Raw genomic sequence first — 60,948 nt, 5'->3', positions numbered from 1 at the left:
AAGCTCTCTTATAATGCTTAAAGTGGTATATAGCTGATTACTTCCCGTTCATGCAACTACTGGTTTTACCAAATATTAGAACACTTGAATGTTCTTCAAAAAAATCTACCGTAGATAGAAAACCGCCAATTGGAACAATAAGTCAAGACTTCAAGAAACTTCAATTAGTTCCACACAACTTAAGCTAATGAAGCAACATACCATGCGATACATACCATCTATCAAATGCCTTGGAGGAGTCGGGGTATATTGTATCCACCTGAAAACCTTTCTCCAAGACCTCCAATGTGAAGTCCGTGTGAGTAAGGAGGTTTAACCATGTCAAACTGTTAAGAAGAAAATTCTCTTAGGAATGTAAATTTTTTCATAATTTTGTCTGGAATAAATACCTACGTGGCATGACTATGTAAGAACAAGTCAATTTTTAGTCAAGGAGGCTTGGACATAGTTTGGTCCTTGTCACATATGCTAATGTTGGGTCCACATAAAACTAGAATAACAACAAAACAACCAAAATTTCATTTAAAACCAAATTCTATTTTCAACCGTCGTTTTACAAAACTACTTAATAATGCCCATGATGTCCATAACCATGATGAGTAGCAACAACGACCGGAGTCTGGTGTACCACCGGTACGTGCACCACCGGTTGTACCACCGCGGCATGGTGGATCACGTGATTGTGTTGTTGGGAAATTGTGGTGGGGAGGTGGCCAACCACAGCTGTGGTCACATGTACCGGAGCGATTGCGTGGTCCAGATAAGTTGGAGCGGCAAATATTGGCGTAGCCAATAGTAAAATGGTCACGAGGGTCGTAAAGTTGGACAACATTATCTTTTTGAGGGTGACAGGGCTAAAAAAGAAGAAAAGTAAATAGTAGATAATGATATTTAAAATGCCGTCATTCCGTCCTGAGTAACTACAATATTTTCAACAATGTCCATATCTGACTGATAGATGTCTCGGCCGTTTTACTAAGTATGCAACGAAATTGTTGTTAGTTACGGCAAAATAGGTATGATTCAAACGCCATTTTTATCAATTGTAATATACAAAAAACATAAATTGAATCAAGAACATGTTAGACACTATTTTTAAATTTTTTTAAATATACGGCGTTTCTGCTTTATTTATTTAAAAAAAGGAAAGAGATGTAAAAACATTACAGACATAAATTGTTTAATTCAATTATAATTAAATTATTAAGATAATTAAAATATATCCAAGTAAAATTGCACTGGTGAGTAATATGCCCTTTCCACTAACAACATTTTAAGGTTGCGTCTAAGACCTCTCAGTGATGATTTCTCTATAATTCTGTGTGGAAGATGACTAAAGATCTTCAACTCAACAAGCCCTCATAGAAGATAAATTTTTTAGTAGAATTGGGTATGGACAGGCGTAAATCGCACTGACGAAAATCCGAAACTGCGGATTTTCTAGTATAAATTTATGTCAATGTTTGAACAAATTGCTAGCAACTTCTATTATAAAAAATTCTTTAATACTACTTTCTGGATAGCTTGGCTATGTATTTGATGGAAAATGAAATAATTGGGGCACACCAACATGGTTTTCAGACGAGTAAATTCATACATTTTGTTATGTACGCTTTTTATTGTGACTTTCTGAGCTATAATGATGCAGCGAAGGGCCCTGTTGGAGTCTTTTTTGGAATTTCAGCAGGGCTTTCGATTGCGTGGATTATTATAACATTCTTCTGCAGAAATTACATCATAACGGATTTGAAGGTAAAAGCCTAAGTTGGATTAGATCTTTTTAAAAAAATAGATAACAATATGTTAGTGTTTCCTATGCAGTATCTGGCTGAAGTACAGTTCTGGATGTGAAAAATATTTCATGTGTATGCCTTAAGGCTGAGTATTGGGCCCTGTATTATCCAATATTTCAATTACTTCTTTTGCAGATTACATTTTTCTAATTATTTCCAGTGCCTGAGATATTTAACTACAAATAAAAGCAAATGCAGTTATTAAAAAATTAGATGAGCTCCATATAAATGATACAAAAATAAATAGTGTTGATAATGTTATATTTTTAGGAATATATTTGGACTCATCTCTTGACTAGAAATCCCATTGTTATTATCTTATTGGTAGACTCAATACTGCCTATCATGTCTTATTTAATTTATAGCAGGTGTACCACAAAGGGAATTGTTACTGTCATATTATGCAGAAGATTACTTGGTATTTGTGGAATCTCCTTTCGTGAACCATAAATACTTTGACGCAATTTAGGTTTTAATTTAATGATGCACTACTTTTTTGTGAGAGATTGGTAGTGGATCAGACACATTGGCGGAATGTTTCAGTTGATTTAACTATACTCAGCCCTTGAAACCGGTCAAAGTTAGCACTAGTACATACCGTAGTATCAGTTTAGTTTGATGTTAAGCCCCAAAGATCTTCCAAAGACTTCATGATTAGGTAGGCCGGCGTTTTCTATTTTACAAATATAATCAAAAGTGCCAGATGACAATTGAGAAATTCTAGTAAAAACCGGAAGTAATAAGAACTAATTTAATAAGTTATTTAATGCACATTTACCACGCATTCAGAATTATCACACTTAATTTTTAAATAATTTGAATTATTTAACTTATACGTATACTTACTAGGAATAAAACAGAACTACAACTGATGAATTTTAAACAAATTTAAGTCTTTTTATACGAATAAATTTAAAAACATAACCGTAATTCAATGAATTGTATATAATTACAGTATATAGTGCAATATACATTTTTCTGGTTTTGTCACAAACTTATTGGTGCGAAAGATATCTGTATACCTATCAAATAACAATAGCCACACCTGTATTTATTGTATTAACTTAAATACCGAAATAAGTTAAATAAAGAAAAATCTAATATATAGCGGCGAAAGACGTGAAAAACTAAGAATATTTAAATTTGATTTAAATGAATCGCAAGATTACGAATTTAGCTTGTGTTATAGAGAAAGTATGATACTTTGTTTTCTTACTCTATAGTTTCTAATTTGATAAGTCTTAAAATTACTCACATAACGTAAAGTTCCAGCTACGTCATTTGTCAACTCCTAACGTAAAACAAGACGCGCCAAATTTAAATCGTAAACACTGATAAATAGGATTCGTAAAATTCAGCATTTAGTTTAGGTAATTTTGTGACCAATCCTTATTCCATATAATTACAAATATGAAAATACAGAATATTTTAAGTAATAATCATCAATAATATGTAATGTAAATTTACCAATTAAAATTTGTAAATTTTCCGTTCAAATACTGTAAAAAAAATAATTATTTAATGAAAAAAACGATGTTACCAATTTTATTAGTAAGAATTACAAAATATATATTGTACTATTTATTAATACAATTATTAAAATTTTAAAATATGTTATAAATAATTAGTTGTTAGGCAAGTAAATTGTCCATTTAAATACTTTAAAATTAATTTTTTTATTGGTAAAAATTACAAAATATATATTGTATTATTTAATATTTAAATGAATAAAATTTTAAAATCTATAATTGAATGACTTATACTGAATTTAAATTATTATACTTTTAAGTAATATAGAGTTACATAATTTACCAATCAGATCCTGCTTATGTTATATAACTCAAACAGGATATGATTGTTAAATTTGGTAATTCAATATTACTTAAAAAATATAATAAAATAAAATGGATAAATTTCATATATGTACGTATGAAATTAAACAACAAAATCCTTAAATTTTATATAATTAAGTTTATATTAAAAAAATAATAATTTAACATTCTATATCCACTATATATGGGCCCTATATAGTTAAATAAGGGTATAAATATATATATATATAATTTGAAATATTATAAACAACTAACAAAAAGGCAATCTTTAGTTGATGTTTTTCTTTTAACAGGCAAGTTAGGTGATTTTCCATTGCGAGTAATAATTTTAATTTTACAAAATGATTACTTTTTAATTGTACATTTTAATACCCAGCACCATTAAGTTAAATATTTGAAAAATGCGGTAAAAGGAATCAACTTTTTTTGATCTTAATCTTTTGTTAAAAGAACAAAAAATCGACTTCTAACAAAAACCTATTATTCTAATAATAATAAAACAAAATATAGGAAATATGTACCTTCTTCTTCCATCAAATCATTGTCGTAGGTATACCTATACGTAAACAAAATAAATAACATTACATGGCATGTAACATGTTAACAAAAAAATGTTTTTCTACATAAAAAATATATATAGTATGCATATTAATATAACAAAGGTATATTATAGGTACTTATTATGTTTTTTTATTTTTTTTGAATTCATTAGACAAAAAAACCTTCTTTAGGCTATTAGATACGTGCCTGGCTTTACTTCTCTGATCGGGGTGAAGTTTTAGAAAATATCTTTGAAGAAATTCCAATTTGGAGGGTAGTTTCTAGTTTTTTCGGGTAAATCAAGATAGTACAAAGTACAACGCAAGCAGAACTTTTAGGGCCTCCAGAAAAGTGGTGTAGCCATCTGCCTGTATTATTTGACGTTCAACCAAAACATAAAAGCAATTTTTGTTTTCTAAAATAATAAGATAAGTATATGTTATTGTTTGATACTTCTAAGGCATAAATTATTTACCTTGCTGTCGGGATAAACATCGTTGTCGTTTAAATTTATTTGGACCTGGAATAAAAAAAATATATTTAAAATAAAAAATAATATTACAGTTGTAATTAAGGTTAGAGTCATGTAGTTTTTAGTTTTTTTTATTTATAAAAAATGTCACTTGCCTCTGTTTGAGATATCAAAAATTCAATATCTTCCTTGAAGTGCTGTATTAAATTTTTAATTCGTTGCTGTTCTGTTGATACATTTTCTTTTAAATCAGCGTCTTTGGGGAGTTTAAGGCACTTTGTGATTTTGTCAGCTTTCTCATTTATTCCATTGAGTAGGTGAATATCAGCACCTGTTAATTCTTGAAATGCCAAAAAAGAGATGGTGATGAAAATAGTAATGGCCATTCTTCTTTAGTTTCCCTGATTATAGGAATATTATTAAAAAATTTTCTTATTTTGGAATAATCCATTAAGATTTCGGTGTATATACAAATGCTTATTATACTTTTGAATATTAATGAATTTAATCGAGCAAATACTACATAAAAACAGGATTATAATATTTACTTACCTGTATTATCACAAAAACTCAAACAAGATGGACAAAATTCACTTAACCAATGCACTAATACGCAATACTTTATCCCATAGGAGCCTGAGCTCACGCTCCCTTAATAATTTTGGTGCGAGGTGTGACTAAACAAACGGCAAACGCCGAAATAGCCTAAATTAGCTGAGTATAGGTATGGCGTATTTGGTGGCGTCTGTTAATTTACGTAGCGAATTATGTAATTTTACAAAATATATGTATTTTCCCGTTTTGTTTACGTATTTTTACCGTGTAAACTATTACCTTGTATATTGTAAAAATTACATGCAAAATAAATTTTACAAATGATATTTTGTATTTTGTATGCTTTACAAAGTAAAGTTCAATATTCTTTAAAAAATTACTAAAGTTTGGGCTTCTACAAAATACAATTGGTGATTATTGTATTGTATATATTGATATTGTATGATATTTCCCCCTATTTTTTTCAGTGAATTTGTGTTTTTTTTTGCCGACCTGGAACTGTGATTAGGCTGGGTTTGGGGCCTAAAGGAATTCACACTTCATAAGTCTTTAATTTTACAGCGTTTTGGCCTATATAAGACCATACTCGCAGCAATATAATACAACCTTTTTATTATACCTCGTCTGTCAAGCGTCTGTCAATGTAGCACAAGACACATTTTGTATATAGGTCCTAATTTAAAGAACGTCAGTCATTGAAAATAAATTAAAATAAACTATACACGGAAAATATACATAAACAAAAATCTGACGCTGTTAAGAGGATCTTAAATATTTCTTTCAATTATCTTTAAAAACTTTAGCACCTGAGTTTGTCTTGATTCTAAACCCAACTCAACCAGATACACTTTAACAAAATCTCTTGCCAAAATTTAAAAATTCCTATGACATCAATTCTTATAAAATATTCTGTTAAATATTTCCAACATACTGTATACATTTTACGAATATACCAATCCCTCAATACGAGTTCATAATAAAACTGTGCTATTACCGTTAAAATATTCTACTCCAGTTTACCAATAAATTAACACAGTCTTAAAATGTAGATCAAAATAGTTTACGTTGAGGTGCTAATGGCGCAAAATAAAAAGAAAACATTATTTTTTACACAACAGTCCAGCCCCATTACTGAAGCTATCATGGAGTTCGCAAAGGTCAAATTTGGCTTAACAATAATATTTGCCACTTTTTTGATTTTTAGTGATAGTCTTCCCAGTGGAAATGAATTGGTTTTTCCTGCAAATACAGAACTGTTCTTCAACAGAAGCTCCAGGCAATATGTTTGTAAGTATTTTCATTAATTAAAAAAGTTCTAAACTATCATATAATCATAAAGAACTTAACTCAATGAAAAACTTACTTTTTTAGGGCTACCATTCTTCTGGGGTGTAGGCTTAGTACGTTTTGAAAATGGCGAATGCGACGGCGGTAATGGATTCACTGGAACGTGTTTCACCAGAAGAGAATGTTCTTATCAAGATGGAGTGAGAGCTGCTTCTTGTGCAAACAGTGCGGGGGCATGTTGCGTTTGTAAGTTTTCACAAGAACCTTCTTCTCGTGAAACTGAAAATCATTTATCTAATAATTTTAGTTCAAAGGACTTGTGGAGAGAGCAGCAGTGTCAATAATACTTACTTTGTGAGTCCTGGTTTTCCTTCCACGTATACAGGGGGCACTGCTTGTTCGTTTACCATTGAGAAACAAGACGATGCATGTCAAGTAAGTGCAAAAAACTCTTTTGCAGTTGGATTTTTTTTACTTTTTTTTAGGTAAGATTAGATTTCTTAACGCTAAACCTTGCACAGCCAAATGTTAATGGTACATGCACAACGGATGCACTTACCGTAACTGGGGGTGCGTCAATAGTACCGATTATTTGTGGAGAAAATACTGGTCAGCATATGTATGTGGATTTTAATGGAAATACTTCCATTACCGTCACTATTTACGTTCGATCGGCTACTATTTCAAGATCTTGGAATATTAAAGTGGCCCAAATCAATTGTAACTGTCCTTGGAGAGGTATGAATTATACTTAATTTATTAGTTATTGAAGTCCCATCTGTGAGTTTATTAATTAATTTTTAATAGAATTTAGGTATACAAAACTATATTTACTAAGTTCTTAAAAACATCAGCAACTATTGTTAAAAGTTCATTATAGATTTTCTCCAGGCAGTAGTTTTTACATTCACCAAAATAGTTTAAGTATTTAATTTTATCAAGGTATATTTATCTCATTTGACGTAATTCATATTTCTTTATCTGAAGTCATTTGAAGGCATTCAGGTTTTCCATTAATTTAAGGCAATCGACGCCATATCTAGTTTTATTCGGTTATTTTAAGTAATTTCTTATTGACTGCAAACGTCTAAAGTAATTTCTATTTTTTTTCATGCATTTTTACCCAATTTAACTACTTAAAAAAGGTTTTAATTTACATAATAACACTTTTTTTTTAATTTTTCGTGAATCTACTTTAAAGTTGAAGTGGTTGTTTAGTAATTTCAGACACTCAAAATTCAATTAGTTCAATTTGACTCAGGTTTCCAAACTAATTTCTTATTTTATGCTAGGCATAAAAACGTGCAACCCAACCCGTTTAGATTAAATCGTTAAATTTTCATTTTCATTTATTTATTGTAAGAGAATCATTTCGACTGCCTGCCTGTATGAATTCACTTGCATAGAACTAATAAAGAAACAGCTTTAAATGTCCGAGTAAAACAATGCAGAAAGCCTGAAATAATTAAGCATATATAATACAAATTACTTCAAATGGCAATTTTTTCTGAAACTAATTAAAAAATGTAAGTAACTATATTTTATAAATGTGTAAAGAATCATCGAATCAGTTCAATCAATCAAATTTTTTCCAAGCAGTTTTTAAGATCCAGAAATAGTCGTTAGTCTCGTCTATATATTCTGCTTTTATTTCTTTATCCAAGTAGTTGACTATTCAGGCAGCTCAGTTTTTTTAATTACGTCAACTGCCTAGACTAATAAACAATTGAAAATAAAAATTCATCAAATGGCTTAAAAAAAACTGCTTTAACTGCCAGGCAAAGTTTTCACTCAATGGTTTCAATATCTTAATTTAACATTGAGTTATCTCTTGGTCTCTTGCCATCAGAGATGATTGGATATCTTTTTTTTAAGACAATGTGGAATGAGTAAAAAATTCCCAACCTTCTGGAAATATTTATAAATTTGTCGAATTATAAATCAAAAGAATAACTTATTGAAGATTTTTTCTCTAGTTTTAAGAATTTTTCTTTCTTCTTAAGTTATTTCAAGGGAGTTTCTATTTTTTCCAGGCATCTGATTATATTACTTTACCTAGTCCAGACAGTTGAGAGCGTAAAAACTCAAGTAATACTCAACTAAAGCAACCAATTCATATTTTTTCTTTAAACATTTGAAAACATTTTAGAAATGTTCTCTGCTGCCCAGAAAATATACTGGTCTTCAAAAGAATTGAACTCATTATATTTTTAAATTTTTTTACGAAAAGCGGAAAATTAAAATAAATCGGTAATTGGATATTTTTTTCTAGATAACTGAAGAAGTTCTTCATTTCTTAAAGAATTTGACTGCAAACTGGCGGTTTTGCGTTTAAAGTTAGGCTGAAGTTTTCAAATATACTCAAAGTCAACTACCTGAAGATTACCTGATACCAGAAATCACGAATTTTGATTTTTAATTTACTCTATGCTCCTACCACAGTGATCAGTTATTGTAGGTCATATATATTGTCGGCTATCACCGCATCTTCAGCATAACGGCTATTGGTAATCCATACTCCATGAATCTTTATACCTATCTCCACTTCTTAGCTAAAGCTGCTGGAAAAGTTACTTCTGAGTATAAATGATATACTAGTAGAGATAGCACACATACCTGCCAAACCCCTCTCTTAATTTGTATGGTATATGTCGTATTAGATGCGATCGAATACTTTCTCGTAATCTATGAAATAGAATAATGCATCCTTTCTTTGGTCGTAGTATTTCTGGACAAGTACTTGGGCCTCTCTCGTATCCTATGATAGTATTATGTACTATCGCCTCTCTCGTATCCAATCAGCTATTAGACATTAATTTAAGTTAAGCAAAAGTTCTTTTTTAAGTTTATTAAAGCAGTGGAAGTCTCTTCATTCCTTACAGTATGTATCAGCGACTCCAAATCATGTATCCCTGTCGACTGTCAAATGTGTTTCTTCCGATTCCTCTTCTTCCCTCAATCTTCAACCTCGATCATCAATTGCAAGAATCGGTATCTTTCACTTCGCATGATGTGTCCAAGATATGGCGTTTTTCTCTTCTTAATAATTTTGAAGAGTTCGCATTCCCTGTTGATGTGTTTAAGAGTTTCCTAATTGGTCAGTTTCGCCATCTTCTTAAGCATTCTGGGGTATCTTATCAGTTTCTTCCTTCTATTGATCTTCAAAGTTCAATATTCCATATCATAAAGAAACACCTACCAAATATAACACTTTACGAATCTTAGCATCAATTACGGTTAAATTAGAAGCTATTAGGCATTATTTTAAGTTGCCTAAAGTAGTTTTTTTTAAAGTTTATTGAAGCAGTTGAAGTCTTCTTTTATTTCTTTTGCATCTAATTTTATTTCCTTGATTCCATATATACTTAGAATATTAATAATAAACTTAAAATAAATTTTAGAAAGAATCTTTCATATGCAATAAATGAGTCATTGGTGATCTTTTCCAGGAAAGTTATAAGTGGTTGATAATTTCCTCAAATCAGTTGAAGTACTACTTTATTTATGTTTTTCTTTTTCTTTAATTATAGGAAGTAGAATAGAACAGCTTTTAAAGCAGAAAGTTTGACAATAAATAATTTTTTAGCTATTTGATTAAATAATTCTGATCTCCTCCAGGTAGTTGAAGTAATAAAAAATAATTTATACATACTATTTTTTGCTGTGTTCACTATTTTTGCATAAAACCTGGAAATTATTATTTCAACTTCTGGGAAAACTGATATTTGTGACATTGGAAAAGTTTTTTTAGAACTGCCAGAAGAAAAATCTATAAATAAAATAAAAAACTGTGATTAAAAAGATAAAATTAAAAAATTATAAAAGATAGATTTTTCATTCAACCCTTTTTGTTTGTTTCAGCCATATTTCTTATTTTCAAAATATACCTTTAACCAACTTTTCAGTTCCACACTGTTTCCACATTTATTGAGGTATGTAAATCCTGGTGAACGACCCTGTACATTATCTCTCTATTTTTAGCTCCATCTGGTTGTTTACAATTTTACAATCAACTGAGTGGTACAGTGCGTAGCTTCAACTATGGCAGTTCCAGCTTACTTAACGGCACAAGACAACTTGCTGGAATGAATTATGGGGTCTGTGTTAAGCCTTTTCCAGGTATAACTCTTTGATTAAATAGTAAAAACTTAAAAAAAAAAACTTAATTTTTAAAGGCTATTGTGGCATTCAATGGTCCCAAACCTCAGACTTATACAGTTTTTCGGTCACCAATAACACATTTACGGCCGTGAGTGATTTAACTCTTGGAACCGCATCAGCCGCTCAAACTGGATGGAATTGCACCACCGATTTTGTGGTTATTCCGGCACCGATTTTAAGTTCCAACAATACGCCTTTGAATACCGATCGGTTTTGTGGAAACGGGTTTCCCACAGTAATATGTGAGTGAAAATATAATTTTTTTTAGGGTTTTAATAAATGTGTTTTTAGCATACTCAAAACCGTTTGTACTCACTGTGGTTACTGACGGAAACGAAGTGAACGACTCGGGAAATCGTGGATTTGCTTTAACATTTTCGCAAATATTGTGTGTTGGTTCATTGCTTTTAGGATAATTAGGAAGAAGATGAAATTAATAAAAAACGTTATACACGAATGCCCCTTTTTATTACCCAAAGCAAATACATTTCTAACAATGAAGCAATCTAAAAATTATGATGATGATGAGAATTGAAACTTGGAACTTTTTTTTTGGCATTGACTCATTTTCAATCAATCTTTATTTTTAAAATAGTTAAGAAATAATGAAAAAATTCATACAAGAATGTTCATTTTTATGACCTAATAAAATCGTGAATAAATCTAAAAATGGTGAGGATGAGAGTCGAAGCTAGGTACAATTTCTTTGGTGTAGCTGACCACAGGTACCACCTTATGAGACACTACTGGTACCACCTTTTGCGTTACCACTGGTACGATTTTCTTGGTGATGACGGGTACTTCCACGATTTTTGGTGAGGGCAGCACTAGTGGTTTGAAAATTGGTTCTGGATAGTGGAACCCTGGTGCTGCGTAAGCTAAGGTGGCTGATACGACAATCAAAAGGGTGAGTTTGAACATTTTGGGGGGAATATTGGATATAGACCTGGAAGAATTTTGTTTATTTTAGCTACTGTAAGATTGTGGTAGTTTGATGAATTCTCGATAAACCAGTAATGTTGATAAATAGTTTTTTTGCTGGTAAAATAATCGTAATACACCCAAAACAGTAATATGAGTTAAAAAATTATTTTTAATATGTTTGTTCTCTTTTTTTTTAATTTTTGAAAAGAAATATCCTTTATTTTCCCTTAACTCATAATTATAAAGTTTTAGGTGAAAATTGAGTTTCTTTTTCTTTAAAAATCGCGAAGCAAAGAAATGGGCATTAGAAATATCAGAAATAATGCAAGTCATTTGAGGTAATTTGAAGGAGTTACTTCACTATAAAAATTCTTAAATTTCCTTTTATGACAATGTTTTTGATGTTTGAAAATTTCAAAAATTTATTTTTTTTACTTATATAAAATAAAATTAAAATAATTAATCTTGATGCAATTTCTTTTAATAATATTTTTATTTCACTTATGCATAAAAGCAAATTTCTAGCCAACAATATCTTAGCAAGTCAATATCCCTGCTAGAACCATTAATGGCGCGACAATCTTTGTTGATTTTCTTCAAATAAAAACTTGGAAATTCGCGACAATTGTCTATTTTAGAAAAAAGTCAGGAGATTTTTCAATTAGTTTAATTCACTCACAAGGACAAAAATATCATGAAATACTTTTTATAGAAAAGTAAACCTTTGAATGAGATTTAATGGAATTTCAAAAACTTTCAAATTTCACCTTTTATTCGTCATTTTTTGGAAACTAGATAAGTTACGATTTCCGGAACAGGAAATTTCAAGAAATATACATTTTTTAGGAATCTCGTTTTTTTACCTAATGTTAGTTAGCTATCTTTGTCTTTACGTTATATATAGACCATAAAAATTCAAAGGCTGACTTCTAAATCTAAAATCTGACATAATTTTAAAAAGTAGAGGAGCTATGACCTTTTTGATCATCTTATGTGTGTAATAGGGACGAGAATGTTATGAAAAAATCATTTTTTACATTTTAAAAAATTTAAGATTTTTAAATATCCAAGTATCTAGGTATATACATATATTTTCCTCCTATTATATGATAATTAAACTAGCTAAGCTAGTTTCTCACATGTATGCTAAATTAAAAACAAAAAATCTAGGTGTTATATAATGTTGAAAATTATCAAATTTTTGAATTCCATCCTCCAGAAATATCTAATTTGAAAATTAGAAGAGCAGCTATGACGTTGTGGATAAAGTTATTAGTTAAGTTATTAGATAAGTGTACAAAAAAAAACGTGGATATTATGAACTATTCATTAGAATTTAAAAAAAACTAAACTAGATTTTCTATAATTTTTTAGAGTTTCAGAAATAAAAACTTTTTATTTTATTTAATTTTAATAGAATAAAATTTTAAGTTTTTAATTTTATATTCTTCAAAATTGTATAAAATTTAAAAAATATAGGACTTACATGTCTTTATCAAATTTCACTTATTTGACTTCATAAATGGCTATGTAATGACTTCATAATTAGTCTTATTCGCTCGAAGGTCGTTTTCTTTTGAGAAACGAATAATTAAAAAAAAATATATTTCCAGCTACATAAGTATTTACTGACTTGAGAAGAAATCGTTTTTAGTTCAAAGCAGATATTTGATACGATACTATTACTTTTTCTTGGCGCTATGTAACAATACTTTTTTTTCATTTGTTTTATATTAAATTTCTTTTCGTACCAGTTTATTTTCTCTTTATTTACCGATTCTAAGAAAAAATAAGTTTTAGTTAAGAATAATATTTATTTTTAGACATAAAAGAAGCTAACCTGCTTTTATTTTTAGGTACTAAGGTACCTGCAGGTAATAAGGCCTGTCGGGTAATAAGGCCTATATTCAAAAAAAACCGCTTTAAATTAATCGCAAATCGATTGCGTTGAGTCCGCGTCTCCTATTGGTCCATTTACAAACGATATTCGAACGGACTACCTGCGTTCCTCGCTTTCGGGCGTCATGTCAGTAAGTTCCAACTTATGTCGACTGGTCGCCGCGTGTGATATTATAAGAATGCAACGAACAAAAACATAAGTATTTTTAGTATTTATAATTGTATTTTTAATTTATAACTGCAGATATTTTGGTTAGACTTTATATTTTGTGATTTCAATAGTTTATTAGATTAAATTTAACCGACATAAATTTACATAATATTTCGTCATGAATGGGTAATAAGGCCTATAGCTTATTTTTATAGGCCTTATTACCCTCCATATAGGCCTTATTATCCTCATGACAAATTAATGTTTTTATTAACATATTATTAAACTTCTAAACTATTCTCGTTTTATTTTCAGTGATTTTTAACATCATGCCTCCTAAAAGGGCACCTTGGTGCGAGGAGGATTTAATATCAGCAGTTCGATCTGTTCAACGCGGTACTCTGAGTACATATGAGGCTGCGGCAAGGTTTAATATTCCCAAAAGAACCATTAGAAATCATGTTCAGAATGGAATCCTAATAAAAAAACTAGGTCGTAAATCTATTTTAAAAGAAGAACAAGAAGCTGATCTCGTTAAAAGAATAATAAGATTTAGTGAAATAGGTCTACCTGTGCCTCCACGGATCCTTTGTCGATTGGTATTCAGATTCTGCTAAGATAATAAAATTGCTCATCAATTTAATACAACTTCAAAAATTGCTGGTAAAGACTGGCTAAAGGCTTTTATGAAGAGAAATCCTGTAATTTCTAAAAGGAAAGCACAGTTTATGAATCCAGCTAGGCCTCAAAAATTTTTCTTTTTTGTTTTCAATAAATGTATTTTTATAAAGATTCTTTTTTTTTGGGTTTTCTATAATTTTTCAAAATTTAGATTTTTTATATGTCGGCCATTTCCAAAAAAAGAGTTGTTCCACATACATGTTTTCCAAGTTTAATTTCTTTAATTAAGCAATAAAAAAAATCGGCTAACTTACCTTTAAAACTATTCAATAAAAACTGTTAATACATCCATAAGACTCCGAACTATTTATATTAATCTTTATGTCGAAATATAAGTTTCTATTATTCTCTTAAATATATAATTAAATCAATTACCTTTGTTACTTTTTATATCACTTTGCAACAAATAATTGCACATATATTTAATATCACCCGCCATTATAACCAAAGGAAAAACTATATGAATTAAAATAAACGTTGCGAATTCAAACACATTTAATAAGCATTTCCGAATAACATAATATTTATAAGCAAATTAACACTAAATAGATGAGTGAGTAACGAAAAAAAACCTGGTTTAATGGTAATAGCTTCCATAGCCTCCATACCCTCCAGAGTAAACCTTCTTGTAAGAGACTACCGGCACAACAGTTTTGCTGATGACAGGCACCACTTCTTTGGTGATAATTGGGTGGCTGTAGCTGAGAGAATCGTAGTGACCACCAGGGAAAGCCATGGCGCTAGCTACCATAGCTAAGCAAAATACAGCGATGATCTTGCAGGAAACCATTTTGGGTTATTGTTTTGTTTCAGGTTGTAGTAAACAAATAAACTGATGCTTATAAGCTTGATTGAAAGGGTATTTATAGTAATTTTTTCTGGGTTGCGTGTATATTAGTTGAATTGCTTAGCATAATATTGTTTTTTTTTAAATTAATTGGTAAATCGGAAATCATTTGTTTGATTAATTCATCATATGTTATTGGTATATGCATAAAATTAATTAGTTATATATTGTTAAGTAAGTAATTAGCAAGTGCAATGAAGATTATCAGATAAGTCTTGTACTGATTTCTTGTTAATATGTTAATATTCTACTTATTATGTGTAATTGTATGAAGGTAAGTAAGAAGTATTTTATTAACTAGTAAAACTTCAAATCTTTATTTTTAAAACACGTCATATTTTTTTATTTATATTGGTACATTAAACTGCCGAGTCTGAAGCCACTAATCAGTTTCTAAACTGGAAATTTTCTCTTGAAAAATATTTCAAGATTATTTAAGACTTTTCTCACATTTATCCTTCAACTTTCTTAAAGAAATTAGAGAATATTTGATAAGCAGACCAGACAAATCATTCATTAACATCTGATAGCTTATTTACTATATCATATTTATACAGTGTGTCAGCCGAAAGGAATAAATTAGCTAATAAATAGACGGGAGCGTGTTGGAAAAAACGCTCGAACACGTCGATTTGTTTTTATAGTTGCGCATTTTTTTTCATAAAAACTTTTTATACAGGGAGTATCAGATAACGGTGGTCAATACCATTGCTTAGTTTAAACATAACACCCTGTATGTTAATTAATTTTTAGATTCCTCAGATTATTTTAGACATATTTTATATACAATGTCCTATACCTTTCTTTGACTGTTTCTGAAATATTAGGTAAAATTCAAAAAATAACATTTAGAAAAGAAAATTATTTATTTGCCGAAAATTGTTACAACAAATTCAAAAACTTATACATAATACAAATCTAAACAATAATGCCAATGTAGGAGATGTCCAAAACGTCTTGGCAATACCCTACCCGTAAATAGAAATTTCTTCTAACGTTACTCAACATCTCAGGTGTGATCGATCTAAGTGCCCGGGTTATTCGTCTTCGTAAGTCAGTGAGTTTAGTTTTGTATACAATAGTTTTCATATATCCCCATAAGAAAAAGTCTAATGGCGTCAGATCGGGAGACAGTGCTGGCCATTCCACCGATCTGGAAATATTTGGTTGAGGTACTACCGGGCATTTATTTGGCAGTGGGGTGGTGCTCCAACTTGTTGAACCCATATCATATTCGCTGGAACTTGTGGGTTTCCTGGATCAGGATACACTACATTATTTTAAAGCAATTCTAAATAATTATCGCCATTCAAATTGCCCTCAATAAAAAAGGGACCTATGATCTGATCTTCAATTATTCCTGCCCACACGTTAACCTTTTCAGGGTATTGAGTATTGTCTTTTCTCGTCCAGCGAGGATTTTCCCCTGGACCAATAGCGGCAATTTTGACGATTGGCATGACCGTGAAGAGTAAAGGTGCACTCATCAGAAAACATGGATCACATTGCTGTCTAACATTGCCATCTTTTATTCACAAAAATACATTCTCCTGTCAAAATCGTTTTCCGTGAGCTCCTGGGTGGGTATACTATTATAGGGATGCATTTTGTTTTCGTTTAATCTTCTAATAACTGATAAATAGCTAATATCGAGTACTGGGGCTGCTTTCCGAGTAGACGTATGTGGGTGTTCCTCAAACTCAACCTGACTTATTGCATTGGCAGCTGCTTTTTTTACCTGCCTAACATGGCCCAGCTCGCGGAATTGCTTTTCTATTTTACTAATTGTCTGTTGGGTTAAAGACGCCAAATTTGGAAATTTTTCGTGAAATAAGCGAGCTACTTCCATTTGCGTCCGTGTATTATCTCCAGAGCCAATCATCTTTAGAATTGTTATTTTGTGCATTTCTGTTAAATGAACCATTCTTCTGGCTTGTAGTTAATGAAATTCTAACGACTACTTCTGTCATGCAACATGAGTCAACATTAAGTCTGGCATTAGTTTTTTCTATTCTCATATAAATAAAAAGGAATTCTGAAATAGTTTTTGCTTGCTTTATCATTACCAAGACCTAAATGAACAAAAAGTATTAAGTGAGTTGTATAGAATCTTGAAAAATAAATAATTTTCTTTTCTAAATAGTATAGTATAGGACATTGTATACAAAATATGTCTAAAATGATCTGAGGAATCTAAAAATTAATGAACATACTGGGTGTTACGTTTAAACTAAGCAAATTGGTATTGACCACCGTTATCAATTGGAACCGACCAATCGACGTGTTCGAGCGTTTTTTCCAACACGCTCATTATCTATTTATTAGCATCTATTATCAACATCTATTTATTAGCTAATTTATTCCGTTTGGCTCACACACACTGTATATTATTCTTTAATTTCCTTCTTTTATTATTATTCCGTTGAACTCATATATACCACTCCGTTTGGCAGGAAATTCCGTCTTAGAAGATTGCTTAATTTTTTCTTACTATAAGTTTTTAATAATTATGGCCTCTAGTGACGTTGGAAGAACAAAGATTTTTATAGATTGTACTTAGTGTGAAGAGGTTTAAAAAGTTTAGTGCCTTTTATAAGGTAGAATCTCTGTACACCGACAATCACTTCCATGACTTTAACTTTAACTTTAAGTATAGCATGAACTTGTGTTCATATTTTGCGTAAAATCGGAAAATACAAAAAAAATACATTTAAAAAAGGGGTAAGCTTGATCTCTACTACTGTTGTGATGCCTCCTGTATAAGCAAAGTAATCTTCCCAATGTAGATCTGAAAAAATCCTAAAATTTTTTGGCCCTTTTTGATAAAGTCCGAGACATTTTTAACACACGGTATAGATTCTAATAGAGTTAACTGTGCCTATGAGAGAAATGATGTCTAGTAAAAAATAACAGCTAACGTGATTTAACTTTTCTACTGTAAATAACGTCTCATATTTAACACCTATTCTAAAACTGTACCAGAACCGACAAATTATGGTCCAAATGACTAAAATCAACAATAAATGTTCCCTAACGGTTTAACAGTTGCAGATACAAATTTTAATAATTTTATTCATTCCTTGGAGGTACGATGGTGGCCTACTTAGTTGTGTTTGCTCTAGTTTTAGTTGGTAGTGGTGTTTGGTGTAAAAATGTTGAAAATAGTCTTGGAGAATTTAGTGAATTTGATGAGGAGGAGGTAGAAGATAGGGAATTTGGTAGTGTAAGAGACCCTAAGCAATGTAAGTAGAATAATGTTTTAAATAGGCAGTTACAACATGAAAAAGGAAAATATAAATTCAAGGTAATAGAGAGATTAACGTAGGAGAAGAAAAATGAAAAAAGCCAGTATTTTGTACCAATATCAATAGGTTACAGACACTTTCACACGCTCTGGTATAAAAAGATTTATGATTAACACAATAAATAAATATCCAAATATGATACCTATGAAAGTAATGAAAATAAAAAAGATAAAAATATTTGCTATATTTAGACACGACAAGACTTATCAGGCTCAAATATCATAAAGATTCTAAATGAAATAATAGTTCTCTTACTAAAATATGTTTACTACATACAGTGCATCCCAAAAGTTATGTCTAAATTCATTTAAAATTCAGGGGTGTGTTAGAACAAAAAAACGCTCGGACCCGTCAATTTTTATTCTAAGTTGCGCATTTTTGTACGTGAAGTTTGTATATAGCTCTGTATATTGCTGCAGGGTTGCTCAAAAATAAATTACGACCATCAACTTAATTTTTTCAAATGAAAGTACCTTTTTTTATTTAATTTTTGAAGTTCGCGTGGAATTCTACGTATGTTTCATGCATCATATCCTATACTCAAAATCAACAGTTATCGAAAAAAAGACGACCAAACATTATTATTGAAGTTCATCTTACGAGTCACCTTATCTCTGAGAATTTTTATACAGAGCAAAATTCATTCGTGTTTTTTTATTGTTGACTGGTGACCGTGTATTTTCATAGAAACTGTATGACAGTTGAACAAACAGATATTGCCAAGCGTGAAGTGTACGAGCAAAGTTGCGGTTTTCACAATAGTAAAGTTAACGGAACGAGAAAAAATAGAAATTCTGTGCATGGTTGGGTTTGGTGATAAAACACGTACTCAAAGAAAAGCTGCTCAATTATTCAATGAAATCCATCCTGATCGTCCTCCGATATGTCAAAAGGTAGTGAGTAGAATAGAGGCTAAATTTAAAGAATTCGGTCATGTTAGAAATCTGCCGAAATCTGGTCGTCCTGCTCGAGATGAAAATGAACAACTTGAAGTTTTGCTTTTTTTGGAAGAAAATCCATGCACTTCTCTGCAGATTGGGGCAAATTTACACTAACGAGTTCACCGAATAGTTAAAAAGCACAAATACCAGTCCTAGAAAGTTAACAAATATTATTTTTTCCGATGAAGCCACGTTCTGTTTAAATGGTAGTGTGAACAGACAAAATTGTCGATATTGGGCAACAGAAAATCCGCATTGGATGATGGAGGTAAACACCCAGTACCCTCAAAAACTAAATGTGTGGTGAGGAATAGTGCGCGGAAGAGTAATAGGTCCCTTTTTCTTTGAACAGACTTTAACGGGACAAGTGTGCGCTCCTCCGCACTATGCTGCCACTGTGCGTACATTTTTGGATGAAACCTTTCCCAATCGGTGGATAGAAAGGAGAGGACCTATCGAATGGCTTACTAGGTCGCCTGACCTTTTTTTTTTTTTTTAAGGAGGTTTAGGAAATCTGCTTCCAGACACCTCAGGCATTGATGGTCTAGCGCCTGAGGTAGTGTGGGGCTTTTACCCACTAAAACCCTTTCCTCCGTTTGCCCCGCTTCACCTGGCACTCTCCCATTGGGATATTCCTCAAATGAAGTAAGATTCCTCAGATAAAGTCTTCTTTCTAGTTCCTGTTACTCTCTTTCTTCTCTCTCCTTTGTTTTAACTATTCTGCCCATAAATTCTGTTATCTTTCTCCAGTTGTCTTTGTTGTCAATCATTTTGTCAATTAAATTATATTTATTTAGACTTCCTATGTTTAACTCCAAGTTACTCTTCAGGTTTTCAAATCTTTCATATTGGAAAAACATATGTTCCGCGTCATCATTATCGGAATCCCCATACATACATTGAGGGCTGTTTCTTCTTTTATATTTATGCAAGTTGCAAAAAGTTGCAAAACACTCATGACCCGATAAAAATTGTGTTACACTGTAACTTATGGTTCCGAATTTTCGATTTATCCATTGCAGGATGTCTGGTATAATTTGTATTGTCCAAGCTCCTTTCTCACTGGTTTGCCATCTTTCCTGCCACTCTTCTAAAGTGTTTTGTCTCTCCTCGATGTAGAGTACTTTCTTCTCTTCCTCTGTCATTAGTCTTTGACGGGATTTTTCAAAAATTCTGGCACGTTCTTTGACTAACATAGTGATCGGTATTTGTCCTGTTATAACCAAAATAGCATCCGCAGATACGGTGTGATAAGCACTAGCACATCGTAGCGCTAATATTCTCTGGCATGTTAAAAGTCTCCGTTCATTACAGGCAATATTTACAGCGTCCTTCCAAGCTGGTGCAGCATACAGTATTATTGATTGTACTTTTCTTTTGTACACTGACGGGCCTGCAACGTTGGGAAGAAGGGCATTGAAAGCTTTTGTTGTCTTTTTTGGCTTTTTCGATGGTTCGTTCCAGGTGCGGGGAGAAGCTCAGGCGGTAGTCTAAGGTCACACCTAGATATTTCAAAGTCTTTTCCGGGGTTATTTGGTGTTGGCCGATTTGAAATTTTATGTCCCTGCGATGTACGTAGCTCCAGGAGAAAACTAGCGCTGCAGTTTTTTCTGGTGCGACCTTTAATTTATGATGCGTCATCCATGCTATAATTTTCTTTAGTATTTTGTTACCTAGTTCTATGGTTCCCTGGACTGTTGTCGTTCTTATGAGTATTGCCAGATCATCTGCATAGCATATTAATTCCACTTCCACGTATGTCGAGAGTTTCATGACTTCATCATACATGATGTTCCACAGTGTTGGTCCCAGGACCGAACCCTGCGGAACACCAGCCCCAACCTCAAAATCGCAGTCACGATCGATCAGGACTTTCCTGTCGCGGAAGTATGATCTCAACATGTTTATCATCGACCTCTCCACGTCTCTGCTCTGCAACTTTTCAATTGTGATGTTCCAGTCGGCGGTGTTAAAGGCGTTTTTTATGTCCAAACAGATTAATGAGACGATCTGTCTAGGGGTTTTATGGACTGTTTTTATAATTTTCATAATTGGGTCCACTGTGGATTTGCCTTTTGTGAAGCCGTACTGGTTTGCATTTAACCCTCCCGTCCTTATTATATCTGCTTTGAGTCGCTCGTTTATAATTGTCTCCAAGACTTTGCCTAGTATGTCCAGAAGACATATTGGCCGATATTTTTTCTCCTCTTCAGGGCTCTTTGCTTAATGCATGGTCAATTTCTTCTTGTATCACTGGCGGTGTGTAATTAGTTTCTTCAGGTAACGGCAGGGGACTTTTTTCGGTTATGAGGTCGCCTGACCTAACACCAATGGACTTTTTTTGTAGGGATACCTCAAGTCGAAGGTATTTGTTAATAGGCCAAATAATCTAGACGACTTGAAAAAGAGAATTCGCAGAGAAGTGCGCGCCATAACTCCGGAAATGATTAAAAATGTGCAAAGAGACTTTATTGATCGCCTTGGATATTGTCAAGACGTGAATGGCAACCATTTTGAACATTTAACTTAATTTTTGTTCTTTTTTTTAATTTATTACATGAATCTTCTTTTTTTTGATAACTGTTGAGTTTAGGTATAGGACATAATGCATGAAACATACGTAGAATTCCACGCGAAATTCAAAGATGAAATAAAAAAAAGGTTCTTTAATTTGAAAAAATGAAGTTGATGGTCGTAATTTATTTTTGAGCAACCCTGTTTATACAAACTTCACGTACTAAAGATGCAAAAATATACTGGTACAAAAATCTGCAACTAGAAATAAAAATTGACGGCTCCGTTTTTTTTCCAAACACACCCCTGAATTTTAAATGAATTTAGACATAACTTTTGGGATGCACTGTATATAATACAAATAAGTATTTACATTAGCATTTCAATCAGTGGAAGTCGATTGAATTTTCAATATTTTCTTTAGAATGTTTCTCTCGCTGTGGCTCTCTTTATGTCATTATTAAATCGATGACCAATTGTTTTTTACAGATTGGCCTGCAATTGGCCTCGTCCGATTTGCAAATAGCGTTTGCACCACCTTAGAGGGCTATAATGGGGTCTGTGTCACAAGAAGACAGTGTACCTACATCGATGGATATGGTTCTGGCAGCTGCACTGGCAACGGAATCGGACGATGCTGTTTAAGTACGAAGCAACTCATACTATTCTCATTAATTTATTAATTATATAATTTATTCTTTAAAGTTCAAAGGACATGTGGGCAAACTTCAGCATACAACAACACTTATTTTTCAAACTCGGGTTTTCCAAGTACCTTCAATGGGGACGGTTCGTGTACTTTTACTATTGAGGCTTGTCCAGGGAATTCGTGTCAGGTTAGTTTATTTCCATAAACCTGGAAAAAATTGGAACAATAATATTTTTTTTAGGTCAGAATAGATTTTTTGAACTTTATTCTGGCTCAACCAGATGGAAACGGAAACTGCGTGGATGACTCCATGGTGGTAACGGGATCTGGTGAGGACGTCCCGATTATTTGTGGTGATAATTCTGGGCAGCACATTTATTTAAACTTTGTGGGCAATAACAGTATTACCATTACTATCACCACCTCATCCACAGTAGATTTGGAGCGGTCTTATAACTTCTTAATCACGCAGATTGCTTGTGACTGTCCGACTTTGGGTAAATACACACATCGGAAAAGTCTAAGGATATTTTTATAAAATAATAAAATTATAAAAAAAATTTTTTTTTGGTGATCAGGGCTTATCCTGTAGATTTCTGTGAAACAAACAGAATTTTAACACTGATAACAAATATTTTAGGAATTTTTTCACAAAAACCATGGTTTTTATATTGAAATAAATATTCTGGTAGTCTCGATTTCGTTCATGGTACAGAGTTACTGCCTTGCAGAGTGAATAAAAAAATTGTGTTTTATCATGAAACGACGCCATTTAACTTTGGACGAGATGAATAGAGCTGTAGGACTTCTTCAAGGAGGCATGCGGCAAATTAATGTAGCTGAGCGTCTAGAAGTCTCTCAGAGCGTTATAAGTCGATTGTGGCGGCGTTTTCGTGAAACTGGAAATCCAGCTGAACAACATCCAGGACGTGACCGCGCTACGACAGCTGCTCAAGATAGATTTTTAGTTTTAACTGCTAGAAGGCAACCTAACATTACAGCTCCTGAATTGGTTATCAACTTGCAGAGAGCATACAATATTACCGTAGGCCGTGAAAGTATAAGAAATCGTCTCTATGAAGCCAACCTCCACAATCGAAGTACACTTAGATGTCCACCTCTTTCCAGAGGCAATCGCGCTGCGAGATTAGAATGGTGCCAAGAATATCAAAACTGGAATGAACATGATTGGGCTACAGTTTTATTCATCGACGAATTCAGATTTGGATTTCATCCAGATTCACGTCGAGTGAGGATATGGAGACGATCTGGAAATGCAGAACGGTTAAGACATGTCGAGGAAGTGTAAACATACAGAGGGGGTACAATTATGGTATGGACTGGAATAATGATGAGCGGTAGAACCGACCTCGTTTTTCCAGATCGCTTCCTTACAGCTCAGCAGTACATCGATACTATTTTTCAACCTGTTTTTCGTCCATTTGCTGGCGCTGTTGGCCGAAACTTCCACCTAATGCATGATAATGCGCGTCCACATGTCGCACGCGTAGTGAGAGACTGGTTGGAGAACGAGGGGATTGATGTATTGCCATGGCCAGCACAATCTCCTGACCTTAATCCAATTGAGCATGTATGGGATATGCTTCAACGAAGAATGACTCCACAGATGGGTGACATTTATACTGCCTTTCGTTTCCGGGAGCGACTGATAGCGGAATGCGCAAACTTACCCCAACAAAACATCGACAACGTTATTTTGTCTGTGAACAATAGATGTCGAGCCGTCATAAACCAGCGTGGAGGTCATAGTTTGTACTAATTTGCGTTTTTTATAAAGATTTTTTTGTATCTAATTTAAAAAACATTTTTTTTTCATTATACAAAACATTAATTTTTTAAAGAAATTGTAGACTTTTTTTTTTGTAATTTTGGTTATTTTTTTAGTATAGTAAAAGAGTCTTAATTAATAATATATTTAACTATTATACCACAGATGTAAATAGCTGATTATACTATACTATATATTAACTATTATACTATACTATTTAATTATTATACTATAATTCGGCTATTATTTATCCAGAACAATAAAAAAAAAATAAGGTCAATTTATAAAAATATCCCTAGACTTTTCCGATGTGTTTATTTTGAAATAACTATTCCACAATTTTTTTTAAATATGTCTTTTCAGCTCCAGCAGGTTGTCTACAATACTACACCGAGTTAACCAATACAGTACGCAGCTTTAACTATGGCACCCAAATCAATGGGGCTGTTGTGTCTTATGGTAATGGAACTACTGTAGCTGGTACACGACAGTTAGCTAATACGAACTATGGTATTTGTGTTTATATGCAACCTGGGTAAGAATTGGTAAGTTCCGTTAGATTTGACTTTATATGGGTTCGTGCTTTATAGGTACTGCTCTATACAATGGGATCAAAGTAGTGATAGTACTTCTTTTACTGTAACCAATAACACTGCTCTGGCTGAAGTAGTAGATGGTTTACCAAGTCAACCGATCGTTGCTGGCAATTGCACTACAGATTTTGTGGTGATACCTAATCCCATCTATGTGAATGGTACTGCGGCCAACACCGATAGGTTCTGTGGCAACCAGTTTGATTCAGTTATTAGTAAGTATAGACTTGTGAGCGGGTCCTTCTGATCATTTAAAAATTATTTTTTTAGCATACTCAAAACCTTTTGTATTAACGACAGTGACAGATGCTAGTGAGTTGACTAGTGACGACGTTGCTAATAGAGGATTTTCTTTAACTTATACTCAGCAGGCATGTAGGAATGTAAATGCTTTGTTACTTTTTACGACGACGGCAGGGTAGATTTGCGGAATAAAAATATCTAAAAAGAAACCGTGTTTTTTAATTCATCATAATATTCTGATTCTTTGCAGTATTCAAGGGTTTCATAAGTAATTAGTTTCATCTTTTTTTCCTCAATCAATCTGGAGAAGATCATTTTCTTCTTCTTTAGTATGTAGTTTTTAATACTCGATTATATACTTGCAAATCAATTTTTCTTATTCATGACAATCAAGAGTAATTTAATACTCTTAACGTACTTGACCCACTTTTTCTTTTTAAGTATTTTTAATACTTTTAAGGATAAAAAATGAAATTTGACCCCGATTCATGTGTACCGACACCCAATCATTCTACAGTTTGTAATTCTAGCCATAATATCAAATTTACCATAGATTTTTATAAAACGATACCTTAATGCATATAAAATAGGGTAAGTGTTGTACCAAAGATATTAACATATTTGCTTCTATTGAATAAACAAGGTGAACAGTAAATCATTGTAAAAATGACAGGAAAATTCGTCGTTTTTCTTTCTGTTCTGGGAGTATCTTTTGCTCAATATGGCGGTGGACATGGCGGATATGCAGGTAATGGAGGTACGTAAGAAATCCATATTTACAAGTTAAGACAGAAAGAAAATGTCATTTTTCCGATTTTTTAGGAGGAAACTCATTAGGTTCCTTAGGTCATGGTTCCTCCACCATAGTAGGATCGACTGTAACTCACACGGGCCACCCTATTCATGGATCAGTAGTACTACCTCACGGTGTTAACGCAGGCATTTCACATACTTCTAGAGTACACATTCCCACGCCTGTTGTAGGAGTTGTTGCTAGTGGAGGAGCTGGAGGTTACGGCGGATTGGGTGGAGGATACGGAAGCATCGGGGGTGGATCCGGAGGATTTGGAGGTGCCGGTGGAGCTGGAGGCTTTGGAACATCCGGTGGTGCATCAGGAGGTTATGGAGGAGTTGGATTTGGTGGACATTATTAAGTTTTGTAAACACGTATTAAAGTGTTGAAAGGATATTTAAAAAAGTGGTTTTATTTGAGTATTTTTAACTCATTTTATATTAACTGGCCATTAATGGTTAATTATGTTTTTGCTGATATGGGCGAGGAAGTGCAGGCATCTCAGATGGTTTTAAAGAACCTGGTAGCTTTGAGGTTGAGGTTGGAACTGATATCTTTAAATGATCTGATCGAGCATCATGATACTAATTCATTCAGTATTTGTACTTGTAATCAATTATATGTGAGGACATAAAATTCTGAAAGATTTTTCTGTTGCTACTAGGGAACTTATAGAGGGAGGTCATAGAGAAGCTAGAGTTAATTCTAGATGGTTTGAGTGGATCTGGTAGAGCTAATTAAATAACTTCAATTTTTGCAACAAAACAATGATTTCTTTAATATTTACAAAACATTGCACATCATACAAAATATAATCACAACAAAATTGGTTCACTACGAGGCCATCCTACAGCACTAAGGGAGCAGCATAAGGGTTAGCTAAGTAAGGACTAGCTAACAAAGGAGCAGAAGCAGCTAAGTAAGGAGCTGGTCCAGCTACGTAGGGAGCAGGTCCAGCTACGTAAGGAGCGGGTGCAGCCAAAACAGGAGCAGCAGCTCTCACAATAGGAGCAGGAGCAACTAAGGGGGCGGCTCTCACGTAAGGGGCGGCTGCTACTACTGGGGCTGCTAAAGCATTGTAGTTTCTAGCGATTACTTGTGAGCTTTGGGCGGTAACTACTGCTGGGGCTATCACGGGAGCCGCTAGAGCGACCGATGGATCAGCTTTTGGGGCGGCCAGAGCGCAGGAGATGGTAGCGAGGATGACGACCTAGGAAGTGAAAAAAAATGGTGATCTATGGAATTTGTTGGATGCGATTTAATCGTTAGTTATTTTAAAAATAATATTTCAGATTTCATCAGATCATCGGTTGTTAAGGATCTGAAGATGATCTTATAATTTCAATTTTTTTAGCAATACTTTTGATATAACTTCACATTTGCAATAGCGTAATTTCTCTTATATCATGAGGAAAACGACTTAAATAATAATAAAAGAGATAGAATACTTACGAACTTGAACATTTTGTCTTAGGTAAAAGAACTTTTGTTTGTAGATCACAAAACACTGGATGTACAATGTCTTCGTTTCACTATTGCTATCAATTTATATCAAAGCACAAAGACCCCACCCACGAAATTGGTTTTTTGGGTCAATTTTCGAAATCACTTTTTGAATACCACAAGTAGACTGTGTTGCAGACATATTTTCGAATTAGTATTCAATGAGTTGCTTGGGTACTGCCACTGGGTTACGTACTACAGTATGTTGTATATGTGTGTTAAAAATTGAATTTTAAAGACGTTTTTGGAGAAATTTGGTTTGGTTTTTTGAATATTTTAGGTAATTTTTCTGATATACAGCTAAATTTTTTAGAAGAAATTAAAATAATAGTGAAAATAATTAATTAGTTTCTAAGTTGAAATAAGGAATTTAATGTTAATGAGAAAGCCTAATTTTAGAAATCATAAGACATTAAACCTAAGTTAAGTCAAAATTTCGAAAAATTGAGAAGGGAACTTCTAAAGAGCCAGACTGAGATAAGGTTATAGCAATGAATTTTTAATCTAGACCCTTTTTCCTATAGCACCGGTAATTTCTATATTTCTATTTGCATCTTCTAAAAATTATGATTTTCTTACGTAATTTAATTATGTATAAAAACAAGCTATGTAAAGACCTCATGTGACAAAGATGCTTCGTCAGGAATGCTGTGCATTGCCAAAAAAAAGCCATTTCGTGAAAAAACTTGTACTTATGCATAGACAAGGAAAGTTGTAATGAGTTGAAAAAACCTCTGAAGAATATAAATACCCATGAGTTACGTTGGATAAATATAGTAAAGAATAATAAATAGAGCAAAAAAATTAAAACTTAACAGCCTTCAGAGACAGGCCTGCTTGTTCATTACGGGAGCGATGAGAACCACCCCGACAACCGTCATAAAAGTACTACTTGGACTGACCCCTCTGCCTATATACCTGCAGGAGGAATCCATAAGAACTACTTACATCCTGTACCATGTCATAAATGGTATGTTAGCAAACAAAGTCCGGATGTAATAAACTAGTGAGTTCAATGGAATGAACTAGCTGAGAAGGTGTGCAATCACAGCAGACTTAGTATGCCATCAGACCTAATGCCAAGAAAGATACTAAACATAAGTTTATCGTTCAACATACCAGAGCGAGGGGATTGGGATCAGAAACGGATTGAACTAGAGAAAGTGGACATCCGAGTATATTCAGATGGCTCCAAAACCAATTTTGTAGTAGGACCTGGAATATACTGTACTAACCCAACACATATACTATCTGCTACCTAAATCTGCTTCCTACCATAAAGATCTACCTGCCTTGGGAAACACTCATCCATTTTTTAAGCGGAAGTACATCATAGCATTGAAATCTGTGCAAGAATGTTTAACCAAATGCAACTGAAGACAGAACCATCAAAATCTACAGTGATAGTCAGGCGGCTCTAAAAGGGCTCGAATTCTCGCCGACCTGTACATCTAGAATAATATGTAGCTGCAAAAATTAGCTTATACTTAGGAAGGAAACAAAGTTACCCTAACATGAATTCCGGGACACGTTGGACTTACAGAAAATGCGGCGGTTGGCAAGCTAGCCAAAAAAGGTTCAGAACTAGCATTAGGAATTGCCTGCAATACGGAAAAACACAAAATCACAACCCTGGTGTATAACAAAGTAATGTGCTACTGGGAAGGATTACCAGGACACAAACATGCGAAGACATAAGCACCATAAGGGAACTTAATCGGAAATACCTAAAAGCCCTAATAGGAATGTATACCGGCCACTGCAGACTGCGTCACCAGATAAATAGGATTGGTTTGGCGGGGAAATCGCCGAATGCAGACTATGTATGGAGATAACACTAGAAAAAATGAAACAGGCCATCCTCGGTAACGCCTTACGTAAGACGAAAGATATTAGGAATGCTTCTCCCAATCAAATGATCCAACTCTTAAAGAAGGCAGATTTGCTGGAGACGTATAAACACCAGAATAAAAGTGAGCCACAATAGACCTAGGGTCGTAGTGGAGGGACACAAGGTGCCCCACTCGTAAGAGTGATATAGGCACGGTAAGTAATTAACGAACAGAATTCTCTGGAGTAAAAACATAATGAATCATTGGAAATGCAATATATTTAACACATTAATTAAAAGCAATTTATTATATGATTCAGAAATATGGAGAATGACACAAAAATATAAAAGAATAGTGAAAGCAAAGGAAATGGATGCACTGAGAAGATTAACCTGAATATGAAGAACTGAGAGTGACAATATACGGGATCAAATAGGAATCTTACTATAATTTTACTATAACATATGAATGACAACAAAATTCCTTAATAAACAGTGAATTGGATACCATACCATTGGAAAAACGGGGACACCCAAAAAAAATCTGGAAAGAGGGAATTTGCATAGCAATGAGTGTAAGAAACTTAGACGATACACAATGGGCGACAACGTCGTCGCATGCTTTTCTACATTTTTTATAGCGCGCTCCATATCTATATTATCACTTGGATCTTCTGAAAATCATATTTTTTTTACGTAATTCATATATTTATACAAAAAAAAAACATAATTTTATTTCCACTCTTTATGATGTATCACAATGAGTATTATCACTTTATTTCTATCTCATTTCTGTTTCAATATTACCATTTGAATATTATATAAATTTTTCACGTTTTTCTTACCTAATTTACTTAACTATAATAATTTTTTCTTTTCTATTGCAATATGTTCAAATAAATGCCAATAGTTTTATCAAATAAATAAAACATACTTTTCAAAAATATTCTTTTTATTTACAACTCCATATCATACAAAACTATTTACATGATAATCAACTTGTTCAATTATAATATCCCCTTGGAGAAAACTCCTCATTGGTAAGCAACCCAGGAGCAGCAGACCTTTGCTGCTGCTGCTGGTCACCCTGTTGACCTTTAGCAGCATTCAACTGAGCAATCTGTCTCTGTTGTCCGGCACCCTTAATTCTAATCTGTTGTTGCAACCTAGCGACATTCTCTTGAGCCTCAAACTGTTGAACTTTAACTTGAGAGCGTTGTTGTTGCTGCTGCTGCTGTTGAGGAGCAGCACGTAAACGAGCCGACTCAATATCAACCGATTCCGAGTCCGGATTTAAAGCTGGCTGAAAGGCAGGAGCTGGAGCTGGTTGAGCTGGTTGAGCTCCAGCGACAGCTACGGGTGCAGCTGGAAGAGCAGCTACAGGTGGATTGGCTAAGACTGGAAAATTAGCTAAAACACGTCCAGCAGGTAGAGCTACGACCGGGCTTGTAACTAATGGGGCTGGGGCCACATAAGGAGCAGAAATGTATTGGGCAAAGTAGGGAGCAAATCTTGTTACTTGACTGACAGAGGCGCCTGAAGAAGCAACTACTTGTGCTACAGGGGTTAGAGTTTCTAGTCTTGCAGGTGCTACAGCTTCGAGCTTAGCTGCAGCTACAGGAGCTACTGCTGGTTGAACTGGAGCCACTAAAGGAGCTGCTAAGGCATTATGGTTTTGGGCAAAGTACTGGCTGCTTCTGGAAGTGACTACTGCAGCAGGAGCTGGGGCTACTGGCAGTACTTCAGCTACATTAGAAGCTAGAGCTTGCAAAGTTGCAAGCGACAGGAGAATTACCTAAAAAAAATTAACTGGTTTTAGCATATTTCTTAGGTGCATTTAGAATTTAAAAATGACTTACAGCTTGAAACATGTTTTCTTATATTTGCTGCTGTTTGTTGGACAAATGAGCAACTGATGGTGGTTGATACAAGAACCATCCAAATATACATTTATATACATTTAAAACAAGCCCCACTTAAACGGCAAAAAATCAACAATAATTTGAGTTCTAGGACGAAAAATTTGGTAATATACCACGTTAATTGAAGTTGAAACTTATTAGTATGCACTTAGAGTTTATATGCTATAGCAGCATAGATTTTTTTAAAAATAAAACAATGACACGTTGAGTAATGGTTAAAAATGCATATATTTTCATTAATTTTAAATCTAGGATTTTGAAACGATTTATTAATAGTATTGGATTTTTTTCATTTAACGTTTAAAGAATTTAAATGAATGAAATTTAAATTGTATAAAAAATTCATATAACTGGTTATACCAATAAAATCCATTAACTGAGTTCTAGGAAACTTTAGATCTTAACGAACTATAAAATATGAAAAAACGATGTCTTTAGGGCTGTAATTAGAGAGTGCGTACTGTTTACTCACTACATACTATGAATAAAAAAGTTCCAAAAACAAAGATCCGAGTAAGAAGGTAAGTTGAAACTACTTAATAATTATTTTCATCATTAAAGCGAAATCACCAGCACCATAAAGCCATTATATGAGATTGTTAAATTCAATGGCAGTAAGAAATGATGATTAAGTGCGCTCAGGTAATTTAATAGTCTGATACATTGGGAGCATACATACACATAATATTCTGGGTAAATTCCAATAATATTCCTTTATTTTAAAAGTTATTATATCTGTACAAGGATTTTTTATCTTTGTTGATCTATTATCCTTATCAAATGTTATCTATCTACTGCAGGCTGTAGATCTCCTTAAAATGTTTCCAATTGCACTTTTCAATCGAAATTTCCAAGGTTTCGGTTTTATGCTTTCATCGTTCAGTTTTCTGGGTAGACCAACTGATTGGAGCATTTGTTATGCGTGGTCTCTAACATAATACACTTTTTGCCCATTTTTATTCTGACCTTCTGACTAAGTGCCCTGCCCAAGATATTTCTCGATGATGTCAGTTGTCTTCTTTTGCCGATGAATGTCTTTATTTCTTGTATGGTTTGTATGACTTTAGTTGCCTGGAAGAATTTATTTAATGTCTTATTCCAGGCAGTTGATATCGTTATTAATATTTTTCCAGGCACTTGAAATTATTTGTTGACATTATTTATGTCTTATTTCAGATAATTGACGATTTAAAAATAAGACTTTTAGTGCTTGGAATAATAAATAAAATTTCATTTTAACTTGGAAAAAAATTGGAAATCTTCATCATGTAGTTAAGTCGGTTTATTTATTCCTCAATTGCCTCGAATGGATAAAATAATTATTTTTATGCAGGTAGTTGAAGAATAACGTCTATGTGTTATTTCAGGTAGTTGACGATTTAAAAATAAGACGTTTAGTGCTTGGAATAACGAATAAAAATTCATTCACCTTCGTCATGTAGTTGAGTTAGTTTATTTATTCTTCAACTGCCTTGAATAAATAAAATAATTATTATGATACAGGCAGTTGAAGAATAACGTCTATTTTAGTCCAGGCAATTTTTGGGAGGAAAACTTAATAATTTTTTTCCAAGCCCTTATTTTTTATTAAAGGGGAAATTATTTTTTTAATGTTGATTTCAGGCAGTTAAATTAAAATTAATATTAACTGCCTGTAAATAATGAGTCTGGAATAAGATATTGAAAGTATTATTTCGGGCAATTAAAATACAAATACAAATTAGTGTATTTGCCAAAAGAAAAAAGAAGAATACATTTTATGAAAAAAGAAGTTTGACAAAAACGACAGTTCATCGATTATAAAAAAACCGCTTCACATGCTCCTGAAGGAAAGCATATGTGAACTATCTTTTACACAACAAACAAAACAGCTAAATATTTCTAAATAAAAACTAACCCAAAAAAAGAATCAATAGATGGCCGATGCAAGCACTATCATTAGTATTTAATCTATGAAATAATTTAAAATGACTACAAGAAATATAACGTTAGGTTAAGAAAAATAAAACAAAAAATTAGCAAAAAAAAATTTCATTTAAAAATTATCAACTCCTTAAAATAAAGAATAATTGCAACTTTTTAGAAAAAAAAACTGAATAAAAACATCAATTGTCTGGAATGAGAAATAGAAATTATTTTTTTTAAGTGCCTAAAAAATCATCCCCTGTTATGGAATATCCTAAATATATAATAAAAAATAATAATTTAGGGAAGTATTAATATGAATCATTCCCAATAGACATCATGGACCAGTCTATTAAAGTACTTGAGCGCATTTGACGACCGTTTTACATTCTGTCATGGAATTCAGCACTGTGATGAAATGATCTTATGAGTGAACTACAATGCATTAAAGCTCAAAAGAATGTAGAGTTGTTGTGTAAAAACTATAGAATTTTTAACCAAAATCTTAAAATATTCTCTAAATTAGTAATTATTCTGCATATTTACTTAAATAGTATTTTTAAAATTTATATTTAATTTTTACCAATATGTGAAAATAATCTAAAGGATTTACTCGAGGATATCTGCATTAGTTTTTAGATTTTCAGAAATATTTTAAAGGATAATTAAAATGTTTTAAATCTTCGAAAAATTTAAAAAGTCTAACATTTCTGGAATAATTTTGAATTTTTTTTTATTAGTTAGAAAAATTGTTGAAAAAGCATCATTTTGTTTTTAAGCAGTTTCTTGTTAATTTATTTGTTGTGTTTTTATTTTTATTTATATTTTATTATACCTATTATTAAAGGAATGTATAGTTATTCCCAAAACCACAATATAGAAATATTGATTGAAGTCGAATGTTGAAAATTGTCGTGCTATTTCGTTAATTCTATTTAAGCTTTATAAACTCAAATTATTGTTCTATCAAATGGCTTTAGAAACTGGCATTTAACCAGCTTGATAGTGATAGATTTATACGACAAGGTACTTTAGGGTGGCTTACACCACATTTTATTTTTTATCAAGAGCCTTACAGTATGTTGAGCATAACATTCTTCTACAAAAATTAAATTACTAGAATTTTGACTTTAGTAGTTCTTTAGTTTAGTAGTCATTTGGTTCGGGCCTATTTGACTGGCATAAGTCATTTGGTGTTGCTGAAGGGATATGAGTCGCAGAGTTCAGCACTGAATCTTTGAGTTCGGCAAGGCATATTTTATATTTGATATACGTTAATCATCTGCCTATTTACCATGATGGCTCGGTGTTTTATCTCTTATATGCGAACCAAGTAATTTTTTTAATTACTGGTGTTGGTAAAGCTCATATTTCTCACGTCTTTCAAGAGTCATGTACTAACTTAAAAGACGGGGATATTTCAAAGAAATTATATTTGAATTAAACCAAAATTCAGCACAATCTATTTTCTCTTCGAGATCTTCGCTCTTTCCTGCATCTCTTGAATTTAACTGTAAGTCTCCTTGGTAGAGTTTTGACGGAGTTTTAACCTGGCCGAGTCTTGTTGAAGGATTATAATCCAAATTGTCAAGATCCATATTCCTTGTCCATAGGCTCTGTACTAAGGGGCATTCTTAGGGTTATTTATTCTACCTATTTTCATTCTCTAATGACATATTGTCCTATTAGTTGCGGATACTCGGTGTATATGTCTAAGATATTTGCATCGCAAAGAAGATGTTTGAGGGTTATTGCTCGTTTGAGCTACAGAGAATGTCGTAAATCCTACTTTGGGGACTTGAACATTTTCACTACATATTCACTACCCTGTGCATTTATTCTCGAGTGCCTATTATACATTAGAGAAAATGTGACATGTGCTGAGTTATGTATTACCTAGCGACACTTTATTTAACTCCTTAATTCCACCTTTTCATCGACTTTTCAGATCAAAACTAAGGTTTCTCGCTATGAAGTGAAACTCTTTAATGGTAATGCCTCTGTAAGGGTTCTGACTATTTACACAGGATGTACACTAATTATACCTTAAAAACCCCTTGACCATAACCAATTCGGAAAAAAAAAATTAATAAAAAAATAGCAACGAGGCATCGTCCAAAAATATTTTAACTTTGCAAAGTGGCTATAAGAGGGCGCAACTGTCAAAATAAGAATATAAAGTTATTTAAAGATTTCGAGTCCAATAAAGCCAGCCTATGCCCTATGAATCCTAGAACTTCCTCACTGTACGGCTTACCAAAAATACATAAAGAGGGTATTCCTATGAGACCAGTGGTTTTGTTCGTCAGTTCGCTCTGCTATAGACTGTCCCCTTGGCTTAACACTACTCTCAGGACAATGACAGGATTTCAAAATGAATTTTCGATGAAAAACTCAATAGAACTTGCAAATTTTGTAAAAAATATTAATATATCCGATAATGCTATTTTGATTTCCCTGGACGTAAAAAATCTCTTTCCCAGCATACCCGCCTCAGAATGTGTAACGTTAGTTGAAGAATTGCTTAACTCCACCAACCTCCCTAAGTTAGTTATAGACAACCTCGTATGTCTCTTATCGCTGGTTTTGGAATAAAACTTTTTTAAATTTAATGGAAAATTTTTTAAGCAATCAGCAGGACTCGCTATAGGCTCATGCCTTTCACCTTTCTTAAGCGAAGTATTTATGAGCCATTTAGAAAATCAAATTATGGTTAGTAAGTTTTTTAAATTTATAATTACATACAAAAGGGATGTCGATGACATTTTTCTAGTCTGGAGAGGAAATGACGATGATTTGGCGGGATTTTTGAATTTCGTAAATTCTCTTCATAGTAACATAATTTTTACTCTGGAAAAAGAAGTTAATAAGACTTTACCATTTTTGGATTTACTTGTACCTGATTAGGTACAACAATGCAATAACTTTTGAAGTGTACAGAAGACCATCCGCTACGGATAAATTTATCCAATTTAATTCCCTTTCTCCTGGCCAACACAAGTTTGCTGCTCTTAACTCAATCTTCTATAGATTATTTAATTTACTTCTCTCCAATGTGGCCTTTAAAAAAGAGTACAATATAATAAAATCTATTGCAATCAACAATAACCTTCCTCTATCAAGTTTCAAAAAACTTTTTTAATAAGTACAAACTTTCGTACCGCATTGTACATCAGGAGGAAAGGGAACGTAATAATAAAAATTTTAGATGTTTAACTTACTTTGCAGGTATTTCCCAGGGGGTGACGAAATTCTTTAAACCTTTTAACATCTCAATCGCCTTTAAGACTTCTAATTCCGTAAAGCGAAATCTGGTTAAACCATTGGATAAGCCACATCCGCTTTCGAAATCGGGAGTTTATAGTTTGCATTGTGCCGATTGCCCTACGATTTATGTGGGACAGTCCGGGAAGAAAATTTCAACAAGGGTACAAGAACATCTAGGTCTGGTGAACAAGTTTAAAGCCACCGACCTCGTCGAGACCAAGTCAGCGTTTGCCAATTATTTATTGTCAACAGGTCATAATTTTTCCTACCCCAATAATCTGGCAGTGGTTCATGACTGCCAGAAGGGCAAAAAGCTAGATCTTTTTTGAAAAGCTAGAGATTACAAGAGCGAGGAAGAGTCCAGTTTTAACTTGCGTTAACGACGTGTTCAATTTTGAGCCGGGACTCATTTTTAATAACATCTTGTAGTTTCCTCCTTTCTTTTTAAGCTATCGCATGAACGGTGTGGCCTAGCGGTCAACGCAGCAAACGGTATCAGTCTTGCTGCAAGGTTGTAGGTTCAAATCTCGATAGTTCCTTTATAGTTTTTTATTATTTTCTTGTATTCAAGTTCAATGTTATTGTTTTTTACATATTTGTGACGTCAGTTTTTTAAACTTATATTTTACCGTTCAGTGTGTTTGTATATTTGACACAGTCGGGCGTGTTTTTAACCTTCTTGAGGTATATTTTTTTATTTTACTTATTTAAGGTCTTTTTGTAATTTTATTTGGTTTTGTTTACATTATTTCTTAGGTCTGATGATGCTCTTAGGACCGAAACACGTGTCACCACTCTAACAAATTAAACAAATTTTTTTGAGACCGAGACTTTGTGTTGTTCTCCTTTGATTTATTTATATCAGGGTCTCTTTGAGAATATGGACGACTTCTTTCAAAGTTATTCAGGACAGAGCGGGACATGTATCCATCATTTTGACCTTGAAGTCGTTTTTTAGGGTTAATTCAAGGTCAGAGTAATATTTTTAAATGGAAATCTTACATTTAAAACATCGTAAAAAAATCAAGGTCAGGTTACAAAAATTTGGTTCTTAGTTGTTTCTGTTTGAGTTATACAATTTAAAAATATTCTAGCAGGTAGATCAAAGAAAAATGTTTAAATAACTTTAATCATTTTGACTTCAAAGTCAATTATTAAGGTGATTTTCAGGTTGGAGTGATTTTATTTAACGGAGACTGTTCAAGCTGGCTTATGTACATAATTATACTTTAATAATTTACATAGCTTGCCAGAACTATTGGCAGAGGTAGACTTAGACACGAAGCGAGGAATGGTACTCCAGCAAGATAATGCAGCACCACATTTTGCAGTAGCTATTCGATAATTTTTGTACGAAATTAACTGGCCTGCAAACTCACCCAATATGACCTTGCCAGATTTTTATTTGTGAGGTTATTTGAGGAATGTTGTTTTTCAACAACGACAAAAAGAGACTAGTTTGAACATTTGCTTCGTAGTTAAGATGGTGAGAGGCGAGGGAATTCATGCTAATCAAGCACCTCAAAGCAAGCAGAATTTACTACGTCGAATGAATGAAAACGAACCTAAAAATGACCTTGATAATTGACCTCGAGATCGGTTAACGGATCAATGACGGTGAAAATTTGATCACCGTTGATCTCAAGGTTACAATAACAAGTTTGCAGTATCATTAGCTGACCTTGAAAAACGATCTCAAGATGATCTCCACAGACACATGTCCCCGTCTGTCCTGAACTAATTTAGTGTCATCCATTTTTGTGTATTTCGGTTAGATTCAGAGCAATTTGGGTGCATAGTTTAAAATGGCCCTACCTATATTCTAAAATAAAGTTAAATATTTCCTAATTCATAACCCTTTTGACTTATTTCAAGAATTTCTTTACTCGACTATGGCGTTTTAGGAATATTACATTGTTCATTATATATTGCATTTCTGTTAAAGTTGCTTTGTGTTTGTTAGTTTTAGTTACTAATTGTTGCATTTTTACTGATTTATTATTATAATTTTAATTGTAATACTTTTTTCCATATTTTGACTTGTGTAAGTATAAATATAAATGTACCTCGGAAAAACATACCTGGTATAAATCTGGGTTAGTGGGGAAGATTGTTTCCGTTTCAACTATAGCAGGAATAAACATATAACCTAACTTGTTTCATTTATAAAATACAAGCTATCAACATTTAATATATTTCTTTATTTTAATAAACAGCACATTTGTATATTAACAATCATCATTTCATTACCCGTATTATAAACTATTGCCTTAAATCTAAAAAAAATATTTATAAACTAATACACCACCACGGGCTCGGCTGCAACATAGGGTGAATAGGCATAGTCAGCAGCGTACACGGAAGGAACGACGTAGTCAGAATATGCCAGAGGAGCTGAGTACGCTACTGGAGCTACGTAGTCGCTGTGGGCTAAGTAGGGGTCCAAATATAGTTGAGGTTTTGCTTTTGGGGCCGCCCTGGGGAGCGGAGAAGCTGAAGCGAAAGCCAGCATGGCGACAACGATCAACTGTCAATAACAAAAAAAGTTAAATTATATATATATATATATATATATATATATATATATATATATATACAGTAGTGGCCAAAAGTAGATAGACAAAATATTATTTTCATATAATTGTTTAACGATTTACCCACAGGTCCCCTAGATTTTAAGGTATTGTGATTTGTAAGGCGGTCTATAAAAAGATACCAATAAATATCAGTTAAATATTTTGCTTGCTATTAGATAAAGCAATAATATAAATATAGCTGGTCAAAAGTAGATAGACAAAATCAATTTTGGAATTATTTTTTTGTCTAGATATTTATAAAATAAAATTAGTATAGTATTGCTTCTCTTTAACTCAAGGTGCAACATGCCTCGCGGAATTAAATTCTCATTACGCATTATTAATGCATATCGCGCGGGTGATCGTTAAATTGATATTGCTCGTAGATTTGATGTTAAAAGGAAAGCTGTTTGGGCAATTATCAAAAGATATAAAAAAGGATCATTAGAGCCAAAAAATAAATCTGGTCAACCAAAAAAAATGGACATTAGAGCTGTACGCAAATTAAAACAAATTAACCAGAATAACCCTTTCGCATGACTTCTCGTCAAATTCAGATAGAATTACAGGCTCTAGGGTTTTGTAATGTGTCCTCAAGGACTGTAAGACGAAGAGTGGTAGAAGAGAATCTGTTTGCACGTAGGCCAGCAAAAAAAACCATTGCTTTCAAAAAAGAATTGCTTAGCCCGATTGGAATTTGCCCGTCAGCATATACACTGGACAAAACATGAATGGAAACGTGATTGTTGGAGCGATGAATGGAAGTTTAATTTGTTTAATTCCGATGGAATTCAATATATTGGACGTCCTTCTGGTCAGCGTTTGAATCCCAAGTACACAAAACCCACAGTTAATCATGGAGATGGATCAGTGATAGTTTGGGGTTGCTTCTCAGGTTATGGAATGGGCCCGTTATATCGCATAGAGGGCATAATGGACAGGTTTATGTACAGGAATATTCTCAGAGATGTCATGTTGCCCTATGTCGAAGACAATTTACCATTGAGATTCCAATTCCAGCAAGATAATAACCCGAAGCATTCCTCCAAAATTATGAAGCAATTTTTCGAAGAAGAAAAAATACCAGTTTTAAAATGGCCATCCCAGTCACCCGATCTTAATCCCATCGAAAATTTATGGGAAATTGTAGATCGTGATATTAGGGATACAAACTATTCAAATAAAGGTGAATTATTCGAACGGTTGCAACAGAAATGGAAAAATATTGGTTTTAAATTCATAGACAATCTTATTGAATCAATGCCACATAGATATCAGACTGTAATAGACAATAATGGGTATTTTACAAAATACTAATATTGTAGATGGTTTAGTTTATAATTAAAAAAAATACTTCGAAAAAAAAAGAGTATTGGCTATTTTTTCAATTTGCCTCCATCTACTTTTGTCCAGCGTATATTTAGTTATTTCTTATTATTTACCAAATTAGGTGTTTCTAAAGAATGTGTCATTATTTTTATACATGTTTATGTTGCCCATAATATACTTAAATATCTTTATTATAGAATTTTTATTTTCTTTGATTTTTTTAAAAAACCATTTGTCTATCTACTTTTGGCCATTACTGTATATATACAGTGTGACCTATTTGTTTTCGGGTCACCCTGATGTATTTAGAGCTACTGTAGGTCGGATTTCGGTGGTTTGAAATAGCTCTCTGAAGCTATGCTAGGGATGTTTTTGAGGTTGAGGTGCATAGGATTTTTCATTTTATCATTAAATTAGTTGAAAAAGCATATCATGTGAATAGACTTATTTAAACTTTTAAGAAATTATTTTGGTAGTAAGACGAGGGTTTTTACTATACAAGTTTGGATTTTACTCTTAAGTTTATTGAATAAAAATAATTGTAAAAGAGTAGCATGTCGATGAGTTTATTATTTTTTTTTATGTTGGAAAAAAGGTTGGTGCTATTGAATATTTGGATTTTCCTTTCAAATTGGCTGGAGAAAAATAGATGAAAAAGTGAAGATAATTACGAATATATGTTAATTAATAAGATTCATTTTAATTTCAAATTAGATAAGTAGCTTTAGTAATTTTTTAGAAAGGGAAATTACTTAAGGAAATTTAGCTGAAAATTTGTATATTTTTTATTCAATAATTCCTTCATATTAAAAACAAACTGATACTAGTTTTTTTCGTCTAAATGAATATAATAAAATAGAAATTTAGTATTTATTAGGACATAAGTAAAATATATTAAATCCATTTAAGTAATAAATTTATTTGGAAAAAAGTGGCTGAAAATGCACATCATGTCAAGAAGTTTTTTACATTTTTTAAAAAATATTTCAAACATGGCTGTTTTTTGAAATCTTTAATAAAAAAACTCTTTTTTACGCACTTGTGCCTAAAAAAGTCTTTTTACACACTAGTGTGTAAAAAGTAATTTAACGTTTAACATTTATTTTATAATTTGCCAAAAAATGAAGTTTTTTTTAACCGTAAAGTCGTTTAAATGCGTCAAGTAATTTGGTATTTTTGGTAGTAGAAAGAATATTGTATTTTGCACCTAAGTAAAATCCCCTTTATTTATTAATAAAAATTCATAAAAAAAGGATTATTTGTCACACTTTTTGCATAAATAACTATTTTGACAAATTATAAATTAAATTAGGTATTAGTGCGTAAAACGTGAAACTTTATCAACTCTGGGAAGTATGTAAAGTGAGTTCTTTTCGCACGATAGTAGAAAATAGTTTATTATGTAAAAAGTGTGCAAAATGGTCATTTTTTACGAATGGGAAAACTCTACTACCATTAAAAAAAATTAAAAATACCAAATTACTTTATGAATTAGTGCGAAAAAGACGTCAAAAAAATGTTTGGCAAATTATAAAATGAATTTCAAATAAACGTCAAATTACTTTTTTTACACTAGTGCGTAAAAAGTAAAACTTTATTGATAGGATTTCCTGGGCAGTGTGTAAAGTGAATACTTTACGCACGGTAGTAGAAAAATATTTTTTCTTTAAAAATAAGAAAATAGAAACTTTAAAAATGAAAGTTTTTTTTAACTACTCGTTAGAAATGTGGTAAAAAAATCAATACTAATCAAAACAAAATTTTAACTTTCATTTATAATGATTTTTAATTTTTTTACTTGTGCTATTGCTTTAGATATTTTGACTTAATCATCAAAAAATTGTTAAAAAAAAATATTTGTGTCCTTAAAAATTATCAAAAAAAAAATTGAAACTTTGGACTACTCTTTTCCGTAAAATCTAAACTTTTCTTTTGATAAAAATTAGTTTTTCTTAAAGTGAATGTTTGGTTTCATTTTTATTTTAATATTTAAGTATTGGGACACTATTGCCTTAGCAATTTTGAGTTTATCGTTAAAAAATATTTTAAAACATCAAAAAATTTTGCCATCTATTTAGTTTATTATCGGTCAAAATGAGAAATGGGTTACATTGTGATTTTTAGATTAGTCTTAGTGCTTTATCAATTGTGATTTTCTTTTGAACATTTTAATTTTGTTTTTTTTATTATCTAAAAAATAGCAGAATTTTAATAATATTTTATTGTCTTTTTTGGTATTTTAACAAAAGCTGAAGGATGATAATTTTGAAATCAATTAACACAGTTTCAAATAAACAGTTAAATTATAAAAAAAATACTTTTAACGATATTAAAGAAGTTAAAACCCACTATCACCCCTAATGTATAAAAACCAACTTACAAACTTAAACATGATGAAACACAAAATTCAACAATTTTCGTAAAAAAAATTAAACAGTTATATTACTATATATCACCATATAGTACAGACTGACGTTATTGACTGTCTAAAAATAATCCCGGCCTCATATATATATACCAGCGATAAAATCAGGAAGGAAGAAATATGGAAGTATACATAATTAAAAGCTTCAATAACAAAAGACGTAAACATCAACAACAAATAGCCAAGATATCCTTAAAAATGGTCTAAAAGTAATGACGACTATCATCAAATATTCTGGTCATAAGGTGGTACATTTAAAGTGTTTTTTTAGTACCAAAGCATTGAAGGTTGCGAACGACATTTGAATGTGTAATTTAGTTTATTTCGTATAATTGTTTTTATACTTTTTAGAGATACCAATCGGCCATTATAAAGTATTATTATTAAATAATTAACATATATTAATATGTGCTGGATATTCCTCTAAGACTTTATTTATTAATTATTAGATTATTTTATTTGGCATATCGTTTATATTATTTGGGTATATTCTGAAGAAACTAATTAGGTTTTCATTAATTACGTTGAGGAACATGGAGTATGGGATTTTTATTTTCTAAAAAAACCTATGTCTGAAAGATAAATTATTTTTTATTTTAATAAATTATATAAGAGCTTATACTTTCATGCTAAATAAAATATGCTTAGACATATATAATATTATATTCTTTTATCTACAAATTTTTCAATTTTATTTTTAAAAGCGGAGCATATTTGAGACCAATCCTTATTTTTTAAATATTCCGAAATTAGATGTCAGTATTTAAACCACATATTCTACGACCTAAAATAAGGTTAACATTTCTCATAAAGTAATGTCCATCATGTCTTAGTATTTAAAATACAGGGTGTTAACGATGAAGAAGTGATGAAGAAGGCAGTTTTTTGTAAATATTTTCAAAACAAAAACTAATAAAACTTCTTTTTTCCTTCTATTTTACGAACTAAAACTTAGTATTAGATTGTCTTCAGGGGTGGCTAACACATAAGAGGGGGCGCGTAGAAAAATTTTGTTCCAAATTTATTGTTTATCGATTTTTCTAATACGAGCCCTAACAACTATATATTGGAACAAGTAGTCATTTTACGAATAAAATTCCAGTTTACCGTAATTCTTTTAAATTATTTTTTTTTATTTAAAAATAATAAATTAATAAAATTTTTTATGTTTTAGAGAATTATTTTTAAGGTTTAATAAAATTTTGATATTAAATAATATTTATTTAATTGTTTGATAATCAAGAAATGTTGCCAATTAAATGTTGGAACATGGGTTGCTTTTGCTCAAATTTTTCCAGTTTTATTAGCATGACGCGAAGTGAATAAACAAAAGTTTGAATAAACAAAAGTAATTAGTGCGTTGTCAACAATAAAAATTTTGATGCGTCACTTGACCGTTAATAATCAATTACTGTCATTTTTATTGCGAGAAAAATACAATAATGGCTCGTGGAAAACCTACTGATCTAAAAGTGCGAGAAATTATTATCCGGCAGTACCATAAAGGGAAAACAATGCGAGAAATCTCTAGTGAATTAAATGTTGCAATAACTACTATATTTAATATAATTAAAAAATATGGTGAAACTGCCAGTATTGGTGTTTGCGGCAAAAGTTCAAGTCGTCCAAAAGTTGTTTCTCAAAGAAATGTAAGGAACTTGATTAAAATTTGCTTGAATTAAACAAGTCAGGAAGAAGAAATACTCTACGAGAAGTAACTGCAAGGTGGAATAGAGAAAGTGGGATAAATGTTTCCAGAGAATGCTGCCGCAAATATATCCACAAGAGCGGTCTTAGTTTTTATAAAGTATGTTTAATAGGCTGTTCTGTGCTATATTATTTTCATTTTTCTCATTTTTTCGCCTAGGCCAAAGAAAAACCATTGTTAACGGAGACTCAAAAAAGGAATCGTTACATTTGGACCAAATCAAAACTCTCGTGGACCAAAGAAAATTGGAGCAAAGTTATTTATAGCGACAAAAGCAAATTTGATGTCTGTATTGGAGATTATCGAAAGCGTGTGATTCGGGACAAAACAGAAGCATTCCATAAGGATTGTGTTAATAGGACTGTAAAGTTTCCACAGGGCATCATGGTGTGGGGTTGTATGTCAGCCAAAGGGTTGGGAACGTTACACTTTATTGATGGCATAGTAAATGCAGAAAAATATCAAGACATTCTCGAACATTCGCTTTTACCAAGTGCAGCAAATTTATATCCATCTGGAGATTTTATCTTTTAATAGGACGGTGCCTCATGTCATACTGCTAAATCTACCAAAAAATAGATGGGGGAACATAATATTAAAGTTTTATCACACCCCTCTAGCAGCCTGGATCTCAATCCAATCGAAACACTTTGGCACAAAATGAAACAATGCCTAAGAAATAGTCCGCAGCGTACTTTACCACAACTACGTGCTAAACTACAGGATATGGGATAGTTTCACCCCTGAATTTTGTGAAGGTCTAGTTGGTACAATGCCTCATAGAGTTCAGGCTGTTATTTAAGCTAAGGGTGACGTTACGCCTTACACTTGTTCCAATATTTAGTTGTCAGCATTTTTCAATTATTTACCAAGTAATTAAATACCAAATAACTTAAAATATATAAATAAATTATAAAAACAATATAAAACATTATAAAAAAGCTTGTTCATTTCATATTTATGATTAAAAAAAAATTAATAAAATATTTTCGCTAAATGGGCATTTTATTTCAAAATAACTGCTTGTTCCAACATATAGTTGTTAGGGCTCGTATGGGCTATATTTAAATTCTCAAATAAATAAGGTACTTATGACCTTTTTGAAAAAACTGCTTTTGTAAATTTTATTACAAATATTTTTTTAAATTTTAACCTTTATTATCGAGGTGCGAATAATTAGTTGGCCTTGGAAGACGACATATACGACAGACAATGACGCGTTTTGCTTGTTTGGGTTGCTGGGTAAACAACAGTGGTATACTAGTAGTACCACGTAGAATTCTAAATAAAGTACTCAAAAAGGTTGCCTTACACACAAAGACAAATACGGGTTTTACGGATAATCGCATGTAACGATTTAAATCCGGAGAACGAAATAGCCACGGAATGGGGCCACCCCTTTCAATCCATCCATCCGGATTTATTTAAGTCCGTTTTTCAAATATATTTTTATTACTAATAAAAATTCGACAATTAGGTACGACTCGATACTACGAACTTCTACGATACTCTTGTATCTTTTTCTAAAAGCCGTTTAAAAAATGAATATCTGTCAATTTTCTTATTGAAAACAAGTACATAGATTTAAGTAGCTTATTGTTCACCAACACTCAACAAAATTAAAAGTTGTCAAATTATTAACATTTAGTTGCTATTTACCCCGCAACACCAACAAACAAAATGCATCATTGGATTTCAAGATCAACTATTTATCCGCACCTTGAACATAAATGTTAAAATAAAAGAAAATATTTAAAAATAAAATTAAAAAATTTTTTTTTTGGAAAACGTTTAAAGAAAAGCTTAAAGAAAAAGAGAAACTTCAAAACTCAATGTTTAACCTTTGTTGCTTCCAATGTATCTCAACAAAAGGTTTGCTCACTTGGATCTGATAAGTAACTACTTAATAATTTTATACTCTCTCTCTTTCTTACCCATGTTTTATTCGTTGATTGTAGGCCTGTCACATATGATTTTACCTTTCTCTATTCTGGCCTCTGGTACCAGTTTAAGCTTGCCGTCTTTCTCATGTCACCATCTCTGTTTGGGTCATCCTGCGGTTCTTCTCTCTCGTCATGATGACCATTTTATAATTTTACCACACTGTCGGGCCAGATAGTTGACTGCCCAGTTTCATTTTAAGTTAATAATTGTTCTTTGGCTGATATCTTGTACATAATTCCTCTCCCTAATCTATTTTCGATCTTTCAGGATTTTTTTCCATAATTTTCTCTCTATGGCACGTTAACTTACTTGTCTGCTTTTAGCTTCCTCTAGTTTCTTCTTGTTAAGCCAATTCCTTGTCTCATCAGCTCAGTTATCTGCATCTTCGAGCACTGAGAACTTTGACGAGATAATATCTCTTTGCCGTAGACTTCTCCTCTGTTGATATTAAGTTTATCAGTTGTATCGTAATTTGACTGGTAAAGTAACTGTGTCCTGAATGTGTTGTTGAATCCTGAGTGTTTGTTTAAAAGTTGCGGTGCTCGATTGCATCTAAATCTTGAAACGGAAAATACGTTTAATAGGGGGAACGTTACTTGAGTGAGAAGAGCTTTTTAAAATTAGTTCGATTGATAAAGAGTGTCCTAAAAATCGTGGTACATAATTTGATTTTTTTTTTAAATGCAACCACCTATATTTTTTTCCGAAATGCGAATTTCAATTGACTTCAGGTCTACTCACCGGACACTGTCCACTCAACATTACTACTACTCATTTGATTCTTTCTTTAATCCTAAAAATGTTTTGCCCTAGAATGCGACGTTGAATCGTTATTAACAATTTAAAGTAATTTTTTCAAAAGTCTATGTATCAATTTTACGTTTTTTATATTTTTGAAAAATCTATGCAAAGTCCTTCGAAATTTCATATTAATTTTTTTTTTAGTACGGTGTGATCAAAATCGTAACTAAAATAGTTATATTTTAAGTTGAATTTTGCGCTATTTCTTTAAATGGAAACGCTGTATATGGTATCGCGTTTTTATAGAACATTCTTTTATCGTCAATTTGATGCCAACAAGTTTACCTTTATCTCTGACCATTTCCTCAAAACTTGTTCTTAAAGGAACTAATCAATAAAAAATAACAAAAAAGAACAATAATAACAAAATAAAAGACGTATCGACACTTATATAAAAAAAATATATATTATTAAAAATGTTAACTTCTAGTTGGCCTATTTTGTGGCATATTGCTGAATGATATAGCCCTACTTTTTCGGTTTATTGGTGTTTGATTAAATTCCATTCTTAAAGTCTTGGTTCAATGTTATTTGGACTGCAATTTTCTTTTTACTTTTCTGTTTTGAGGGAGTCTATAAAGGGGAAGGGATACAAACGCTTTCAATTTGGTAACTCCTTGGTGTTGGAATGGGTGGCGCATTTCTTTTTGACAATAAAGCACTTTTCTCCACTAGGTTCCAAAAATATAGTTTTGTTCAATCGTCTTAGTGTTTTGACAGTATATTCGTCGTTTTTAATAATAAGTTTTGATTTTACAAATTTTGAGAAAACTGTTTTTTTCTACCTATTTTTAATTTATATGCCTGCAATATTTCTTCATGGCTTAAAATATATTTAATTATTTGTACAGGGTCTCAATTTGAAAAGGGTTAATGTGCATATCTCACAAAATATAAGAGTTGAAAAAATGTGGTTTGAAATAACTGTCTTAGAGGTTAGAACAAACAGAACCATCATATTTTAGTCAAGAGGTAAATCCATTATTAAATCATCCCTAAGCGCTACTTACCCCATTCATAATGGAACCACCCTCTTTTGTCATAACTTCAAATTAAAGGTCTTTTTGAGTAGCATTACTATACATGAAAAATTGTTTCATTTACCACTCAATGGCATCTTTCATTGAAGGTGGTTATATATGGTGGTTCTATTCTTTTCTAGTTCTAGTCTTTTTAATAGTTATTTCAAACTGGATTTTTTCATGTCTATTATAAGCAATTGACATGCTTTCTTATTACTATATAAGATAAATTCGCGTCAAAATATTGTTGCAATAAAAATAAAAAAATACCTACCATGCAGAGCAAAAATAATTAAATATGACTTAGTTTAAACTTAACATTTGCACATAAAGGGATTTAAAATCAAACTATTGTGTAACAAATACATGTTTTATATTTTTTCCCCAAAGGTTTTAAAGTATCACTAGATTGAAGAGAATAACAAAACAATTACTTTAAATAAGCATTGTTTTTGATAATCTGTAAAAAATATTTAATTTTACAGCCAAAAACTAAAGCAAAAATCTTTTAAAAGATATAAAAAATAAAGTGTATTAAACTTATTAATTAATAAAATAAATATTTTTTAAATATTTAAACTATTAATTTGTCATAAGCAATAAATATTTAAGGGTAAAAAAACTTAAAATAAAGAATGTTATGTTGCATTTTTTATTATTCTATATATTTTATTTTTCTTAGAGCAAAAAAAAAGTATCTCTAATTTTAAAAGAGGAAAAAGTATCAATATTGATAATTAATTAAAACAGAATATAGAGTTAAATAAATAGTAAAACCAGTGAATTAAATAAATCTTTGAATAGTAATTAATTGTATATTAATAATAATAATAATAATAATAATAATAATAATAATAATAATAATAATAATAATAATAATAATAATAATACACTATTAATATTGTGAACTGTGTAGGGCTAACGCCTTAGTCTGCACTCAGCCTGTACTCCGGTAGGTACAAAACATGTGTATCTTTATTATGTGGTTAAGACTGATACTTGGTGTTTTTCTTTTGGTTTATACAATACATTAATTCCTTCACAAATTCAGTAGCATATTTTCACTATCTAAACATGATAAATAATCACTCTAATACATTTTGTAATTATTATCTTCAAAACAATTAATGAAAGCGTAAATCTAATTTAAAAAAAAATCGATTCATTCCAGTCAAATTGTTAAAGACTTTTATGCTCAAACGGCAATAAACTCAAGCATCATAATAGGGTATCTCTTCTAATAGCAATAGTTATTTTTGATATGTATTATGTTTTTCGGATAAAAGACTTTTTTAATGATTGTTATAAAACAATAAAATGCTGAAAAAAATTAGCCAAGGTACTCATACTACTAAACTAGTTTTTATATTATGAAGAACCAAACCGGCTTCAATAGATCTTTGACTCACAAATTCCCAGGTATCGGGCATTTTCATTAAGTTATTTTTTAATTAAATTTTAATTTTTTTAATATAGGTACTACCCTTTGTAAAAAAAAAATCAACAATTAAAAATATCTTTATTAAAAAATAGAAAAGAAATAGAAAGTTTTATTTATTTTAAGACTTATACCGCTAGAATATCTGATAAATATGAAAAGTGAATATTCTCTGCATATCAGCGAAATATATGCCAGGAATATTGTTTTTCCATATACGAGTTTTAGAATATTCATGGGATATTTCAGGCATATTATAATATATTTCATCAAATAAGACATAAATGGCATATTCCACGGATATTGGGTGCCGTCTGGGCAGTAGTATAGGCCTGGGTTTTCCATTTCTGTCTATCCCAATCTTAAGCAACGTCATTTTTCCTATTTATTTTTTCCTATTTTCAGGGGTAACTTTTCACTAGAAATGTCTAAACAGTAACAGCTCAAAAATTTCGCAATTTGTTCAACTTATTGTGCTGCCTATTTAATTTCAGAATATACGTTTTATAGCTATAGGTCTGTGAGCTCCTTATTACTGAAATTGTGTCTATTGTTATATTTGTCTAATACAACATTCCTATTCTATCTAAGCTTACTATTTCAATTCATTAACATCAGGAGAAGATAAAATTTAAAATATTTCTTAAGACATTTGACCTATAAATTAGAAAATGACTAGATTAGATAATAGACTTCTGTCATGTCATTTTTAAAAAAATGTAATCCAAGTCTAGTAAATGATCAAAGTTGACATTTTCTTCTGGTAATGCTAACCGTAAATGCAAAAATTATCAAAATAAATTAAGTTTCATTATAATCATTTTTATATAATTCTTGCCTCTAACGTCTACAAGTCGAAAGTCCTAAAATTAAAAAAAAATTCTATTAACCTTCGATAATTAATTTAATTAACGAATTTGTAAAGCCTATGGAAGCACCTGACAAAACCAGATAACATGTGCGTACGTAAAGAAAAACAATAAAATTCCGGCACGCGACAGTCCGTTTGTGTGGCAAAACGAATAGAGGAACAATAAGGAAATTCAAGCCTACTTCAATTACATAACCAGTTCATAATCATTTATGTTGAAATTAAAGTTTTTAATAAGGAAAATTACGATTTTTTTCCGCCTACGTTGCAAGTGACAGCTACAGGTTCGCATAAAAAAAAATAAACGGAGCTTTATTAAAAGGTTAAGTAGTGTGCGTCATTTTCAATTTTCCTTAATATTTTTAAAAGTAATTATGTAACGCCAAGTGAACAATACGTAATTACAAAACCCTTTTTTACTTGTTAGCCTTGAGAGCTCTTTGATAAATCGAAACGGTCAGAGATGCAAAAAAAGGACTAAATTTTAAGACGAAAACAAACTAATTTGCATAATATATGTATTAATGTGTCTATAATCTCAAAAGATTAATCTAAATTTGGTGATTTATATGAAAATAACTACTAAAAATGCAAGATGAATTATTTCGCTATGCAGACAACCTTAAAATTATTGCTGTGGCATTTAGTATATAAGCCTTTTTTGCTTGAATGTGTTGTATTAGTATATGAACAACATTTCGTATCGAAACAGCCCAAATTTAATCAAAATGTTTAAATTCGTAAGTATACTTAATGTTTTATAATCACTCGAATATAATTATGATTTTTTCTAGATCGTATTTTTTGCCTTTTTGGCTGTAGCCTTAGCTGCGCCAGCTCCAGAAGCAAAAGCTGATCCCAAACCTTGGTTAGCTTACAGTTCTCCTGTAGTAGCAACAGCTCCTGTGGCCTACGGTGTTCCTTTGACTTATGCCGCAGCCCCACTGGCCTACAATGCTTACCCTGCTTATTCTGCATATGCTTCTCCTTATGTTGCCACTGTTTACTAAGCTTCTTTAAATTTTTCTTTTGTAATAATTATCATTGAATAAAGTTGTTAGTCTTATCTGAATTATGTATTTTTACTGTTAGAAGGGTTTTGGTTATCTGAAGGCCCAAGTACTAAAGAAGCAAAATAGTAGAAGGTAATAATAGTAGTAAAATAATAGTAGGTGGTTGAAAGTCCTGGAATTTTCTCAAATTTGAATATTATAAAAAATTATGGTCATATTTTAAGATATCATATTTTGAATCATAATTTTTTCTCAGCCATTTGCAAAAAAATGTACTGCCATTGAACATTAAAATCCTGATTTTTGATCATTATTTCATCATTTGAAGGACAATTAATTTATGATCTTAAGATTTTAATTATAGTATAAAATTCATGATGAAATTGCAGCCAGTCCACTAAAGTCCATTTAAATAATGACTTAAAGAAACATTTTTATAAATTTAAAATATTTTTAACAATACACATATTGGGCAAAGTGGTCGTTTTATTTCCGTTATGAAAATTGTATATACATACGAACGTGGCGTCGTTGAGCCAAGCATTAGTATTTATGAAGTTTATTACTTCACATATTGATTTATATCATATATTCATTAAAATACATAATTAAATCTTAAGAATAGCATTGGTTAACATAAACTACACCTATAGAGAATTTTTTTAAAATAAGTAGGCAATAGTTCTAATTCGCATATTATACCGTGAACTGGGGCTACTTGCAGACATTTTTAGCACATTTCCCAACGTACCCCCGTACATTGTAACTTTACAACTGCAAAAATTACATTGTACCGATTTATTTAAGGGCTACCCATGGCTGGTATAAAAATTGGAAGAATCCAGCGATTGGTCCCAAAAAAAATTTGTTTGTGGGGTGTTCAAGTTACCTCATGGTTGGGGCAACTTGCACATCAATTAAAAATCTTCAATCTTTCGAATCCTCACACCATTCTCAATCAAATAAGGGCTTTGCTGTCTTTATTACAGGGTCCACAAATCCAAGCTCGACACTTCGTGCATTGTATACAATCAATTGCGCCTCTGTAGTCTTTCCAATTAATCTTGCAGATACCACACTGGGAGTTTTTAGTCTTTCTTTCTTTCTTGCTTTTCCGGGTAGGGAGTTGCTGAGTGCATGGCAAAACGCTAGATGAAGAGGGTCCTGATTCTTCGGCTGTAGTTCGAAATTCCTCAGGAACAGTTAGAGGATTTTAAGAAATATTAGGGTCTGTAACAGTGCGAGACGCATCACTTCCAGGTTCGACTTTTTTTCCCCTTTTGCGTTTTTTCTCAACCTTTGTTCGACGGTGCTCTTTCAACAAATCAACCAAGCTGTTGTCTAAGACTCTTTCGATGTCTGCATCTTTTAGTCCACCAGGAATGCGCTTTAAAACTTCGTCGAGACTTGCAGGATGCAAACCAGTTGCTCTAAATCCTGATTTGAGATTCTCTGCTACATTTTGATTTACTCCTTTTCACAATCTGTCCAGTAGGTTCGGAAATTGTTCTTTCGGGATACAGCCTTGGAACCGCGAGTCCTTTCTCCACTGATCGAGAATCTCTCTCCATTCTTTTTCATAGGCGCAAATACGGCCACATCAAGGGGCTACATTAAATGCGTGGCATTGGCTGGGAAGGGAGTTATGTAGATGCTATTTGTACCACATACCTCTATCACCTGTGGTGAAAAGTGGCTTGCCAGGTAGTCACCAACGAGAATCATCTGGTCGTTATTTTCTCTGATGGATTCGACGTGAGGCAGGAAAAGCTAGAAGAACCACATTTCGAATAAGTTCATGTCGAACCATCCGCTCGCACTGCTCGCATATTTTGTTCCTCGCGGTCCACCTTGCGTCCAGTTGTCATAAAGATTCAAAGCTTTATATACAACCATTGGTGGTAAAAGGTCTCCATTGGCATTTCCATAAACCATTAAACTGATCGTAGCCCGGGAATGCTCCTGAACTCTTTCCACTCTCTTCGTGTTCCTTGGCACCACCTTCCTGGAGCCAGGATCATCTGTAACGTTGGTTTCATCATAGTTGTACAAATTTGAGCTTTTCACTGCTCTATTTGCTAAGTCAATATTTTTTCTTTATTTAAGAAGTTATTTTTGAATATTCGAACATTTTTTCCTTGTTTGTCCAAAAATTTTTTTATTACGTCACGAATATCAACTTTTGTGAGAGGAAATCCCCAATTTGCTACAACACTTAATGACTTTGAAATGAGAGTCTCTTCTTGATCACCAAAAACCTTTGGACGACCAACTTATTTCGAGTGTGCACCAAGAAGTCTTCGACCTAACGTAATGTGTTCTACTTTAAAAGTTTCGGCTGCTAATTTCCTTGACATACCCGCATTTACTGCATCTACCGCTTGGCGCAAGGCGTTCTCTGAGTAATTCCGGTAATTTCTTGCTCCCGGAGTTTTTTTATACGTTTGAACCATTTTTATACTTTATTTACCTGTAATAACAGAAAGCCGGCGATAAAACACAAAATAACATAACCTAAAAAAAAGTAAACAAAAATACACGTGGTGTGCAAGTTACCTCGGGGTGGGCAAGTAGCCCCACATTACGGTATGTATGTATAGCATGTGGATACAACCCTATAAAAAAATTATTTAAAAATTAATTTTGTAAATCCTACTTTGCTCAGGATTGTTGATCAGATTCATATCTTGGACTTAAAAAGTGTTTTTTTCTATATTTTTAAATACGCTCCAGCTGGGAGAATAATAATGCCTTGTGATTTTTTAAAGTTAATGATTAAAAAAGACACTAAATTATTAAAGTTTATTATTGAATTATTGGAACAAAAATTAAGCATCGGTTGTTTCTTATTAATAGATTTCTTTTTAGTTTTTATTATATTTTTTTTATTAAAGTAAACATAATTATACAGGGTGTTTCACAATTTATCCGAAAAATTTTAACCATATCTGCGCTGTTACGAAACAAGTTGATTTCTCAAAAAAATTTAATAAATGTCCTACAGGTATAGAGATAATAAAATAATACAGTTTAACAGTTCACTTACTTAAAAAACTGTTCAAAATTGTTTCCATTGACTCTAATGCAAGCTTGAGCACGTTTAATCCAATTTTGGCGCACTAATTCAAATACACCTCCTTCCTGCTGTTCCTGAAGTCAAATTATCGGCAACCACTGCAATTCGGTCACGCAATTCTTCAATATTCTGAACTGGAGTACGGTATACCTCGTTTTTTTAAGTGTCTCTATAAAAAAAAGTCCAGAGGATTTAGGTCGGGAGACCGTGGAGGCCATGCAATTGGTCCACCTCTTCCGATCCAGCGTATCTGCTGTACATGATTAAAAAAATCACGAACTTCTAGAGATTAAACCAAAAACACAAAAAATTCCTGATATTTTGTTTTCGTCAGTTGTTTGGTACAACATTTGCTACAATAAATTATTAATGCGTATTCTAATATCACGATTCACGACGATGAACGCAAAATACAGATATTTATTTTTCAATTTATTATTGAAACTCAGGTTTATAACTTAATTTCTGTAGGACTTTTATTAGGTAGGATTAGGAGGTATTGATAAATTTATTGGTTATGAAAATTTGACATTGACTTTCTTTTCGGTAAATTGGTAAATATATCAATTTGGATGACATTGTTTTAAAGATTTTCCAAACCTAACCTTAACATTTGTTTTTCAACTGGTTCAGAATTTTTAGAACTATTAAATATTGAAAGTTTTTATATATTGAAATTAAAATATAAATATTTAATAATTTGCAAATTTTTAAGGCCAAACAGGTTTTAATTTCGTATATTAGACTTAGTTTAAATTTATCAAGTCATATCTTCGGCGGTCTACAGAATTAATAGATTCAAAATTATTGTCTTAATATTAAAACAAAAGCATAATTAAAAAAAAATAGTGTTTTTTTTAATTTAATTTTTTAATTGTTAGAAATTTTAGTTGAAAAATTTTAGAAATTTAATCTACTATATTATAGGTATGACTAAGAAAAATCCTGATTTTCCTAAACTTGATGGGAATCTTTATTCTTTTTAACAAAATATCTACAAAATTAAGATCACTAGAATGTAATAACGCATCCCAAATGCTATGTCCCTAATTCATTTAAGGTGAAGCAATGTTTTTTTATAAAAATGCTTGGGCCCAAACATTTTTATATTAATTTCTGCTTTTTTGTACGTAAAGTTTGTATATACAAGGTTATTCAAAAATTCATTTTGACAATCAACTTCGTTTTTTCAAATATAATTTTTAAATTTATTTTTGAATTTCGCCTGGAATTCTACTTATCACATCCTATACCTAAATTCAACAGTTTGAAAAAATCACGGCCGAATATTATTATTGAAGGTCGTACCTTACCTATTAGAATTTTTATAAACAGAGCAAAATTCCAGTAATCTATGTTGTTTGGTGACCGTGTATTATCATTGAAACTATCATATGACTCAAATAGAAGTTACTGAATTAATCAATGAAATCCACCCTAATCATCCTCCGATATTTTTAAAGATAGTGACTAAAATAGCGGATTAATTTAGAAAATGCGGTCATGTTAAAGATCTGCTGACATCTGGTCGTCGTGCATGAGATGAAAATAAACAACTTCACGTTTTGCTTTCTTTGGAAGAAAATCCATGCACGCCCCTATAACAGATTGGGGCTAGTTTACACATGGTGAAATCTGAAGTTCACTAAATAGCATAAATATTACCCATATAAAGCCGTTTTAGTGTAGTTTGTATTTCAGTGAATTATTTGATGATAATTTTGATGGACGAAATAATTTTTGTGAATACTTGCAAAATGTGCAATCTAAGTAATAATCTGTTGTGTGAACAGACAGTATTGTCAATATTGGGCAACAGAAAATGCGCATTGGATGATGAAGGTGAACATCCAGTACCCTCAAAAAATAGATGTGTGGTGTGAAAAAGTGCACGAAGAATACGTCTATTTAATTAGTACTAGCACTACTAGCTTTATTTCCAAATCCATTGGTCTCAGACTATTCTGACGAAGAACTAATTTTCCAGCAAGATAGTACTCCTCCGCACTATACTGCCACTGTGCCTTCATTTTGGATGAAACCTTTCCCAATTCTTTATTTTATTTTTTATTTCTTGATTTGGTCCAAGCATTCTTCTCGAAGGTCCCTCTATTTATTAGGCCTAATTAATAAAGATAATATTATTTTTTCTTAATTTCCTGCTACCAACTGAATAAATTATAAGTTTGTCTATCAGATATCTTATCTTATAAACTTATAACATTGTAATATACATAATTTTATTTATAACCTTGGCTAATAACTAGTCAAAAATATTGACTATATTATTTAGTCTGCCTTTCTTTAACGTTTCGTTTTCTCTATTACTACACGGATTATTATAGAGATATTAGAAATCGATGTTTTATAATGTATTATAAGTCTCCATATGCAATAAATCTGTTTAAGAAGAGTTACCAAGTTTATTCATATAAAAATATTGCATTCTTCGTCTCTAAGTTCTAAGCTGAGTGAGCTTCAAATTATCATCCAATCGCTCTCCTTCCAATATTATCGAAGATTATAGAAAGATTGATTAAAAAAAGCCTATTATTATTCCTGTTTAAATATCAAATACTAACTCCCAATCAATTTGGCTTCTTGAGTAATAAATGCACTAATGATACTATGTTCTCTCTTTTTAACAGTATTTACTACAGTATAAACAATTATCATTTAACAGCAACTATTTTCTGTGATTTCTCCAAGGCTTTTGATTGTGTAAACCATATTATCTTGATCAACAAATTACAGCACTATGGGTTCAGAGGAACGCCTCTCGAATGGTTTAAGTCCTATCTTAGCTACAGAAGTTAGCTTGTAAAGGTTGATACGACCATGTCTTCTAGCAGAACAATAGAATGTGGGGTACCTCAAGGTTCAGTTCTGGGCCAATTTCTGTTTGTGCTGTTTATTAATGATATGGCCCATCATAACATTAGCGGCAAAATCTGTCTTTTTATTGATGATACTAGCTTTACATGGAGCAATCCGGATGTTGCGGCACTTCATGCAACTATTGCTAAAGACATTAAATCTTGGTGCGATTCGAATCTTCTCTGCTTAAACATCTCAAAAACTAAAGTCTTATCTTATAAAGGTACTATCCAATCCTTTGTACTTAGCAACACCAGCTTGGACGTTGTTGAATTTGGGAAATTTTTGAGACTTATTGTTGACAGCTCTTTGAAGTGGGAATTACATATCGATGTTTTATCTAAAAAATTAAGTTCAGCTTGTTTTGCCATAAGATCAGTTTCCCGGGAATTGGAATCTTTCGTTATCAAGAACAGTGTATTATGCCCTTTTTGAGTCCCATCTTCGTTACGCCTTTCCATTCTGGGGCACATGCTGTATGACTCAGTTTGAGCGTACTTTTTAACTACAAAAGAGAGCGGTTCGCTATTTACTAGGACTTGATAGTCGAGCTCACTGCCAAGAAATGTTTAAAAGATTTGAAATATTAACTCTTCCATTTTTATTCATTTTTGAATCTATTTGCTTGGTTCGCAAGCATATATCAGAAATTCCTAATAGACCATCTCGCAATTATCCACTTCAAAACGCAGAGCATGATCTTTGTGTGCCAATCCCGAGGTCAGGATTAATAAAAAACGCTATTCTTTACGGAGCTAATAAGTGCACAATCACCTACCTTTGAAAATTAAATCATTGGCATCTTTTCCTCGATTTCGCAATGCTTTGAAATCGTATTTACTGGAGAGAGCTTTATATGCAGAAGATGATTTTTTTTTAATATTAATTTTTGAGTAGCATGCACGCACTGGCTGATTATTAAATTTTTTACGATGTAGAATAGCAATATTTTGTATTGCTAAATTTCTATAAACATTTTTATGACTTTTTAAACATTGTATTAATTTTTGTGACTGTTTTTGTTACTTTTTTTTATTTTACTTTCTTGTTACTATTTTTATTTACTTTCCTATTTTCTTACTTTTTACATTTAGTATAAGAAATTTGACCAGGTATATTTATGTCTTTTGTACCCGGTTTTCTATATATTTATTTAGTGCTTGTATTTTGGTTTCTATATTTGTGTGTTTTGCTTTTTATGTATAGCTTTGTCTACAAATTTTTTTTGACAATAAAGCATATTTGATTGATTGATAAGACTATTTTTTTAAATTTTAGTACGATTCTCCCAAATAAATAACTCTAATATACCTTTTTTATGTATCTTTAAAAAAAAAATAATGTCAATATTTCAATTTTTATTTTTCATATCTTTGAAACTGACCTACTTTTTTAATATTTTGTTTACTAAATTTAATTTCATTATTTCAGCGTCCCGACCACATTATTTAATATACGTACAGATAAAGAATACGAATTCGGAAATATTCTTAAAGCAGGTAAATAAAAGTTCGTGATGAGGTATATTTAGACATGCCTTTAAGAAAATAAAATTAAAGAACGTACATTAGACTTACACTTTGCCTTCACGGAGGTGGCGAGAGCATGTGACAAGCAACCCTAATTAATAATAAAAACTATTTTTGGTTTTTAGGTCACCTATATTATTTTCTATTTAAGTAAGTAGTTTTCTATTTTAAGCAAATAAGAGGATGAACTTAAACCTAAAAATGTTATTTAAGGTACTGGTTAATAGAATGTACTGTTAGTCAATACCATATAGACAGACAGTATAAATATACTATAAATAAAATGAGAATGAAATTATTACTTAATGAATTATATTAAGAGAGAGAGAGCAAGCCTCTACATCTAGCAAGAATCGCTATTAAAAGGCAGCAATGTATATTTCAATCCACAGCAACGAAAAAATACGTTGTTATAATTACACAAATTAAAAGTGGGCCAACCTATGGCAGAGAATATTATTTATAAGATCATTAAGAAATAATAAATTTCTTAAATTCTAGTTTTGGCTCAGATAATCTTAATGATACTAATTTTAACAAAAAACATTTAACTTCTTTAAAAAATAAAATCAAAAGTAACGATTTAATATTATCAAAAGCTGACAAGGGTAATTGTTTGGTTATTCTAAAGAGGAATGATTACATTCAGAAAGTGTTGGATTTCTTGGATCCAGAGGACTTTGTTACAGTCAATAGAGACCCCACCAACTCGTATTTTACTAAAGTTAAGCAAATGCTGGACAAGTGCAGTTTAACTCTTGAGTTCTTTAACACTAAGAAAGAAAAGCTGTATTCGATGAATCCCAGAACTCCAGTTCTCTACGGTCTTTCAAAAATTCACAAAAACAATGTTCCCATAAGACCAGTGGTTTCTTTTATCAATTCTCCCTGCTACCATTTATTAGCTTGGTTAAACACAGTTTTGAGGGAGGTGACTAAGTTTAGGAGTGTTTATTCAACTAAAAATTCAGTGGATTTGTCAAATAGTCTGAAAAATCTTTACATACCTGACGGATCTATACTTATTTCTTTGGATGTAAAAAATCTTTTTCCGAGTATTCCTCCTACAGAATGTATAGATCTGGTAAGAACTCTATTATTAAAATCTTCCCTTAGTCGAGTTATAGTTGATAACCTCTTGGACTTGCTCAGCCTTGTTGTGAATCAAAATTTCTTTCAATTCAATAATAACATTTTCAAACAAGTCTCTGGATTGGCTATGGGTTCATGCCTTTCCCCACTGTTAAGTGAAATTTTTATGAGCAACCTAGAAGAAAGGATTGTTAAGGGTAGGTTTAGGGAGTTTCTCATTGAATATAAGAGGTACGTTGACGATATTTTCATTGTCTGGAATGGCCAGAAAGAAGATTTGACAAATTTTCTTCGTTTTGTGAATTCTTTGCACCCAAAGATTTCTTTTACCATTGAGGAAGAACAAAATGGTAAACTGCCATTCCTAGACCTCCTTATAGAAAGACTCAATAATAAACTAATATTTGAAATATACTACTGATAATGTCATTCAATACGCGTCTATTTCTCCCTATCCATACAAATTTGCCTCCTTTAATTCTTTCTTTTACAGACTTTTTAACATCGCCCTGTCAAAGGAAGCGTTTGCTAATGAGCTTAATATTATAAAACATATTGCTTTTAATAATGGATTCCCACTTTACTTAATTAACAAATTATACTTTAAGTTCTTAAATAAATACAGGTAGACTTACAATCTTCTTCATGAGAAAGACGACAAAAAGTCCTTTAGATCTTTGTCCTTTTTCGGCTCAATTTCATTAAATTTAGCTAAATTTTTTAAGATCTATAATATCAAAATCGTTTTCAAAACCGCGAATAATTTAAAAAAACAGTTAGAGAGCGTGATAGCCAAGGCAAATGTCTTTTCGAAATCAGGGGTTTACTCTTTGAAATGTGGGGATTGTGA

General features: G+C 32.0%; 6 protein-coding genes and 2 long non-coding RNA genes across 8 annotated transcripts; 4 read left to right on the top strand and 4 right to left on the bottom strand.

Moving 5' to 3' along the window:
• Positions 1-311: 311 nt before the first annotated feature.
• LOC126739232 (uncharacterized) lies at positions 312-2,727 on the bottom strand. Its single transcript, XR_007661576.1, has 3 exons — positions 2,640-2,727; positions 390-854; positions 312-326 (listed from the first exon to the last, which is right to left on the bottom strand). It is a non-coding gene; the product is annotated as an uncharacterized LOC126739232 (long non-coding RNA).
• Positions 2,728-6,325: 3,598 nt separating this feature from the next.
• Positions 6,326-11,091, top strand: LOC126739230 (uncharacterized). Its single transcript, XM_050444807.1, has 7 exons — positions 6,326-6,479; positions 6,564-6,725; positions 6,787-6,914; positions 6,965-7,217; positions 10,461-10,598; positions 10,655-10,882; positions 10,932-11,091. Exons 1-7 carry the CDS (start codon positions 6,335-6,337, stop codon positions 11,054-11,056), a joined length of 1,179 nt encoding a protein of 392 aa, XP_050300764.1. The 5' UTR covers positions 6,326-6,334; the 3' UTR covers positions 11,057-11,091.
• On the bottom strand, positions 11,087-14,342 carry LOC126739231 (uncharacterized). Its single transcript, XM_050444808.1, has 2 exons — positions 14,185-14,342; positions 11,087-11,586 (listed from the first exon to the last, which is right to left on the bottom strand). Exons 1-2 carry the CDS (start codon positions 14,247-14,249, stop codon positions 11,304-11,306), a joined length of 348 nt encoding a protein of 115 aa, XP_050300765.1. The 5' UTR covers positions 14,250-14,342; the 3' UTR covers positions 11,087-11,303.
• Positions 14,343-18,233: 3,891 nt separating this feature from the next.
• Positions 18,234-25,359, top strand: LOC126739816 (uncharacterized). The gene is made up of 7 exons (XM_050445635.1): positions 18,234-18,384; positions 22,392-22,547; positions 22,608-22,738; positions 22,793-23,048; positions 24,704-24,875; positions 24,931-25,148; positions 25,204-25,359. The coding sequence occupies exons 1-7, from the start codon at positions 18,234-18,236 to the stop codon at positions 25,353-25,355; spliced, it is 1,236 nt and encodes a 411-aa protein (XP_050301592.1). The 3' UTR covers positions 25,356-25,359.
• A 406-nt stretch (positions 25,360-25,765) lies between these two features.
• Positions 25,766-26,374, top strand: LOC126739574 (uncharacterized). Its single transcript, XM_050445329.1, has 2 exons — positions 25,766-25,933; positions 25,999-26,374. Exons 1-2 carry the CDS (start codon positions 25,843-25,845, stop codon positions 26,328-26,330), a joined length of 423 nt encoding a protein of 140 aa, XP_050301286.1. The 5' UTR covers positions 25,766-25,842; the 3' UTR covers positions 26,331-26,374.
• Positions 26,375-26,720: 346 nt separating this feature from the next.
• On the bottom strand, positions 26,721-27,559 carry LOC126739475 (cuticle protein 16.5-like). Its single transcript, XM_050445152.1, has 2 exons — positions 27,422-27,559; positions 26,721-27,179 (listed from the first exon to the last, which is right to left on the bottom strand). Exons 1-2 carry the CDS (start codon positions 27,431-27,433, stop codon positions 26,817-26,819), a joined length of 375 nt encoding a protein of 124 aa, XP_050301109.1. The 5' UTR covers positions 27,434-27,559; the 3' UTR covers positions 26,721-26,816.
• A 2,678-nt stretch (positions 27,560-30,237) lies between these two features.
• Positions 30,238-31,232, bottom strand: LOC126739317 (translation initiation factor IF-2-like). Its single transcript, XM_050444945.1, has 2 exons — positions 31,163-31,232; positions 30,238-31,098 (listed from the first exon to the last, which is right to left on the bottom strand). The coding sequence occupies exons 1-2, from the start codon at positions 31,172-31,174 to the stop codon at positions 30,307-30,309; spliced, it is 804 nt and encodes a 267-aa protein (XP_050300902.1). The 5' UTR covers positions 31,175-31,232; the 3' UTR covers positions 30,238-30,306.
• Positions 31,233-50,852: 19,620 nt separating this feature from the next.
• Positions 50,853-51,583, top strand: LOC126739753 (uncharacterized). The gene is made up of 2 exons (XR_007661700.1): positions 50,853-51,251; positions 51,306-51,583. It is a non-coding gene; the product is annotated as an uncharacterized LOC126739753 (long non-coding RNA).
• The last annotated feature ends 9,365 nt before the right edge of the window (positions 51,584-60,948 follow it).

Source organism: Anthonomus grandis, chromosome 8 (genome assembly GCF_022605725.1).
Source record: "Anthonomus grandis grandis chromosome 8, icAntGran1.3, whole genome shotgun sequence".
In the NCBI taxonomy this organism is placed as follows: domain Eukaryota; kingdom Metazoa; phylum Arthropoda; class Insecta; order Coleoptera; family Curculionidae; genus Anthonomus; species Anthonomus grandis.
Note: the sequence above shows the minus strand (reverse complement) of the source record. Positions and strands in the feature narration are given on the sequence as shown.

Excerpts from the sequence above, each read along its gene's own strand:
- LOC126739231 (XM_050444808.1), bottom strand. The coding sequence starts at position 14,249 with ATGAGCAATTTTATTATCTTAGCAGAATCTGAATACCAATCGACAAAG. Across the intron at positions 11,587-14,184 it reads AAGGATCCGTGGAGGCACAG|GTCTATATCCAATATTCCCC; the intron begins GTAGACCTATTT and ends AAATTCTTCCAG.
- LOC126739574 (XM_050445329.1), top strand. The coding sequence starts at position 25,843 with ATGACAGGAAAATTCGTCGTTTTTCTTTCTGTTCTGGGAGTATCTTTT. Across the intron at positions 25,934-25,998 it reads CGGATATGCAGGTAATGGAG|GAGGAAACTCATTAGGTTCC; the intron begins GTACGTAAGAAA and ends CCGATTTTTTAG.
- LOC126739230 (XM_050444807.1), top strand. The coding sequence starts at position 6,335 with ATGGAGTTCGCAAAGGTCAAATTTGGCTTAACAATAATATTTGCCACT. Across the intron at positions 6,480-6,563 it reads AAGCTCCAGGCAATATGTTT|GGCTACCATTCTTCTGGGGT; the intron begins GTAAGTATTTTC and ends TTACTTTTTTAG. Across the intron at positions 10,599-10,654 it reads CTGTGTTAAGCCTTTTCCAG|GCTATTGTGGCATTCAATGG; the intron begins GTATAACTCTTT and ends TAATTTTTAAAG.
- LOC126739816 (XM_050445635.1), top strand. The coding sequence starts at position 18,234 with ATGGTGGCCTACTTAGTTGTGTTTGCTCTAGTTTTAGTTGGTAGTGGT. Across the intron at positions 22,548-22,607 it reads AATCGGACGATGCTGTTTAA|TTCAAAGGACATGTGGGCAA; the intron begins GTACGAAGCAAC and ends TATTCTTTAAAG. Across the intron at positions 25,149-25,203 it reads CCAGTTTGATTCAGTTATTA|CATACTCAAAACCTTTTGTA; the intron begins GTAAGTATAGAC and ends TTATTTTTTTAG.